The sequence below is a fragment of the Pelmatolapia mariae genome, linkage group LG6, assembly GCF_036321145.2.
Source record: "Pelmatolapia mariae isolate MD_Pm_ZW linkage group LG6, Pm_UMD_F_2, whole genome shotgun sequence".
Lineage (NCBI taxonomy): Eukaryota > Metazoa > Chordata > Actinopteri > Cichliformes > Cichlidae > Pelmatolapia > Pelmatolapia mariae.
Window position 1 is genome coordinate 36,073,636 of NC_086232.1, and position 72,089 is coordinate 36,145,724.

At 39.8% G+C, this 72,089-nt stretch overlaps 2 protein-coding genes and 2 pseudogenes across 2 annotated transcripts; all 4 read right to left on the bottom strand.

The window, feature by feature from the left end:
• Positions 1-414: 414 nt before the first annotated feature.
• LOC134629802 (kelch-like protein 10) lies at positions 415-8,574 on the bottom strand (annotated as a pseudogene).
• Positions 8,575-11,754: 3,180 nt separating this feature from the next.
• On the bottom strand, positions 11,755-17,537 carry LOC134629803 (kelch-like protein 10; annotated as a pseudogene).
• Positions 17,538-20,781: 3,244 nt separating this feature from the next.
• On the bottom strand, positions 20,782-28,071 carry LOC134629804 (kelch-like protein 10). The gene is made up of 4 exons (XM_063477318.1): positions 27,923-28,071; positions 24,606-25,089; positions 23,426-24,040; positions 20,782-21,093 (listed from the first exon to the last, which is right to left on the bottom strand). The coding sequence occupies exons 1-4, from the start codon at positions 28,069-28,071 to the stop codon at positions 20,782-20,784; spliced, it is 1,560 nt and encodes a 519-aa protein (XP_063333388.1).
• An 8,556-nt stretch (positions 28,072-36,627) lies between these two features.
• LOC134629805 (kelch-like protein 10) lies at positions 36,628-41,894 on the bottom strand. Its single transcript, XM_063477319.1, has 5 exons — positions 41,779-41,894; positions 40,127-40,610; positions 38,958-39,566; positions 37,780-37,929; positions 36,628-36,981 (listed from the first exon to the last, which is right to left on the bottom strand). Exons 2-5 carry the CDS (start codon positions 40,541-40,543, stop codon positions 36,628-36,630), a joined length of 1,530 nt encoding a protein of 509 aa, XP_063333389.1. The 5' UTR covers positions 40,544-40,610; positions 41,779-41,894.
• Positions 41,895-72,089: the final 30,195 nt, after the last annotated feature.

Consider the following 72,089-nt stretch of genomic DNA (forward strand, 5'->3'; position numbering starts at 1 on the left):
TACATCCCTACTCAAACCTAAAGTCTGTTACTAGACAGAACCGCAGCTGAAATAATAAGGCAGAGGTTACTTCCCTTTATTCTTGTTGTGTTTACCTAGGAAGAGTTGGAAAAGTCCCACATGCGACTTATCGTGATCTGGTCACCCTTTGTGCATGTCTGTTATGGCTACTCAGCAGCCATACCTTACAGGGAATTAAAAAATCTTTTAAATTTGTTATTGTTGCATTGGCGTTCTCTTGATGAAACCCAGTATCTGCAGTGCACGGCCTCCTCACACACACACTTAAAGTTTTTGAAATATCTACAAAAAAATCTCCAGTTCATCAGCGGTTTGATGTTCTAAAGATTTATTTCAGTCCTTCATGTTGGAGTCCCAGATCTTAATACACGGCAGTACTGCATTTTAAAGGTGTTACGTGGACTCCGCTGAATCCGCTGCTTCTTCTGACACATTTAAAAGTGTCAGGATGTCACGTGGAATGTGTAATCAGACAGGTTGGGATGTCCGGACACCACACAGCAGCTCAGGGCACTGCGAAAAATCCCCATGTGACGCGCTTTAAACCACCGGTTGGTTAAAGCGTCGTAGTACTCAACGTTGAAAGTGGTGGTGAAGCCATTGAAGCCCCCGACAGCAAAGAGGCGATCATTGATTACCGCAATGCCAAAGTTGCTGCGGCGGTTCAACATAGAGGACACGAGGTTCCACGTATTGGTTTGCGGGTTGTAAGCCTCAGCGGTGCGCAGACGGTTGTTTCCATTGAAGCCACCAACCTAAAAGTAAATGCATGGGTGAAATGATTGTGAAGTATTTATGTTTTCAGTTGTCTTCACAGCTCTTTTGCCTTTAGTTTACAAAGGAGCATTGCGTTTCAGTCCTTTCTTCCTATAATAGATTAAAGTATCCCTGACAGGTGCTGGGGGCCTAAAAGCCTGTTCAAAGACCCCGAGGTCAGCACCAGGATAAGGTCACTGCATTCTGCTGATAATAATTTTTTCTGTTTTTGAATAAAGACTTAGTGTGAATAGAAAATAAATCTTCAAGAGTAGCTAGCTAAATAAAGAAGTGTGTCACCGAAGGTGAGACTACACAATCTTTGCTTTTTACCAAAGAGTGTAGCTGCAAATCAAATATATCAGTGGTTTTAAGGCAAATAGCAGGACAAATTTACAGCTAAAATACCTACTGTCCACAGAGCATGAGTGCTAATCACTTTGCTTATTTTTCTAAAGGTGTTGGAGGATAAGTTTAAAATTGTCTCTAAAATATTTCCCCTAGTGGAACGATGAGGAAATGTGAAATCATCAACATTTTGGGAATGGGGCACATTTACATCATGAAATGAAAAAATACATGGAGCAGAAATATCACTAATCAGTTAAATTAATGAGTGAGAATGCTTTCTCTGAACCTGTGGTCAGGATATGAATCTGATTATTGATAAATACAAAACAAAGTTAGCAAAATTCTTTGTCAGCCAAATCTGTCAGCCTTCATGATGAAGACACATTACAGATGTGGTTTGTGTGTTACGTGACTATCAGCACTACTTTGTGGTCTTACTGCAAAGACATGATCCGCATATGCAATGACGCCTATCCCACTGCGGCGGCTGTTCATGGGACTGATCATCGTCCACTGGTCGGTCTCTGGGTTGTAACATTCAGCTGTCTGCAGACTCTCGTTCCCATTGAATCCACCACAAATGTAAATCTGAAGACAAAAAAAGGGACATTAAGTATTTTTACTTTTCTTAGTAAATATATATATATATTAGTATATTTTTCAACTTTTTAAACTATACCAGGGGTCGGCAACCTGCGGCTCCGGAGTCGCATGCGGCTCTTTAGTCCTTATGGTGCGGCTCCGCGTGGTTTGGGAAAATAAATTAGAAGTATTTAGCTGAAGTGTATTTTGTTTATGTTAGTTATTTTTTTAACTTGTAGTTCTAAATTGGAAGATTATTGTGACATTGAAATATAAAAATAAAATTATATTTTATTATTTTTTCATCGCTCAAAATAAGAGTCACACTCGCGGAAGCCGGTATGCCCGCCGAAACGCCGTGCATTTATCGAGACTTTCAACCTTAGGTAGGCCAGTTATGGATCTTCGGATCCACATTATGTCGGCAGCTATTCTCCACCGTGAACTATGTTAAAAACAAACACCGCTCACACCTCACAGATGACAGCTTACAGTCCTGCGTAAAGATGAAAGCCCCGATTTGCAGACGCTGTGCGCAGAGGTTCGGGACCAGAAGTCCAATTGTAAACATGTCACGGCAGACCCGACGATGTTTCCATGAACACGCTTTTCAGCATCTCTTTATTGACCACTTTTCACACACGGTTGCTGTACGCATACAGCCGGCTGTAGCTTTGCAGCTCACAGCCCGACACATACCAACAACAGCATAGATACCACAGACTTTTTTTTTTTTTTTTTTTTTTTTTTTTTTAAACCTGTCCCGTTTGGTTCTTTTGCCATCATAATTTTTGTATAAAGGCGAAGAAAGATGCCCAACGGATTTACTTTACCAAATGGACCATCCCAGCCTTGCCGTAATGGTCCATTTGATTTACCTTTTATTGTTTATTTTATTTTATTTTTTTTTTTTACTTGCTAGATACGGGACAGGGGAAAAGAAAAGGGAGAAAGAAAGAGGGGGGAAAAAACAAAACAAACAAAAAAAAAACAGCGGAGAAGAGGGACGGGGATAAAGGGCAAAAAACAAAAACCAACAAAATAAGCAGACAAAAAATACATATATCGATCACCTGGATCACCTGTTGAGAAAGAAAAAAGAAAACAAGCAGAAGAAAACGAGAGTAATAGAATAAACAACATCACAATGATATATGGGAATATAACACTAAATACTTAATATTAAACATTATTGTGCAGCACGTAAGATCGACAGCGCACAGTGTGCTTTGAGGTAGGAGCCAAAAAGGGTGTAGTTTGTGTGTGTGATCACCCGTGTGTACACCTGTGAGCATGAGCGCGCTTGTATTTAAAAGGTTCCTTCATGTAATGATCTGCTAGAGGGTGTGGGGGGCCACAGTCCCATCCTCCAGGGCATGAAGCAGGTATGGAGGAGATCAAAACTCCAGACATCCAGAGGCCCCCAGAACACAAGAGACCAAGGAAGACCAACAGAGGGGCAGCCGCGCCACTGTCCCAGAAAGAGCTGAGGAGAGTCCCAGATGAGGGATCACTCAGCAGCCGCGGAGCAGAAGCCAGGGGGGGTTGCAGTGACGTGCCCGTGAGCTCCGCCGGCAGCCAGCTGTGCCTGAGTGACCGAGCCCCAGGCTGAGAGGCCGAGGGCACCCCACCCCCGAAGTGGCCCGAGCGAGCCCCAGGTTCCAGGCCCCGATAAGCAGCCACCAAGGAGTGAGCCGGTGTGTACCCGGACGCCCACCCCCGGACACAAAGAACCACCAACGCATCGATGTCTGAGGGCGTCTGCCACCGGCAGGGGAAGTGGTGGGGGGAGATAGGCCTCCAAACCTTGGAGGGCCTGAGATGTCCCCAGAGAGGTGGCGTCTGATACCCAACCTGACATATAGACACAGACATACAGGCACACTCAAATACAAACATCCATTCCCACCCTCATGCTCTCATAGGCAATTACTCCACACTCAACCAACGTGGAGACAGACATAAAGAGACGCTGTACACACAATCACACTCCCCAAGCGTACTCTAAGAACCGGGTCTAGGTACCCTTGCCCCTGGAGGGGGAAACTGCACCCAGACCCAGGTGGTGTTACCCTTTTCCCTGCAGTGGGGAGAAGCAGACTGCCCCGACTCCGCAGCAGCAGGGAGGCCCCACACCCCAGACCCCAGTCGGACGGCCAACTCCTCCTCCTAGCCCCCCCGCTCCAGCAGGCCGCAGAGACCGGGGGTGTGAGAAGACTCCAAACCTCCCTCTACCCGCTCATATGTAGTGTTGATGTATATGTGTTCTAAGGTGCAATTAAAACCCAGGAGGGCATGGAGCTACCTGCCAGAGAGCAGCAGGTAAGCGCATAGTCCCTCCTGATAGCCCTCAATGTCTACGTGTATTTAAAATTGAGAGGTGGGCAACGACGCCAGGGGTGAGGTGTACACCCTGATGGTAATTTGGAGTCCGTGTTGTGAGCCCACCCCCAAGATCCTATATGTATGTGTTATGAGAGTGTGAGTAATGTGAATGTCTAAGTTGTGAGATAAAATTGAGGCAGAGGCAGCCAGAAGGGGACAGAGGGGGGGGATGCCTCCTCTGCACCCTGGTGACACACCCCTACCCCAAGGCCCTGCATGTGTGGGTGATTGTGGTGGAGCGGGAAGAGGGAGGGATACCACAGACTTTAAGGCGGCGAGGCGTGATTGCGGATGCCACTCAGGTGCGTCCGCCTCCCCTGCAGCGGTGCTGCAGACCACGCTCCACCACACACATTAACCTGGTAAAATACATATTTAGGCAGAATTTTGCAAATATCTATTTTTCATTTTTTTAGCAGCATAGTGCTTTTTTCCAATTATTTTTTAAAAGTCAGGTCAAGGCTCCAAAAGCCCAAAGGCGATATAAGGGTAGCAGCTCACAACAGTTTTTGTTTGCTACATGGATCATTTTAGTTCAGCTGGGTGTCTTTCCTTTTGTTATATTTCTTTAAAAGTTCAAAATGTGTTCATTACATAAATAAAATGTAATTTTCTCTGTAGCACTTCATGGATTTCATAAGCAACACACCTTAGTTGTTCACACAAAGCATAAAGGTAGAAAACAATGTATACAGTGTTATCTTCATTTTAGATGTCAAAAAATATTTGCGGCTCCCAGTGTTTTCTTTTGCGTGGAAACCGGGTCCAAATGGCTCTTTGGGTCTTAAAGGATGCTGACCCCTGAACTATACTTTTCTGAGTTCATGTTTTTCACTAGTTGCATGCTATTATATTCTGTGAACTTAAAAGCTTTTTCAAAAGCCTTTTCTTTTACATGATCAACATAACATGAACACTATAAATTCTTCTGATACAGACTGACATTTAGACATTTAGTCCCTGCCTTTCACAATAAAAAGAGCTAATTCTTTTAATTAGTTTTGTTTTCCTTATCATCACTATTAAAGGCTTATAGGTAGTTTTACAGGTGTAGTTTGGGTGTGTATTCCCTGACTGGTTGGCAAGTGGTAGCTGGAGGTTGATGGGTGCCACTAGTGTGAAATTGAAACAAAGAAGGTGTTGCACCACAAACCTCCTGCTTTGCTTTGGTCATTAGCAGACTGTTGAGCACACCAGAGGTTTGCATGGAATACTCTGACTTGTCTGCAAACACTCACAAACTATTTGTAGAAATCAGTGTCTTTCATACAACCACTCCCTAACCAGCCGAGGAATACATATTTTTCACTAGCAACTGGTTGTAACCAAAAGGTTGCTGACAGGTCTCTAGGCCTGTGTGCCTGAGACCCTACTCTATTTCTCTCCTACTCGTTTACTTTACCCACCCGGCTGTGCAGTGTTGTGCAGCTGGCATCGCTCCTCTGTTCATGCATGGATGCAATAAGACTCCACTGGTTGATTTCAGGTTGATAGCGCTCTGCACTGCTGAGTTGTACATGCCCGTCGTAGCCTCCCATGGCATAGATGAACCCATTCAACACAGTCACGCTCACATAGCAGCGGCGGCAGTACATGGGTGCCACCTCATTCCAGGTGTGAGTGGTGAGGTCAAACCTACGGACGGTGTTGCAATGCTCCACCCTGTCGAAGCCACCAATGGAGTAGACGTACCCGTTGAGGAAGGCGGCTCCATGATAGGCAGGAGAACGCTCGAGGTTGTTTGTTACGTTGACCCAGCATTCAGCCCGGTAATCGTAGGCCTCGATGGCGTTAGTTGGACCACGGCCACTCCATCCCCCAATGGCCAGCAGGACGGAATGAGGCAGGCGGGGACGAGCAAAACGGGGACAGAGGCGAAACACATAGGGTCTGTTGGTCATATTTTGTACGAATAAGATGGCATCATTTATCATGGACAGACGCTCAGAATTGGTCCACACCAGCTCAGTGCACGGCACATTGTCCCTTAGGTAGTCTAAAGTCATCAGTCCCAGTCGGACCTACAGAGAGATGACAGAAGAGAATAGGACTTAGAAAACGGAAACATTAAATTTGAACTATATCAGTTTTAGTAAACTCAAGCTTCTTTAGGATAATGCTTGTAATGTTGTTTAATTTTCTTATTGCTAGCAAGAGGAGACCAACGTGAGACACCATTAGCCTTTTTTCGACATAGACAAAGGTCCTTTACACAGTTCTAATGAAGATAAATTTTAAATCTAATGTGTCAAGATTAACTTTATATAAAAAATAAATAACATACAATAAAATAAAGCTGCGGAACACAAACGGGGAGAATGGTTATACTTGTTACGGGCAGTTTTTAGTCATAGGCCTAGCAGCTAAACTAAATAAATGTAATTTATTCCATAATATTTGTGAAGCTTTCTGATACGGTTTTAATGATCCTGAAGAGAATTTCTTAATTGTGGTTTGGCTACAGCTGAAAAGAGCAACATCTCAAGATATTAAAGCATCCTTATACCCAGATGGATTGACGTAATCTATGACATAAATGCTGAAGATTTAAGTCCAAACTAAATGTAGTAATAGAAGTTTATACACCTTAGACAACAGAGCGGTGAGGTGTTGTTCCCGTTCTGCCGGTACATGGCTAATCCACTTTATAAGTGCTCCATACGCAGTGTTCTCACACTGTACATTGAGGTCATCTCTTTCAAGAATATCACCAAGTTCCTCCACAGTTAGCTGCAGGAACTCCTCCTGAAGAACCACCTGCTCAAAGTTACTGATGATGTAGTGGTAGGCCTTGGCACGTAGTTCGGGTGATAAGTGTACTTTTGTGAACTGCCAAATGCCAACACAGTTCTCTGCGCAGAGTTGTTCCCCGAGGAAGTCACTGCAGATTTTTACAATGTCCATTACATTGAGCTGATCAGCTGCCATGAGAAGTTCCACTGCATTTTCCTCCGTTACGGAAACACTGCCAGTGTATGCAAAGTCAATGATGAGTGCCATCATCTCAGGAGACAAGCCAGGTATGTTGAAGACCTGTTTGTCTGGGTCGCTCGAGGTGGTGAAGAGAGCTCTGAGGGTAGAGATGGAGACAGAGCAGAGAATTTTAAAAGGCGTGGAAGCAACAAGATAATAAACCATGTCATGCACAAGTAGGATAAATATATAAAATCAATTGACTGGAATGGAAATGATCACCTAATAGCATGTGTTACTATGTGATTATTGTGATAGTCTTTTCATGTCTAGTCCATATTGCCGTAGAGGATATAACTCCAAAACAGAGTTTGTACATGTTTAGTGAGCTTGAGTGTTGGATTTATTACATTGGCAGTATGTATATGAAGCTATTGTCGAACAAAATGCAGTGACAGAGCCTCCACCATGTTTTACAGCTGATTCTAGGCACTCATGTTGTACCTCTGTGACAAATATTTAAATGAACTCCATAAGGCCTGTTTCCACTGATCTTCAGTCTAGTTATTGTGTAATTTGGCATACCTCAGCCGGTTTCCTTTTTCATAGATCAGCATTGAATGGTTTAACAAACAAATAAACAAACAAACAAAAACAAAGCAAAACAAAAGCATTCCTCTGAAAACGGTCAGGTACAAGGACTGGACCGAAAAGGGTGAAAAATGTCCAAAGAAAACCTTTGAAAGTCTTCAATAAAGCCACCGAGAACTATTGTTCAAGTGTACCTTTAAAAAATCGTCTAGTTCAAAGCAAAACATAAAGACATGAGAGGCAACTCAAAACTTTTGCACAGCATATAACTGCATAACAGAGTTCAACCTTTTTAGTATTAGTAACTCTGGTGTATTTTACTGTGTGGAAAACAGTGGATAAGATATTAATGTAACTTAATAAAACACATAAATTAAACTTAAGCTTAAACTGTCTGAATTTAGTTCATGCAATCACCAAGTGCTTCACAGTGTCTTTTAAATGGCACATTTACTGAACTAGAATCTGGAGCTGTGTGAAGGTAAAAATGAAATCTGCACTGCTGGCAAATGTTTGCGTTATGTTTTGGGTATATCTGTCAGTTGACTGTGACCGTCTTTTTATCACAAAAGCTCCATGATTCCTTTTTGTTGGCACTGTTTCACAAACTAAGACCATGAATTACATTTTTCTGGGGTATAAATCGTCATCATTCCTCCCCATTATCAGGTAAGCAACTCACCTGAACGACGGGGTGCAGTTACACAGGATTATCTTGTGGACCGGAAATTCGACATCCTCCACTTTGATGATTGCATCACAAAATTTCCCCTCAAAACGGAGTTCATTATACACCGAGCTCGACTTGTATGGAGGCTGTTCTTCCCTCATCTTGAGTTTTGTGACTGCTTTTCTTAGTTTTTTTTTGTCTGAAGTTTGTCTTACAATCCAATACAGTTTGTCTTAAAGTGTTCTGAGCACCACATCAAACCTAACTGTGAGATTATGGAATGGCATCAAAATGACTTGGCAACAGTTGCCCCATAGAATTGTTTTGAAATGTAAATCTACATTTTTAAATAAAATGAACCTTTCATTGCTCAAAAGCTTTGTTTTGATTTGGTTTTAATGTATTGCAAATGAGCATCACAGATAGCACACAGCATGTTTGCTTCACAGAGGTCAACTTATGGACTACAATATCATATTTAGCTCATATTTAGCTTTTATGCATGCAAGCTCATTGCCACACTTTTTCGTGTACATTTCATTATTTTACCGGTACTTTCCCTACTACACAAGCCAAAATATTTGTTATTAAAATTATGAGTCTAAAAATACATGGCAGTGCCAAACACAGATATTACATAGCATGATTCATGGCTAAGCTGTTTTCTTGGATTGTATTAGACTTTTATCCAGGTGGAAAAATGGGCTCCTGAACTTTACCAATGTACTAGAGTAGTAAAAAACAAACAAATAAACAAACAAAACACAGGTTTGTGTTCTAAATACATTTTATAGACCAACACTATAATATATGTACTGTATATATAGTACAAGACTGCTATAATGATGGTGCTTGACAGTGTTACCTCAGACAGATGCAAGCAGTCACCTGTCTGAGCACAGACTGCACACGCGTATCAGATCTGTTGTTGACCAATTGCTCAAAGATATAATATATAAGACTAAAAGCAGGTTTTATGTGACAAGCCTGGTTTGATGTAGATGTATAGGTGTGTATGAAAACATCATCCTAAAATTTAAAAATTATAATGGAAAGAGTTTGATTTAGAGTCTTTATAAAATGAAGTGGGGCAGCAGGAACAATCCCAGGACAGCCTTCTGCTTGCAATAAGAAAAATGTAAGAAATGTTTACAGTAAATTCATAAATCAGTCAATTCAGCATCAGAATAAAGATTAGATTTTGAAATGTATATTTTTTAAAAAATGAACCTTTCTTTGCTCAAAAGCTTTGTTTTGATTTGGTTTTAATGTATTGCAAACGAGCCTCACAGATAGCACACAGCATTTTGTATGTTTGCTTCACAGAGGTCAATGGGTACAATAAGCACTTCTGAACCCACTTAGAAGTTGATCAATTTACTTATGGACTACAATATCATATTTAGCTCATATTTAGCTTTTATGCATGCGAGCTCATTGCCACACCTTTTCGTGTACATTTCATTATTTCCCCGGTACTCTTCCTACTACACAAGCCAAAATAGTTGTTATTAAAAATATGAGTCTAAAAATACGTGGTAGTGCCTAACACAGATATTACATAGCATGATTCATGGTTAAGCTGTTTTCTTGGATTGTATTAGACTTTTATCCAGGTGGGAAAATGGACTCCTGAACTTTACCGATGTACTAGAGTAGTAAAAAACAAACAAATAAACAAACAAAACACAGGTTTGTGTTCTAAATACATTTTATAGACCAACACTATAATATATGTACTGTATATATAGTACAAGACTGCTATAATGATGGTGCTTACCTTAGACAGTTGCAAGCAGTCATTACTCATTTACCTGGCAGGAAACATGGCGGCTCAAACGCTAAAAAGTTTGGTCATACTTTACGAGAACGGATGACAACAGGGCAACTTGCAATACTTGCAAAGTAGATAGGAGGAGGAAACACTACGAATATGCAAAAGCATTTGCTCACAAAACAGGCGATAACCTTAAATGAATGTCGTCTTTTTAATTCCGCTCCGGACTCGTGAATCTCAACCCAGCAGCAGCGGTAACGTTTGCACGTCCTCTCCCGTTAATGCGGCAGGTAAATAATCAACTAACAGTGCATATTATGTTAGCGCGATCTGCTTTATTACAAAACCTGCCATTACTGTGCATTTAGGTGACCATGATGAGAGACAGACAGAGTCTGGATGGCTCAGATGCTGGCAGTTCTGGCTGCAGTCTACCGGTAGCGTCTCCTTTCAGGCCAGAATGTCACCGAGCAGTGACTAAGTTTGTGGTAAAAGGTATTTGCCAGACCAGATGCCCCCGATTTTCGGTAAGTGAATGTGTTTAATTGTAGGCAGGGAGATTACTGGATATTCTTGTGTAATTGCTACAGAATAATTTATGTTATACTTTGTTATTGCTACGGAAGAATATTTATTTTATTTTACATTTACAATTTTTTCCCCGGGGACCCTGTGACACCCCATTGAAGAGCCATAGGCTGGATCTCTTAAGATCTCACTGTTGGGTTTGTAAGGCCATGCTACTCCTAAATTTCTATGTTGTTCAAAGAGAAGATATAAAACAAAGTTCTAAGCTAATCGACCTTAGTGTTCTCCTTTTTAAAAAAAAAGGAATCGATAAAGAATCGAATCGTTATACAGAATCGAAAATGGAATCGGAATCGTGAAAATCTTATCAATACCCATCCCTAGTGGCAGGGGAACAATATGAGAACAGCACCACCAAGGATGGAGAAGGAGCAATACTGGAAGAGCATGTGGGAGAAGGACACAACTCATAACAGCAATGCTCAGTGGATAGTGGATCTGAGAGCAGACCACAGCAACCTCCCTGAACACATAAAGACCAGATTTTCCTTAGTAAATAAAAAGGTCATGCTTTTTATCATAAACAAATATTTAATTCTATGCAATATAGTGAAAAATACCACAAAGCAGATGAAGTACACACTGAGAAATAGAGTTATTTTTCTGTTTCACACAAGAGAAAAGATTGTGTGAAGCAACACAGTATATGTGTGAAATATTTGTTAAAGATTCATAAATTGTCAGAAATTGCTCAAAAAAGACCTATGGATACATCCCTACTCAAACCTAAAGTCTGTTACTAGACAGAACCGCAGCTGAAATAATAAGGCAGAGGTTACTTCCCTTTATTCTTGTTGTGTTTACCTAGGAAGAGTTGGAAAAGTCCCACACGCGACTTATCGTGATCTGGTCACCCTTTGTGCGTGTCTGTTATGGCTACTCAGCAGCCATACCTTACAGGGAATTAAAAAATCTTTTAAATTTGTTATTGTTGCAATTCATCTCTTGATGAAACCCAGTATCTGCAGTGCACGGCCTCCTCACACACACACTTAAAGTTTTTGAAGAAACTACAAAAAAAGTCCAGTTCATCAGCGGTTTGATGTTCTAAAGATTTATTTCAGTCCTTCATGTTGCAGTCCCAGATGTTGATACACGGCAGTACTGCATTTTAAAGGTGTTACGTGGACTCCGCTGAATCCGCTGCTTCTTCTGACACATTTAAAAGTGTCAGGATGTCACGTGGAATGTGTAATCAGACAGGTTGGGATGTCCGGACACCACACAGCAGCTCAGGGCACTGCGTAAAATCCCCATGTGACGCGCTTTAAACCACCGGTTGGTTAAAGTGTCGTAGTACTCAACTTTGAAAATGGTGGTGACGCCGTTGAAGCCCCCGACAACAAAGAGGCGATCATTGATTACTGCAATGCCAAAGTTGCTGCGGCGGGTCAACATAGAGGACACGAGGTTCCACGTATTGGTTTGCGGGTTGTAAGCCTCAGCGGTGCGCAGACGGTTGTTTCCATCGAAGCCACCAACCTAAAAGTAAATGCATGGGTGAAATGATTGTGAAGTATTTATGTTTTCAGTTGTCTTCACAGCTCTTTTGCCTTTAGTTTAAAAAGGAGCATTGCGTTTCAGTCCTTTCTTCCTATAATAGATTAAAGTATCCCTGACAGGCGTTGGGGCCTAAAAGCCTGATCAAAGACCCCGAGGTCAGCACCAGGATAAGGTCACTGCATTCTGCTGATAATAATTTTTTCTGTTTTTGAATAAAGACTTAGTGTGAATAGAAAATAAATCTTCAAGAGTAGCTAGCTAAACAAAGAAGTGTGTCACCGAAGGTGAGACTACACAATCTTTGCTTTTTACCAAAGGGTGTAGCTGCAAAACAACTATATCAGTGGTTTTAAGGCAAATAGCAGGACAAATTTACAGCTAAAATACCTACTGTCCCCAGAGAATCAATGCTAATCACTTTGCTTATTTTTCTAAAGGTGTTGGAGTTTGAAATTGTCTCTAAAATATTTCCCCTAGTGCAGGGGTGTCAAACTCAAATACACAGTGGGCCAAAATTCAAAACTGGATCAAAGTCGCGGGCTAACATTAATATTCATTAAAAAAAGTCTTTCTCCAAATATTACAAGGAATCTTTTTTTATGGACTCAAACAAGTTTTGCTGAAAAACTGAATATGGAACAAGCAAAGCTTAATACTAAACAATATATATAACTTATATAAACGTATATATAACTTAATATTGCACACACGCAAAATCAAAATTCCAATTAAATAACACATCAGTGGAATTCATTTCTTAAATAAAAATTGTATTTGCAGCCTTCTGAATTAAATTTTATCATTTTATCATTCATCAAATTTTCATCATATTCTCCCACCTGTCCAGAAAGCTCCTGTTTTCTGCCTTTCTTTTTGCCATTTTGGTATAGGTAGCATGGCAGTATTTGCATGGTTGCTATGACTATGGTCAACAGAGGAGAGGGTGCTAATGGGTCCTGTCGTGACTGATGCGCCAAAACACCAACAGAGCATTCTGGGAATTGTAGTATTAGCAGTACGTGCACCGTGTAATACCGGCAGGCCAGCTCTAATAGTAATTTTGTATGGCTTCGCGGGCCAAATGTAATTGGGCTGCGGGCCAAATTTGGCCCGCGGGCCAGAGTTTGACACCTATGCCCTAGTGGAACGATGAGGAAATGTGAAATCATCAACATTTTGGGAATGGGGCAGATTTACAAAAAATACATGCGGGAGAAATATCACTAATCAGTTAAATTAATGAGTGAGAATGCTTTCTCTGAACCTGTGGTCAGGATATGAATCTGATTATTGATAAATACAAAACAAAGTTAGCAAAATTCTTTGTCAGCCAAGTCTGTCAGCCTTCATGATGAAGACACATTACAGATGTGATTTGTATGATACGTGAGTGTCAGCACTACTTTGTGGTCTTACTGCAAAGACATGATCCGCATATGCAATGACACCTATCCCCTTGCGGCGGCTGTTCATGGGACTGATCATCGTCCACTGGTCGGTCTCTGGGTTGTAATATTCAGCTGTCTGCAGACACTCATTCCCATTGAATCCACCACAAATGTAAATCTGAAGACAAAAAAAGGGACATTAAGTATTTTTACTTTTCTTAGTAAATATATATATATATATATAAGGATGCTGACCCCTGAACTATACTTTTCTGAGTTCATGTTTTTCACTAGTTGCGTGCTATTATATTCTGTGAACTTAAAAGCTTTTTCAAAAGCCTTTTCTTTTACATGATCAACATAACATGAACACTATAAATTCTTCTGATACAGACTGACATTTAGACATTTAGTCCCTGCCTTTCACAATAAAAAGAGCTAATTCTTTTAATTACTTTTGTTTTCCTTATCATCACTATTACAGGCTTACAGGTAGTTTTACAGGTGTAGTTTGGTTCAATTTAGGCCTTCATCACTCTAGCTTAGAAACCAGTTTGTGACCTATCTTGCACCTCGCTTCACTGTAAAAATTGTGTATTCCCTGACTGGTTGGCAAGTGGTAGCTGGAGGTTGATGGGTGCCACTAGTGTGAAATTGTAACATAGAAGGTGTTGCACCACAAACCTCCTTGTGTTTGCTTTGGTCATTAGCAGACTGTTGAGCACACCAGAGGTTTGCATGGAATACTCTGACTTGTCTGCAAACACTCACAAACTATTTGTAGAAATCAGTGTCTTTCATACAACCACTCCCTAACCAGCCGAGGAATACATATTTTTCACTAGCAACTGGTTGTAACCAAAAGGTTGCTGACAGGTCTCTAGGCCTGTGTGCCTGAGACCCTACTCTATTTCTCTCCTGCTCTTTTACTTTACCCACCCGGCTGTGCAGTGTTGTGCAGCTGGCATCGCTCCTCTGTTCATGCATGGATGCAATAAGACTCCACTGGTTGATTTCAGGTTGATAGCGCTCTGCACTGCTGAGTCGTACATGCCCGTCGTAGCCTCCCATGGCATAGATGAACCCATTCAACACAGTCACGCTCACATAGCAGCGGCGGCAGTACATGGGTGCCACCTCATTCCAGGTGCGAGTGGTCAGGTCAAACCTACGGACGCTGTTGCAATGCTCCACCCTGTTGAAGCCACCAATGGAGTAGACGTACCCGTTGAGGAAGGCGGCTCCATGATAGGCACGAGGGCGCTCGAGGTTGTTTGTTACTTTGACGCAGCATTCAGCCTGGTAATCGTAGGCCTCGATGGCGTTAGTTGGACCACGGCCACTCCATCCCCCAATGGCCAGCAGGACGGAATGAGGCTAGCGGGGACGAGCAAAACGGGGACAGAGGCGAAACACATAGGGTCTGTTGGTCATATTTTGTACGAATAAGATGGCATCATTTATCATGGACAGACGCTCAGAATTGGTCCACACCAGCTCACTGCGCCGCACATTGTTCCTTAGGTAGTCTAAAGTCATCAGTCCCAGTCGGACCTACAGAGAGATGACAGAAGAGAATAGGACTTAGACAATGGAAACATTAAATTTGAACTATATCAGTTTTAGTAAACTCAAGCTTCTTTAGGATAATGCTTGTAATGTTGTTTAATTTTCTTATTGCTAGCAAGAGGAGACCAACGTGAGACACCATTAGCCTTTTTTCGACATAGACAAAGGTCCTTTACACAGTTCTAATGAAGATAAATTTTAAATCTAATGTGTCAAGTTTAACTTTATATAAAAAATAAATAACATACAATAAAATAAAGCTGCGGAACACAAACGGGGAGAATGGTTGTACTTGTTACGGACAGTGTTTAGTCATAGGCCTAGCAGCTAAACTAAATAAATGTAATTTATTCCATAATATGTGTGAAGCTTTCTGATACAGTTGTAATGATCTTGAAGAGGATTGCTTAAATGTGGTTTGGCTACAGCTGAAAAGAGCAACATCTCGAGATATTAAAGCATCCTTATACCCAGATCGATTTACTCAATCTATGACATAAATGCTGAAGATTTAAGTCCAAACTAAATGTAGTAATAGAAGTTTATACACCTTAGACAACAGAGCGGTGAGGTGTTGTTCCCGTTCTGCAGGTTCATGGCTAATCCACTTTATAAGTGCTTCATACGCAGTGTTCTCACACTGTACATTGAGGTCATCTCTTTCAAGAATATCACCAAGTTCCTCCACAGTTAGCTGCAGGAACTCCTCCTGAAGAACCACCTGCTCAAAGTTACTGATGATGTAGTGGTAGGCCTTGGCACGTAGTTCGGGTGATAAGTGTACTTTTGTGAACTGCCAAATGCCAACACAGTTCTCTGCGCAGAGTTGTTCCCCGAGGAAGTCACTGCAGATTTTTACAATGTCCATTACATTGAGCTGATCAGCTGCCATGAGAAGTTCCACTGCGTTTTCCTCCGTTACGGAAACACTGCCAGTGTATGCAAAGTCAATGATGAGTGCCATCATCTCAGGAGACAAGCCAGGTATGTTGAAGACCTGTTTGTCTGGGTCGCTCGAGGTGGTGAAGAGAGCTCTGAGGGTAGAGATGGAGACAGAGCAGAGAATTTTAAAAGGCGTGGAAGCAACAAGATAATAAACCATGTCATGCACAAGTAGGATAAATATATAAAATCAATTGACTGGAATGGAAATGATCACCTAATAGCATGTGTTACTATGTGATTATTGTGATAGTCTTTTCATGTCTAGTCCATATTGCCGTAGAGGATATAACTCCAAAACAGAGTTTGTACATGTTTAGTGAGCTTGAGTGTTGGATTTATTACATTGGCAGTATGTATATGAAGCTATTGTCGAACAAAATGCAGTGACAGAGCCTCCACCATGTTTTACAGCTGATTCTAGGCACTCATGTTGTACCTCTGTGACAAATATTTAAATGAACTCCATAAGGCCTGTTTCCACTGATCTTCAGTCTAGTTATTGTGTAATTTGGCATACCTCAGCCGGTTTCCTTTTTCATAGATCAGCATTGAATGGTTTAACAAACAAATAAACAAACAAACAAAAACAAAGCAAAACAAAAGCATTCCTCTGAAAACGGTCAGGTACAAGGACTGGACCGAAAAGGGTGAAAAATGTCCAAAGAAAACCTTTGAAAGTCTTCAATAAAGCCACCGAGAACTATTGTTCAAGTGTACCTTTAAAAAATCGTCTAGTTCAAAGCAAAACATAAAGACATGAGAGGCAACTCAAAACTTTTGCACAGCATATAACTGCATAACAGAGTTCAACCTTTTTAGTATTAGTAACTCTGGTGTATTTTACTGTGTGGAAAACAGTGGATAAGATATTAATGTAACTTAATAAAACACATAAATTAAACTTAAGCTCAAACTGTCTGAATTTAGTTCATGCAATCACCAAGTGCTTCACAGTGTCTTTTAAATGGCACATTTACTGAACTAGAATCTGGAGCTGTGTGAAGGTAAAAATGAAATCTGCACTGCTGGCAAATGTTTGCGTTATGTTTTGGGTATATCTGTCAGTTGACTGTGACCGTCTTTTTATCACAAAAGCTCCATGATTCCTTTTTGTTGGCACTGTTTCACAGACTAAGACCATGAATTACATTTTTCTGGGGTATAAATCGTCATCATTCCTCCCCATTATCAGGTAAGCAACTCACCTGAACGACGGGGTGCAGTTACACAGGATTATCTTGTGGACCGGAAATTCGACATCCTCCACTTTGATGATTGCATCACAAAATTTCCCCTCAAAACGGAGTTCATTATACACCGAGCTCGACTTGTATGGAGGCTGTTCTTCCCTCATCTTGAGTTTTGTGACTGCTTTTCTTAGTTTTTTTTTGTCTGAAGTTTGTCTTACAATCCAATACAGTTTGTCTTAAAGTGTTCTGAGCACCACATCAAACCTAACTGTGAGATTATGGAATGGCATCAAAATGACTTGGCAACAGTTGCCCCATAGAATTGTTTTGAAATGTAAATCTACATTTTTAAATAAAATGAACCTTTCATTGCTCAAAAGCTTTGTTTTGATTTGGTTTTAATGTATTGCAAATGAGCATCACAGATAGCACACAGCATGTTTGCTTCACAGAGGTCAACTTATGGACTACAATATCATATTTAGCTCATATTTAGCTTTTATGCATGCAAGCTCATTGCCACACTTTTTCGTGTACATTTCATTATTTTACCGGTACTTTCCCTACTACACAAGCCAAAATATTTGTTATTAAAATTATGAGTCTAAAAATACATGGCAGTGCCAAACACAGATATTACATAGCATGATTCATGGCTAAGCTGTTTTCTTGGATTGTATTAGACTTTTATCCAGGTGGAAAAATGGACTCCTGAACTTTACCAATGTACTAGAGTAGTAAAAAACAAACAAATAAACAAACAAAACACAGGTTTGTGTTCTAAATACATTTTATAGACCAACACTATAATATATGTACTGTATATATAGTACAAGACTGCTATAATGATGGTGCTTGACAGTGTTACCTCAGACAGATGCAAGCAGTCACCTGTCTGAGCACAGACTGCACACGCGTATCAGATCTGTTGTTGACCAATTGCTCAAAGATATAATATATAAGACTAAAAGCAGGTTTTATGTGACAAGCCTGGTTTGATGTAGATGTATAGGTGTGTATGAAAACATCATCCCAAAATTTAAAAATTATAATGGAAAGAGTTTGATTTAGAGTCTTTATAAAATGAAGTGGGGCAGCAGGAACAATCCCAGGACAGCCTTCTGCTTGCAATAAGAAAAATGTAAGAAATGTTTACAGTAAATTCATAAATCAGTCAATTCAGCATCAGAATAAAGATTAGATTTTGAAATGTATATTTTTTAAAAAATGAACCTTTCTTTGCTCAAAAGCTTTGTTTTGATTTGGTTTTAATGTATTGCAAACGAGCCTCACAGATAGCACACAGCATTTTGTATGTTTGCTTCACAGAGGTCAATGGGTACAATAAGCACTTCTGAACCCACTTAGAAGTTGATCAATTTACTTATGGACTACAATATCATATTTAGCTCATATTTAGCTTTTATGCATGCGAGCTCATTGCCACACCTTTTCGTGTACATTTCATTATTTCCCCGGTACTCTTCCTACTACACAAGCCAAAATAGTTGTTATTAAAAATATGAGTCTAAAAATACGTGGTAGTGCCTAACACAGATATTACATAGCATGATTCATGGTTAAGCTGTTTTCTTGGATTGTATTAGACTTTTATCCAGGTGGGAAAATGGACTCCTGAACTTTACCGATGTACTAGAGTAGTAAAAAACAAACAAATAAACAAACAAAACACAGGTTTGTGTTCTAAATACATTTTATAGACCAACACTATAATATATGTACTGTATATATAGTACAAGACTGCTATAATGATGGTGCTTACCTTAGACAGTTGCAAGCAGTCATTACTCATTTACCTGGCAGGAAACATGGCGGCTCAAACGCTAAAAAGTTTGGTCATACTTTACGAGAACGGATGACAACAGGGCAACTTGCAATACTTGCAAAGTAGATAGGAGGAGGAAACACTACGAATATGCAAAAGCATTTGCTCACAAAACAGGCGATAACCTTAAATGAATGTCGTCTTTTTAATTCCGCTCCGGACTCGTGAATCTCAACCCAGCAGCAGCGGTAACGTTTGCACGTCCTCTCCCGTTAATGCGGCAGGTAAATAATCAACTAACAGTGCATATTATGTTAGCGCGATCTGCTTTATTACAAAACCTGCCATTACTGTGCATTTAGGTGACCATGATGAGAGAGACAGACAGAGTCTGGATGGCTCAGATGCTGGCAGTTCTGGCTGCAGTCTACCGGTAGCGTCTCCTTTCAGGCCAGAATGTCACCGAGCAGAGACTAAGTTTGTGGTAAAAGGTATTTGCCACACCAGATGCCCCCGATTTTCGGTAAGTGAATGTGTTTAATTGTAGGCAGGGAGATTACTGGATATTCTTGTGTAATTGCTACAGAATAATTTATGTTATACTTTGTTATTGCTACGGAAGAATATTTATTTTATTTTACATTTACAATTTTTTCCCCGGGGACCCTGTGACACCCCATTGAAGAGCCATAGGCTGGATCTCTTAAGATCTCACTGTTGGGTTTGTAAGGCCATGCTACTCCTAAATTTCTATGTTGTTCAAAGAGAAGATATAAAACAAAGTTCTAAGCTAATCGACCTTAGTGTTCTCCTTTTTTAAAAAAAAGGAATCGATAAGAGAATCGATAAAGAATCGAATCGTTATACAGAATCGAAAATGGAATCGGAATCGTGAAAATCTTATCAATACCCATCCCTAGTGGCAGGGGAACAATATGAGAACAGCACCACCAAGGATGGAGAAGGAGCAATACTGGAAGAGCATGTGGGAGAAGGACACAACTCATAACAGCAATGCTCAGTGGATAGTGGATCTGAGAGCAGACCACAGCAACCTCCCTGAACACATAAAGACCAGATTTTCCTTAGTAAATAAAAAGGTCATGCTTTTTATCATAAACAAATATTTAATTCTATGCAATATAGTGAAAAATACCACAAAGCAGATGAAGTACACACTGAGAAATAGAGTTATTTTTCTGTTTCACACAAGAGAAAAGATTGTGTGAAGCAACACAGTATATGTGTGTCATATTTGTTAAAGATTCATAAATTGTCAGAAATTGCTCAAAAAAGACCTATGGATACATCCCTACTCAAACCTAAAGTCTGTTACTAGACAGAACCGCAGCTGAAATAATAAGGCAGAGGTTACTTCCCTTTATTCTTGTTGTGTTTACCTAGGAAGAGTTGGAAAAGTCCCACACGCGACTTATCGTGATCTGGTCACCCTTTGTGCGTGTCTGTTATGGCTACTCAGCAGCCATACCTTACAGGGAATTAAAAAATCTTTTAAATTTGTTATTGTTGCAATTCATCTCTTGATGAAACCCAGTATCTGCAGTGCACGGCCTCCTCACACACACACTTAAAGTTTTTGAAGAAACTACAAAAAAAGTCCAGTTCATCAGCGGTTTGATGTTCTAAAGATTTATTTCAGTCCTTCATGTTGCAGTCCCAGATGTTGATACACGGCAGTACTGCATTTTAAAGGTGTTACGTGGACTCCGCTGAATCCGCTGCTTCTTCTGACACATTTAAAAGTGTCAGGATGTCACGTGGAATGTGTAATCAGACAGGTTGGGATGTCCGGACACCACACAGCAGCTCAGGGCACTGCGGAAAATCCCCATGTGACGCGCTTTAAACCACCGGTTGGTTAAAGTGTCGTAGTACTCAACTTTGAAAATGGTGGTGACGCCGTTGAAGCCCCCGACAGCAAAGAGGCGATCATTGATTACCGCAATGCCAAAGTTGCTGCGGCGGGTCAACATAGAGGACACGAGGTTCCACGTATTGGTTTGCGGGTTGTAAGCCTCAGCGGTGCGCAGACGGTTGTTTCCATCGAAGCCACCAACCTAAAAGTAAATGCATGGGTGAAATGATTGTGAAGTATTTATGTTTTCAGTTGTCTTCACAGCTCTTTTGCCTTTAGTTTAAAAAGGAGCATTGCGTTTCAGTCCTTTCTTCCTATAATAGATTAAAGTATCCCTGACAGGCGTTGGGGTCAGCACCAGGATAAGGTCACTGCATTCTGCTGATAATAATTTTTTCTGTTTTTGAATAAAGACTTAGTGTGAATAGAAAATAAATCTTCAAGAGTAGCTAGCTAAACAAAGAAGTGTGTCACCGAAGGTGAGACTACACAATCTTTGCTTTTTACCAAAGGGTGTAGCTGCAAAACAACTATATCAGTGGTTTTAAGGCAAATAGCAGGACAAATTTACAGCTAAAATACCTACTGTCCCCAGAGAATCAATGCTAATCACTTTGCTTATTTTTCTAAAGGTGTTGGAGTTTGAAATTGTCTCTAAAATATTTCCCCTAGTGCAGGGGTGTCAAACTCAAATACACAGTGGGCCAAAATTCAAAACTGGATCAAAGTCGCGGGCTAACATTAATATTCATTAAAAAAAGTCTTTCTCCAAATATTACAAGGAATCTTTTTTTATGGACTCAAACAAGTTTTGCTGAAAAACTGAATATGGAACAAGCAAAGCTTAATACTAAACAATATATATAACTTATATAAACGTATATATAACTTAATATTGCACACACGCAAAATCAAAATTCCAATTAAATAACACATCAGTGGAATTCATTTCTTAAATAAAAATTGTATTTGCAGCCTTCTGAATTAAATTTTATCATTTTATCATTCATCAAATTTTCATCATATTCTCCCACCTGTCCAGAAAGCTCCTGTTTTCTGCCTTTCTTTTTGCCATTTTGGTATAGGTAGCATGGCAGTATTTGCATGGTTGCTATGACTATGGTCAACAGAGGAGAGGGTGCTAATGGGTCCTGTCGTGACTGGTGCGCCAAAACACCAACAGAGCATTCTGGGAATTGTAGTATTAGCAGTACGTGCACCGTGTAATACCGGCAGGCCAGCTCTAATAGTAATTTTGTATGGCTTCGCGATCCAAATGTAATTGGGCTGCGGGCCAAATTTGGCCCGCGGGCCAGAGTTTGACACCTATGCCCTAGTGGAACGATGAGGAAATGTGAAATCATCAACATTTTGGGAATGGGGCAGATTTACAAAAAGTACATGCGGGAGAAATATCACTAATCAGTTAAATTAATGAGTGAGAATGCTTTCTCTGAACCTGTGGTCAGGATATGAATCTGATTATTGATAAATACAAAACAAAGTTAGCAAAATTCTTTGTCAGCCAAGTCTGTCAGCCTTCATGATGAAGACACATTACAGATGTGATTTGTATGATACGTGAGTGTCAGCACTACTTTGTGGTCTTACTGCAAAGACATGATCCGCATATGCAATGACACCTATCCCCTTGCGGCGGCTGTTCATGGGACTGATCATCGTCCACTGGTCGGTCTCTGGGTTGTAATATTCAGCTGTCTGCAGACACTCGTTCCCATTGAATCCACCACAAATGTAAATCTGAAGACAAAAAAAGGGACATTAAGTATTTTTACTTTTCTTAGTAAATATATATATATATATATATATATATATATAAGGATGCTGACCCCTGAACTATACTTTTCTGAGTTCATGTTTTTCACTAGTTGCGTGCTATTATATTCTGTGAACTTAAAAGCTTTTTCAAAAGCCTTTTCTTTTACATGATCAACATAACATGAACACTATAAATTCTTCTGATACAGACTGACATTTAGACATTTAGTCCCTGCCTTTCACAATAAAAAAAGCTAATTCTTTTAATTACTTTTGTTTTCCTTATCATCACTATTACAGGCTTACAGGTAGTTTTACAGGTGTAGTTTGGTTCAATTTAGGCCTTCATCACTCTAGCTTAGAAACCAGTTTGTGACCTATCTTGCACCTCGCTTCACTGTAAAAATTGTGTATTCCCTGACTGGTTGGCAAGTGGTAGCTGGAGGTTGATGGGTGCCACTAGTGTGAAATTGTAACATAGAAGGTGTTGCACCACAAACCTCCTTGTGTTTGCTTTGGTCATTAGCAGACTGTTGAGCACACCAGAGGTTTGCATGGAATACTCTGACTTGTCTGCAAACACTCACAAACTATTTGTAGAAGTCAGTGTCTTTCATACAACCACTCCCTAACCAGCCGAGGAATACATATTTTTCACTAGCAACTGGTTGTAACCAAAAGGTTGCTGACAGGTCTCTAGGCCTGTGTGCCTGAGATCCTACTCTATTTCTCTCCTGCTCTTTTACTTTACCCACCCGGCTGTGCAGTGTTGTGCAGCTGGCATCGCTCCTCTGTTCATGCATGGATGCAATAAGACTCCACTGGTTGATTTCAGGTTGATAGCGCTCTGCACTGCTGAGTCGTACATGCCCGTCGTAGCCTCCCATGGCATAGATGAACCCATTCAACACAGTCACGCTCACATAGCAGCGGCGGCAGTACATGGGTGCCACCTCATTCCAGGTGCGAGTGGTCAGGTCAAACCTACGGACGCTGTTGCAATGCTCCACCCTGTTGAAGCCACCAATGGAGTAGACGTACCCGTTGAGGAAGGCGGCTCCATGATAGGCATGAGGGCGCTCGAGGTTGTTTGTTACTTTGACCCAGCATTCAGCCTGGTAATCGTAGGCCTCGATGGCGTTAGTTGGACCACGGCCACTCCATCCCCCAATGGCCAGCAGGACGGAATGAGGCAGGCGGGGACGAGCAAAACGGGGACAGAGGCGAAACACATAGGGTCTGTTGGTCATATTTTGTACGAATAAGATGGCATCATTTATCATGGACAGACGCTCAGAATTGGTCCGCACCAGCTCACTGCGCTGCACATTGTTCCTTAGGTAGTCTAAAGTCATCAGTCCCAGTCGGACCTACAGAGAGATGACAGAAGAGAATAGGACTTAGAAAACGGAAACATTAAATTTGAACTATATCAGTTTTAGTAAACTCAAGCTTCTTTAGGATAATGCTTGTAATGTTGTTTAATTTTCTTATTGCTAGCAAGAGGAGACCAACGTGAGACACCATTAGCCTTTTTTCGACATAGACAAAGGTCCTTTACACAGTTCTAATGAAGATAAATTTTAAATCTAATGTGTCAAGTTTAACTTTATATAAAAAATAAATAACATACAATAAAATAAAGCTGCGGAACACAAACGGGGAGAATGGTTGTACTTGTTACGGGCAGTTTTTAGTCATAGGCCTAGCAGCTAAACTAAATAAATGTAATTTATTCCATAATATGTGTGAAGCTTTCTGATACAGTTTTAATGATCTTGAAGAGGATTGCTTAAATGTGGTTTGGCTACAGCTGAAAAGAGCAACATCTCGAGATATTAAAGCATCCTTATACCCAGATCGATTTACTCAATCTATGACATAAATACTGAAGATTTAAGTCCAAACTAAATGTAGTAATAGAAGTTTATACACCTTAGACAACAGAGCGGTGAGGTGTTGTTCCCGTTCTGCCGGTACATGGCTAATCCACTTTATAAGTGATTCATACGCAGTGTTCTCACACTGTACATTGAGGTCATCTCTTTCAAGAATATCACCAAGTTCCTCCACAGTTAGCTGCAGGAACTCCTCCTGAAGAACCACCTGCTCAAAGTTACTGATGATGTAGTGGTAGGCCTTGGCACGTAGTTCGGGTGATAAGTGTACTTTTGTGAACTGCCAAATGCCAACACAGTTCTCTGCGCAGAGTTGTTCCCCGAGGAAGTCACTGCAGATTTTTACAATGTCCATTACATTGAGCTGATCAGCTGCCATGAGAAGTTCCACTGCGTTTTCCTCCGTTACGGAAACACTGCCAGTGTATGCAAAGTCAATGATGAGTGCCATCATCTCAGGAGACAAGCCAGGTATGTTGAAGACCTGTTTGTCTGTGTCGCTCCAGGAGGTGAAGAGAGCTCTGAGGGTAGAGATGGAGACAGAGCAGAGAATTTTAAAAGGCGTGGAAGCAACAAGATAATAAACTATATCATGCACAGTAGGATAAATATATTAAATCAAGTGACTGGAATGGAAATGATCACCTAATTGCATTGTGCATTGTGCTACTATGTGATTATTGTGATAGTCTTGTGATGTCTAGTCCATACCCATATGGAAAAGATATATATAAATCTTATAAAGTTTGTATCTGTCTTGTGTGAAACTTGTATGAAAAGCATACAAGAGTGAAAAGTAAATCATATAAGCCTTATATGATTCACTATATGAAATAGGCCGCATCTTATGCAAGTCTTTTATATGTTTTTACTATTTCTTTTCCATATGGGTATTGCCGTAGAGGATATAACTCCAAAACAGAGTTTGTACATGTTTAGTGAGCTTGAGTGTTGGATCTATTACATTGGCAGTATGTACAGTGGCTTGCAAAAGTATTCGGCCCCCTTGAACTTTTCCACATTTTGTCACATTACAGCCACAAGCATGAATCAATTTTATTGGAATTCCACATGAAAGACCAATACAAAGTGGTGTACACGTGAGAAGTGGAACAAAAATCATGCATGATTCCAAACATTTTTTACAAATAAATAACTGCAAAGTGGGGTGTGTGTAATTATTCAGCCCCCTTTGGTCTGAGTGCAGTCAATTGCCCATAGACATGATGAGTGCTAATGACTAAATAGAGTGCACCTGTGTGTAATCTAATGTCAGTACAAATACAGCTGCTCTGTGACGGCCTCAGAAGTTGTCTAAGAGAATATTGGGAGCAACAACACCATGAAGTCCAAAGAACACACCAGACAGGTCAGGGATAAAGTTATTGAGAAATTTAAAGCAGGCTTAGGCTACAAAAAGATTTCCCAAGCCTTGAACATCCCACGGAGCACTGTTCAAGCGATCATTCAGAAATGGAAGGAGTATGGCACAACTGTAAACCTACCAAGACAAGGCCGTCCACCTAAACTCACAGGCCAAACAAGGAGAGCACTGATCAGAAATGCAGCCAAGAGGCCCATGGTGACTCTGGACGAGCTGCAGAGATCTACAGCTCAGGTGGGGGAATCTGTCCATAGGACAACTATTAGTCGTGCACTGCACAAAGTTGGCCTTTATGGAAGAGTGGCAAGAAGAAAGCCATTGTTAACAAAAAAACATAAGAAGTCCTGTTTACAGTTTGCCGCAAGCCATGTGGGGGACACAGCAAACATGTGGAAGAAGGTGCTCTGGTCAGATGAGACCAAAATGTAACGTTTGGCCAAAATGCAAAAAACGCTATGTGTGGCAGAAAACTAACACTGCACATCACTCTGAACACACCATCCCCACTGTCAAATATGGTGGTGGCAGCATCATGCTCTAGGGGTGCTTCTCTTCAGCAGGGACAGGGAAGCTGGTCAGAGTTGATGGGAAGATGGATGGAGCCAAATACAGGGCAGTCTTGGAAGAAAACCTGTTGGAGTCTGCAAAAGACTTGAGACTGGGGCGGAGGCTCACCTTCCACCAGGACAGCAACCTTAAACATAAAGCCAGGGCAACAATGGAATGGTTTAAAACAAAACATATCCATGTGTTAGAATGGCCCAGTCAAAGTCCAGATCTAAATCCAATCGAGAATCTGTGGCAAGATCTGAAAACTGCTGTTCACAAACGCTGTCCATCTAATCTGACTGAGCTGGAGCTGTTTTGCAAAGAAGAATGGGCAAGGATTTCAGTCTCTAGATGTGCAAAGCTGGTAGAGACATACCCTAAAAGACTGGCAGCTGTAATTGCAGGAAAGGTGTTTCTACAAAGTATTGACTCAGGGGGCTGAATAATTACGCACACCCCACTTTTCAGTTATTTATTTGTTCCAAAATGTTTGGAATCATGTATGATTTTCGTTCCACTTCTCATGTATACACCACTTTGTATTGGTCTTTCACGTGGAATTCCAATAAAATTAATTGATGTTTGTGTCTGTAATATGACAAAATGTGGAAAAGTTCAATACTTGTGCAAGTCACTGTATATGAAGCTATTGCCAAACAAAATGCAGTGACAGAGCCTCCACCATGTTTTACAGCTGATTCTTGGCACTCAATGTTGTACCTCTATGACAAGTATTAAATTCAACTCCATAAGACCTGTTTCCACTGATCTTCAGTCTATTTATTTTGTAATTTGGCATACCTCAGCTTGTTTCCTTTCCTTATGGAAGTTCCAGTGCATTTTGCTCAATTACAGTCCCTGTTTCCCTTCCATAACCATTTCTGACTTAAATGGCTTAACAAACAAATAAACAAATGAACAAAAACAAAACAAAAGCATTCCTCTGAAAATGGTCAGGTACAAGGACTGGACCGAAAAGGGTGAAAAATGTCCAAACACGACATGAGAAGCAACTCAAAACTTTTGCACAGCATATAACTGCATACGAGAGTTCAACATTTTTAGTATTAGTAACTCTGGTGTATTTTACTGCGTGGATAACAGTGGATAGGATATTAATGTAACTTAATAAAACACATAAATTAAACTTAAGCTCAAACTGTCTGAATTTAGTTCATGCAATCTCCAAGGGCTTCACAGTGTTTTTTAAAGGTAAAAATGAAATCTGCACTGCTGGCAAATGTTTGCATTATGTTTTGGGTGTATCTGTCAGTCGACTGTGACAAAGTCTTTTTTTTTTAATCACAAAAGCTCCATGATTCCTTTTTGTTGGCACTGTTTCACAGACTAAGACCATGAATTACATTTTTCTGGGGTATAAATCGTCATCATTCCTCTCCATTATCAATTAAGCAACTCACCTGAAGTACGGGGTGCAGTTACACAGGATTATCTTGTGGACCGGAAATTCGACATCCTCCACTTTGATGATTGCATCACAAAATTTCCCCTCAAAACGGAGTTCATTATACACCGAGCTCGACTTGTATGGAGGCTGTTCTTCCCTCATCTTGAGTTTTGTGACTGCTTTTCTTAGTTTTTTTTGTCTGAAGTTTATCTTAAAATCCAATACAGTTTGTCTTAAAGTGTTCTGAGCACCACATCAAACCTAACTGTGAGATTATGGAATGGAAGCTTATGACATCAAAATGACTTGGCAACAGTTGCCCCATAGAATTGTTTTGAAATGTAAATCTACATTTTTTTAAAAAATGAACCTTTCATTGCTTAAAAGCTTTGTTTTGATTTGGTTTTAATGTATTGCAAACGAGCCTCCTGAACTTTACCGATGTACTAGAGTAGTAAAAAACAAACAAATAAACAAACAAAACACAGGTTTGTGTTCTAAATACATTTTATAGACCAACATTATAATATATGTACTGTATATATAGTACAAGACTGCTATAATGATGGATTTGACAGTGTTACCTCAGACAGATGCAAGCAGTCACCTGTCTGAGCACAGACTGCACACGCGTAGCAGATCTGCTGTTGACCAATTGCTCAAAGATATAATATATAAGACTAAAAGCAGGTTTGATGTGACAAGCCTGGCTTGATGTAGATGTAGAGGTGTGTATGAAAACATCATCCCAAAATTAGAAAATTATAAATGGAAAGAGTTTGATTTAGAGTTTTTGTAAAATGAAGTGGGGCAGCCGGAACAATCCCAGGACAGCCTTCTGCTTGCAATAAGAAAAATGTAAGAAATGTTTACAGTAAATTCATAAATCAGTCAATTCAGCATCAGAATAAAGATTAGACCACCATGGAGGGAGGTTGTTCCTATGAACAGCTTTGCAAATCACTGTCTACACGTTGGTTTACTGCAATAAGGTGCTGTGTTATTGGTCTTGCTTCAACCATCATGTTGTGCAGGTAGGGGGACTGCACAGCATTTTATGCTTTTCCCCCCTGTCCCACATTTGGGTACCACTTTACAATAAGACTCCCCTTATAGATTGCTAATAATTAGTTTATAGCTATGTTATTAATTAAGCTTCAAACACTTTATAAACCATTAATAAATGTTACGCATTAAAGAAAGAGAGAAGAAAGAGAAGAACCTGACCAGTTTATTGCCAAATAGAGATCTATTCACTTATATATTTCATCTAGAGTTGCTATATTAAACATTTCAGACTAAGTTACTACCTTGTAAGCACAATAGGCATTTGTAAAGATATTTTTTAAACATATAATATTGTATTTTATCAGTGCATTATAAATATCTGCAACTATCAATGGGAGCCTTATTGTAAAGTGTAAAACGTGTCACTATTTATTAACGACTAATGAACATGTACGTGAAGTAGAAAAAGGGTTTTCTTTATTTTGACCCTCAAAAAGTTCAAAAATGACAAAATTCAAAAACATAATTAGCAGGCCCATAAAAGAGGTCAACTAAATATAACTCTACGAAAAGTAATTTCCAGAAACTTAAACAAACAAAGTGAGACACAACTTAACTCACAAACTGACACACAAACCACTTGATAGCAAGGGCCTCCTTTTCCACTGTTGAATACCGAACCTCTCTTGGGAACAGCTTTCGGCTGATGTAAGCAACAGGATGACGTTCTCCTTCCAAACCTTGAAGTAGCACTGCTCCCAGACCCCTATGAGATGCATCAGTTTGAAGGAAAAAGGGCTCATTAAAGTCTGGACTGTACAAAACTGGTTCACTACTCAGTGATTGACTGATGTCCTTGAAAGCTGCTACAGCCTCCTCTGTCCAGTTAATCTGATTAGGACACTTGATGCCTGTCAAGTCCGTTAGTGGAGCTGCCCTGGTGGAGAATCATGGTATGAACCGACGTAAAAAGCCTGCCATGCCCAAAAAGGATCTTAGTTGCTTCCTTGTCTGTGGGAGAGGACAAGACTCAATGGCTTGGATCTTACTGACCTGAGGCTTGATCACCCTATTCCCGATCGCATGACCCAGGTACTCAGTCTCAGCAGAGGCAAAAACACACTTTGAGGAGTTCACCGTCAACCCAGCAGCGCCAAGACGGTACTTGGTCCATTAATCTCTGAAAGGTTGCTGGAGCCCCATGCAGCCTGAATGGCATCACTGTAAATTGGAAGAGACCCCAAGGTGTTCGAAAGGCAGTCCACTTCTTTGATCGCTCCGTGAGTGGCACCTGCCAATATCTCTTGCACAGGTCAAGTGTGGTAAAGTACTTTGCCTTCCCCAGCCGTTCCAGAAAATCATCAATGCGTGGCGTGGGGTATGAATCAAACAATGATATTGAGTTTAAGTACCTGATGTCTATACAGAACCTCATGCTTTCATCCTTCTTTGGCACCAGGACCACTGGATTACACCACTCACTCTTTGATGGCCCAATGATCCCTAAGGACAACATGAGGTCAATTTCCTTCTTCAGGGATGTCAGCAGACGTTCAGGGATCCTGTAGCTCAAACGCTTTACTGAGACGCCCTCTTTAATGACAATGTCATGCTCAACAATATATGTTCGGCCAGGATTCACTTGAAACACCTCAGAGTCGCATGCAGCTCTCACCTGAAGCTGTTTATCATCTGGCAGATGACTAAGGTCAAAGTCTGCCACATCAGCAGAAGGTAAGTATTGCTCACCAACCTCTTCTTCCTCTGGCACACCCCTTATGAGCATCACTTCTGCTGTCTTTTCAGGGCGCTGCACCCAATCCTTCAAAAGATTTATGTGCAGAACCCTGCTAGAGCGTGGCTTTCCAGGGATGAACACTTGTTAAGTAGTGGACCCCAATTTCTTCTGAACCTCAAAGGGCCCTTGCCACTTAGCCAATAGCTTGTTGGTGTCAGTGGGGAGGAGCACCACCACCTTTTGTCCGGGACTAAAAGACCTCTGACGAGCTGCTCTGTCATACCAAAACTTTTACTTCTGCTGGATTTTGGTCATATTTGACTGAGCAAGCTTACTCATTTTCTACAGTCGCTCCCTCATCTGCACAACATAGGAAACAATGTTAACAGAGTCTCTTTTCCTTGCCTCCCTCCCAGATGTTTCTTAACAGGGCTAGAGGTCCTTGTACCGCATACCCATACAAAAGTTCGAACGGAGAGAAACCGGTGGAGGCTTGTGGTACTTCCCTGTAGGCAAAGAGAAGATAAGGAAGCCATTGATCCCAATCAGCACTATTCTCATCTACCACCTTCCGGAGAATCTGCTTCAGAGTCTGATTGAACCGTTCTGTTAGCCCATCAGTCTGAGGATGGTATGGGGTGGTGCTCAGGCTTCTAATGCCTACCAGCTTGTACACCTGTCTTAGTGAGTTGGACATAAAGTTACTCCCCTGATCAGTCAGTATTTCCTGTGAGAACCCTACTCTTGAGAAGAGCTGTACAAGGCAGAAAGCAACTGATTTTGCCTTGATGGATTTCAGTGGGAAGACTTCTGGATATTTAGTTGCATAATCAGTGATTACAAGCATATAGCGATTCCCTGACTTACTCCTTTCAACGGGTCCAACAATATCCATTCCGAGGCGCTCAAATGGGGTACCAATAATAGGCAGTGGTTGGAGTGGTTTGGAAGGGACTTTGGAGGATGTCATTTGGCACTGAGGACAGCTCTTACAGAAGTAGGCTACATCTCTATGAAGGCCAGGCCAGAAAAAATGTTGTGTAATGCGAGCTGTGGTTTTATGCTTACCAAGGTGGCCAGCCCAGGGAATAGAGTGTCCCAAATTAATCACCGTTTCTCTAACTTCTTGGGGGACCACTAGCTTTAGAAGTGAGCCCACCTGATGGTAAAGTATGCCATTTTGCAAGACATAGTCACTTTTGTTAATGCCTGCCTCCTCTACTTGGTCCTTGTCTATCGCTCGCTGAAAACAGGAAGCTAAACTAGGATCAGTTTTTTGCAACTCTATTATATTGCCAGGAATTTGAACTCCCAAAGGCAAGTCTGGATCAGTATGCATTTCTGGGTGCACTATAGGGTGCTGGAACTTCTCCTGTCTCCTCTGTCTGCGACTTTTCCGAGGCTTCCCATTCCTCATTAAAAAATGGCAAGGCACTGAAAACTTCTGAGGTTTCACTAGATTTTTGAGCTTGGGCTCTAGTAACAGTCACATTGCATTGATGATTCTGGTCTGACTCCAACAAATCAAAAAGCACTGGAAAATCTCGTCCCAGAATAGCTGAGTACGGCAAGTTATCAACCACCCCAACGTTTAAAAGGTAAGTCTGTCCATTCACCTTAATGTACATGTCAGCTGTTGAGTACATCTTCTCATCTCCATGCACACAACAAATGGGGATGGTATCACTAACACGGACAATATTGGAGGGCACAAGATCTCTGTGTATCAGTGTACGAGAACTGCCAGAATCAAGTAAAGCTCTTAAAGTTGTTCCATTAGCTTCAATTTGTATCATTTTAAAAGTCTGGTCACACTGGAGCCCATGTACAGCATGTGGACGTGGCATGAAACACATTTGAACCATCTTAGCTGAAGTTTTTGGGCACATTGGCTTTGTGTGGCCCTCTAACCCACTAACAAAAGATCTCATCAAGCCTGACTTCCAGTGAACGGAATCGCTGCCTGTAGGTCTCAGGGTTAACATCATACTTGGACAAAATTGCAGCTTTAACTTTGTCATAGCTGAGAGAGTCATCAATATCCATATGAACGTATGCCCCTCTTGCCTTGCCCGTTAGCAGTGGTATTAATCAAAAAACCCAGTCTGTTTTTTCCCAACGATATGCTAAGGCAATGCATTCAAATGTAGTCAAAAATGCTCAGTATCATCACTATCAGTCAACTTTTCCAGTCTGGGTTCATGCAATGAAAACTGACCTGATAATGACTGACTGGATTCAGCTTGAGCTTGAGGAGAACTAGAAATGTGAGGTAGCTCCCTTGACTCTGGTGACTCTGTGGTAGGTAATGGTAGCTCTGGTACTGGTGATGTCCGGGACTGCACCTCTAACTGTAAAAGCTGAAACTGATGTTGCAATGCTTTGAATGTTTGTTCTTGTCGTGCAGTTACCTCTTCTTGCCTTGCTTCCCGAGCCTCCTGTTGACCCATATGAGCTTGCAATATTGACATCAGATCCGACAGAGATGGCTCCCTTTCTTCAACCTCAGTGCTCTCCACCATTTCAGAGACTCCAATTTCCTCCTCAGCATCAGCTTCCTTCTGAACAGTTCAGTTTTCTTCTTTTCCACCTTTCCTTCCTGATACATTTTCCTTTTTTCTGGGGGTGAAAAAACCTCAAAGAAATAAAAAAAAACTGTGTCCTCAACTGGCAGATCCCACTGCTGCCACCAGTTGTGAGGGACCAAGCAGCCAAAGCATAGAGGACACAGGCAAAAAATATCTTCAAAAAGGGTTTTCTTTATTTTAACCCTCAAAAAGTTCAAAAATGACAAAATTCAAAAACATAATTAGCAGGCCCATAAAAGAGGTCAACTAAATATACAGTCAGGTCCATAAATATTGGGACATCGACACAATTCTAACATTTTTGGCTCTATACACAACCACAATGGATTCCAAATGAAACGAACAAGATGTGCTTTAACTGCAGACTGCCAGCTTTTATTTGAGGGTATTTACATCCAAATCAGGTGAACAGTATAGGAATTATGACAGTTTGTATATGTGCCTCCCACTTCTTAAGGGACCAAAAGTAATGGGACAATTGGCTTCTCAGCTGTTCCATGGCCAGGTGTGTGTTATTCCCTCATTACCCCAATTACAATGAACAAATAAAAGGTCCAGAGTTCATTTCAAGTGTGCTGTTTGCTTTTTGAACCTGTTGCTGTCAACTGCCAGGATGAGATCCAAAGAGCTGTCACTACCAGTGAAGCAAGCCATCATTAGGCTGAAAAAACAAAACAAACCCATCAGAGAGATTGCAAAAACATCAGGTGTGGCCAAAACAACTGTTTAGAACATTCCCAAAAAGAAGGAACGCACTGGTGAGCTCAGCAACACCAAAAAACTAGGAAGACCACGGGACACAACTGTGGTGGATGACCAAAGAATCCTTTCCCTGGTGAAGAAAACACCCTTCACAACAGTTGGCCAGATCAAGAACACTCTCTAGGAGGTAGGTGTATGTGCGTCAGAGTCAACAATCAAGAGAAGACTCCACCAGTGTGAATACAGAGGGTTCACCACAAGATGTAAACCTTTGGTGAGCCCCAAAAACAGGCAGGCCAGATTAGAGTTTGCCAAACGACATCTGAAAAAGCCGTCGCAGTTCTGGAACAACATCCTATGGACAGATGAGACCAACATCAACTTGTACCAGAGTGATGGGAAGAGAAGAGTATGGAGAAGGAAAGGAACTGCTCATGATCCTAAGCATACCACCTCATTAGTGAAGCACTGGGGTGGAAGTGTCATGGCGTGGGCATGTATGGCTGCCAGTGGAACTGGTTCTCTTGTATTTATTGATGATGTGACTGCTGACAAAAGCAGCACAATGAATTCTGAAGTGTTTCGGGCAATATTATCTGCTCATATTCAGACAAATGCTTCAAAACTCATTGGACGGCGCTTCACAGTGCAGGTGGACAACAACCCAAAGCATACTGCAAAAGCAACCAAAGAGTTTTTGAAGGGAAAGAAGTGGACTGTTTTGCAATGGCCAAGTCAATCACCTGACCTGAATCCGATTGAGCATGTATTTCACTTGCTGAAGACAAAACTGAAGGGAAAATGCCCCAAGAACAAGCAGGAACTGAAGACTGTTGCAGTAGAGGCCTGGCAGAGCATCACCAGGGATGAAACCCGGCGTCTGGTGATGTCTATGTGTTCCAGACTTCAGGCTGTGATTGACTGTAAAGGATTTGCAACCAAGTATTAAAAAATGAATGTTTGATTTATGGTTCTTATTCTGTCCCATTACTTTTGGTCCCTCAAGAAGTGGGAGGCACATTTGCAAACTGTTGTAATTCCTACACCGTTCACCTGATTTGGATGTAAATACCCTCAAATAAAAGCTGACACTCTGCAGTTAAAGCATGTCTTGTTCGTTTCATTTGGAATCCATTGTGGTGGTGTATGGAGCCAAAAATGTTAGAATTGTGTCGATGTCCCAATATTTATGGACCTGACTGTAACTCTACAAAAAGTAATTTCCAGAAACTTAAACAAAGTGAGACACAACTTAACTCACAAACTGACAAAGACACATGAGGGTAGCTTTTATAATGATTTGGCCAAACCATTTACACACAATAGGGGGAAAACAAAAACACACACTAATATTAACTAAGCACAGAATAACCTAACTAAACCTAAAACACCCCTGCTCCTGGTAAGCCCATGGTTGGTCCTGCTGAGCAGGCATTTTGTTCCCAGAGTCCTCAGCCACACCTTTTACCCAGACAGGAAACAGCCACCGCCCAAACCCAGGTAACTCAAAAAAAGAGAAACATAATTAATATAACAAAACATTTTAGAAAAACCACACAATGTTACTATGTGCGCGCCTCATAATACCAGTGTTAGGTTTAACCAAATGATTACTGAATTATATTAATGAAGACAACTGCAAAACAAACTAATGAAGTGAAAAAATGGACTGATTTACCCATGTGTGGCTGATGCCATCACAGTGACAAAGAAGGTGCCTAAGAGGTACAGCAAGCTGTCCATACCTGAGGTCTTGGAAACTGCCAAGCAACGACTCACAGCCTTGGCCAGCCGCTTAAAGAGGTACACCAGAGAGATCGAAGGCAGGAGAATAAACCAGCTGTTCTCCACAGAACAATCCAAGGTGTACTCTCAGTGTCAGGGGATATGTCAGGGACAATATGAGAACAGCACCACCAACGCTGGAGACGGAGCAATACTGGAAGAACATGTGGGAGAAGGACGCAACCCATAACAGCAATGCTCAGTGGATAGCAGATCTGAGAGCAGATCACAGCAACCTCCCTGAACACATAAAGACCAGATTTTCCTAAATAAAAAGGTCATGCTTTTTATCATAAACAAATATATAATTCTATGCAATACAGTTGAAAATACCACAAAGGAGATGAAGTACACACTGAGAAATAGAGTTATTTTTCTGTTTCACACAAGAGAAAAGATTGTGTGAAGCAACACAGTATATGTGTGAAATATTTGTTAAAGATTCATAAATTGTCAGAAATTGCTCAAAAAAGACCTATGGATACATCCCTACTCAAACCTAAAGTCTGTTACTAGACAGAACCGCAGCTGAATTAACAAGAGAGAGTAAAAGCTTCCCTTTATTCTTGTTGTGTTTACCTAGGAAGAGTTGGAAAAGTCCCACATGTGACTTATTGTGATCTGGTCACCCTTTGTGCATGTCTGTTATGGCTACTCAGCAGCCATACCTTACAGGGAATTAAAAAATCTTTTAAATTTGTTATTGTTGCAATTCATCTCTTGATGAAACCCAGTATCTGTAGTGCACGGCCTCCTCACACACACACTTAAAGTTTTTGAAGAAACTACAAAAAAAAGTCCAGTTCATCAGCGGTTTGATACTCTAAAGATTTATTTCAGTCCTTCATGTTGGAGTCCCAGATGTTGACACATGGCAGTATTGCATTTTTAAAAGTGTTATGTGGACTCCGCTGCTTCTTCTGACACATTTAAACGTGTCAGGCTGTCACGAGGAATGGTGTAATCAGACAGGTTGGGATGTCCGGACACCACACAGCAGCTCAGGGCACTGCGGAAAATCCCCATGTGACGCGCTTTAAACCACCGGTTGGTTAAAGTGTCGTAGTACTCAACGTTGAAAGTGGTGGCGAAGCCATTGAAGCCCCCGACAGCAAAGAGGCGATCATTGATTACCGCAATGCCAAAGTTGCTGCGGCGGGTCAACATAGAGGACACGAGGTTCCACGTATTGGTTTGCGGGTTGTAAGCCTCAGCGGTGCGCAGACGGTTGTTTCCATCGAAGCCACCAACCTAAAAGTAAATGCATGGGTGAAATGATTGTGAAGTATTTATGTTTTCAGTTGTCTTCACAGCTCTTTTGCCTTTAGTTTAAAAAGGAGCATTGCGTTTCAGTCCTTTCTTCCTATAATAGATTAAAGTATCCCTGACAGGCGTTGGGGCCTAAAAGCCTGTTCAAAGACCCCGAGGTCAGCACCAGGATAAGGTCACTGCATTCTGCTGATAATAATTTTTTCATTTTTGAATAGAGACAGTGTGAATAGAAAATAAATCTTCAAGAGTAGCTAGCTAAATAAAGAAGTATGTCTCCGAAGGTGAGACTACACAATCTTTGCTTTTTACCAAAGGGTGTAGCTGCAAATCAAATATATCAGTGGGTTTAAGGCAACTAGCAAGACAAATTTACAGCTAAAATACCTACTGTCCACAGAGAATGAGTGCTAATCACTTTGCTTATTTTTCAAAAGGTGTTGGAGGATAATTTTGAAATCGTCTCTAACATATTTCCCCTAGTGGAATGATGAGGAAATGTGAAATCATCAGTGAAATCATCAACATTTTGGGAATGGGGCACATTCACATCATGAAATGAAAAAATACATGGAGCAGAAACATCACTAATCAGTTAAATTAATGAGTGAGAATGCGTTCTCTGAACCTGTGGTCAGGATATGAATCTGATTATTGATAAATACAAAACAAAGTTAGCAAAATTCTTTGTCAGCCAAATCTGTCAGCCTTCATGATGAAGACACATTACAGATGTGATTTGTATGATACGTGAGTGTCAGCACTACTTTGTGGTCTTACTGCAAAGACATGATCCGCATATGCAATGACACCTATCCCACTGCGGCGGCTGTTCATGGGACTGATCATCGTCCACTGGTCGGTCTCTGGGTTGTAACATTCAGCTGTCTGCAGACACTCGTTCCCATTGAATCCACCACAAATGTAAATCTGAAGACAAAATAAAACTGACATTAAGTATTTTTACATTTCTTAGATTTCGTTTGGAAACAATGTTGCCTGTAAGTGAAATGTTTCCACATCATTTGTGAAGTAAAACTAATATTCAGTACTTTAGTGTCCAACTAAAAAATACAGCAATTGTTTCAAGGAGAAAGAATTATAATACTTTGTTAACACCAACCCATATGAAGGACATTCATTAAAATATTTCACTTAAAAAATAAATAAATAAATATGTATATATATATATATATATATATATATATATATATATATATATATATATATATATATATATATATATATATATATATTAGTATATTTTTCAACTTTTTAAACTATACTTTTCTGAGTTCATGTTTTTCACTAGTTGCATGCTATTATATTCTGTGAACTTCAAAGCTTTTTCAAAAGCCTTTTCTTTTACATGATCAACATAACAATGAACACTATTAATTCTTCTGATACAGACTGACATTTAGACATTTAGTCCCTGCCTTTCACAATAAAAAAAGCTAATTCTTTTAATTACTTTTGTTTTCCTTATCATCACTATTACAGGCTTACAGGTAGTTTTACAGGTGTAGTTTGGTTCAATTTAGGCCTTCATCACTCTAGCTTAGAAACCAGTTTGTGACCTATCTTGCACCTCGCTTCACTGTGAAAAATGTGTATTCCCTGACTGGTTGGCAAGTGGTAGCTGGAGGTTGATGGGTGCCACTAGTGTGAAATTGTAACATAGAAGGTGTTGCACCACAAACCTCCTTGTGTTTGCTTTGGTCATTAGCAGACTGTTGAGCACACCAGAGGTTTGCATGGAATACTCTGACTTGTCTGCAAACACTCACAAACTATTTGTAGAAGTCAGTGTCTTTCATACAACCACTCCCTAACCAGCCGAGGAATACATATTTTTCACTAGCAACTGGTTGTAACCAAAAGGTTGCTGACAGGTCTCTAGGCCTGTGTGCCTGAGACCCTACTCTATTTCTCTCCTGCTCTTTTACTTTACCCACCTGGCTGTGAAGTGTTGTGCAGCTGGCATCGCTCCTCTCTTCATGCATGGATGCAATAAGACTCCACTGGTTGATTTCAGGTTGATAGCGCTCTGCACTGCTGAGTCGTACATGCCCGTCGTAGCCTCCCATGGCATAGATGAACCCATTCAACACAGTCACGCTCACATAGCAGCGGCGGCAGTACATGGGTGCCACCTCATTCCAGGTGTGAGTGGTGAGGTCAAACCTACGGACGCTGTTGAAATGCTCCACCCCATCGAAGCCACCAATGGAGTAGACGTACCCGTTGAGGAAGGCGGCTCCATGATAGGCACGAGGGCGCTCCAGGTTGTTTGTTACGTTGACCCAGCATTCAGCCCGGTAATTGTAGGCCTCGATGGCGTTAGTTGGACCACGGCCACTCCATCCCCCAATGGCCAGCAGGACGGAATGAGGCAGGCGGGGACGAGCAAAACGGGGACAGAGGCGAAACACATAGGGTCTGTTGGTCATATTTTGTGTCAACATAATGGCACCTTTTATCCTGGACAGACGGTCAGAATTGGTCCGCACCAACTCATTGATTCGTACCTTTAGGTAGTCTAAAGTCATCAGTCCCAGTCGGACCTACAGAGAGATGACAGAAGAGAATAGGACTTAGACAATGGAAACATTAAATTTGAACTATATCAGTTTTAGTAAACTCAAGCTTCTTTAGGATAATGCTTGTAATGTTGTTTAATTTTCTTATTGCTAGCAAGAGGAGACCAACGTGAGACACCATTAGCCTTTTTTCGACATAGACAAAAGTTCTTTGTACACTTCTAATGAAGATAAATTTTAAATCTAATGTGTTAAGTTTAACTTTAAATAAAAAACAAATGACATAAACTAAAATAAAGGAACACAAACGGGGAGAATGGTTGTACTTGTTACGGACAGTTTTTAGTCATAGGCCTAGCAGCTAAACTAAATAAATGTAATTTATTCTATAATATGTGTGTAGCTATCTCATACGGTTTTAATGATCTTGAAGAGGATTGCTTAAATGTGGTTTGGCTACAGCTGAAAAGAGCAACATCTCAAGATATTAAAGCATCCTTATACCCAGATCGATTGACTCAATCTATGACATAAATGCTGAAGATTTAAGTCCAAACTAAATGTAGTAATGGAAGTTTATACACCTTAGACAACAGAGCGATGAGGTGTTGTTCCCGTTCTGCAGGTTCATGCCTAATCCACTTTATAAGTGCTCCATACGCAGTGTTCTCACACTGTACATTGAGGTCATCTCTTTCAAGAATATCACCAAGTTCCTCCACAGTTAGCTGCAGGAACTCCTCCTGAAGAACCACCTGCTCAAAGTTACTGATGATGTAGTGGTAGGCCTTGGCACGTAGTTCGGGTGATAAGTGTACTTTTGTGAACTGCCAAATGCCAACACAGTTCTCTGCGCAGAGTTGTTCCCCGAGGAAGTCACTGCAGATTTTTACAATGTCCATTACATTGATTTGTTCTGCTGCCATGAGAAGTTCCACTGCGTTTTCCTCCGTTACGGAAACACTGCCAGTGTATGCAAAGTCAATGATGAGTGCCATCATCTCAGGAGACAAGCCAGGTATGTTGAAGACCTGTTTGTCTGGGTCGCTCGAGGTGGTGAAGAGAGCTCTGAGGGTAGAGATGGAGACAGAGCAGAGAATTTTAAAAGGCGTGGAAGCAACAAGATAATAAACCATGTCATGCACAAGTAGGATAAATATATAAAATCAATTGACTGGAATGGAAATGATCACCTAATAGCATGTGTTACTATGTGATTATTGTGATAGTCTTGTGATGTCTAGTCCATATTGCCGTAGAGGATATACTCCAAATTCGAGTTTGTGCATGTTTAATGAGCTTGAGTGTTGGATTGATTACACTGGCAGTATGTATATGAAGCTATTGTCGAACAAAATGCAGTGACAGAGCCTCCACCATGTTTTACAGCTGATTCTAGGCACTCATGTTGTACCTCTATGACAAATATTAAATTCAACTCCATAAGACCTGTTTCCACTGATCTTCAGTCTAGTTATTGTGTATTTTGGCATATCTCAGCTTGTTTCCTTTCCTTATGGAAGTTCTAGTGCATTTTGCTCAATTACAGTCCCTGTTTCCCTTCCATAACCATTCCTGGCTTAAATGACTTAACAAACAAATAAACAAATGAACAAAAACAAAACAAAACAAAAGTATTGCTCTGAAAAGGGTCAGGTACAAGGACTGGACCAAAAAAGGGTGAAAAATGTCCAAACAAAACCTTAAAAGTCTTATCCTTCGAGAACTATTCCTCAAGTGTACTTTTAAAAAAAAACATCTAATTTGAAGCAAAACATAAAGACATGAGGGGCAACTCTAAACGTTTGCACAGCATATAACTGCATAATAGCGTTCAACCTTTTTAGTATTAGTAACTCTGGTGTATTTTACTGTGTGGATAACACTGGATACGATATTGGTGTAATTTAATAAAACACATAAATTAAACTTCAGCTCAACACAGTCTGAGTTTAATTCATGCAATCACCAAGTGCTTCACAGTGTCTTTTAAATGGCACATTTACTGAACTGGAATCTGGAGCTGTGTGAAGGTAAAAATGAAATCTGCACTGCTGGCAAATGTTTGCGTTATGTTTTGGGTATATCTGTCAGTTGACTGTGACAAAGTCTTTTTATCACAAAAGCTCCATGATTCCTTTTTGTTGGCACTTTTTCACAAACTAAGACCATAAATTACATTTTTCTGGGGTATAAATCGTCATCATTCCTCCCCATTATCAGGTAAGCAACTCACCTGAAGTACGGGGTGCAGTTACACAGGATTATCTTGTGGACCGGAAATTCAACATCCTCCACTTTGATGATTGCATCACAAAATTTCCCCTCAAAACGGAGTTCATTATACACCAAGCTCGACTTGTATGGAGGCTGTTCTTCCCTCATCTTGAGTTTTGTGACTGCTTTTCTTAGTTTTTTTTGTCTGAAGTTTGTCTTACAATCCAATACAGTTTGTCTTAAAGTGTTCTGAGCACCACATCAAACCTAACTGTGAGATTATGGAATGGCATCAAAATGACTTGGCAACAGTTGCCCCATAGAATTGTTTTGAAATGTAAATCTACATTTTTTTTTAAATGAACCTTTCATTGCTTAAAAGCTTTGTTTTGATTTGGTTTTAATGTATTGCAAACGAGCCTCACAGATAGCACACAGCATTTTGTATGTTTGCTTCACAGAGGTCAACTTATGGACTACAATATCATATTTAGCTCATATTTAGCTTTTATGCATGCAAGCTCATTGCCACACTTTTTCGTGTACATTTCATTATTGCCCCTGTACTTTCCCTACTACACAAGCCAAAATATTTGTTATTGAAAAAAAAAGGCTAAAAATACATGGCAGTGCCAAACACAGATATTACATAGCATGATTCATGGCTAAACTGTTTTCTTGGATTGTATTAGACTTTTATCCAGGTGGAAAAATGGGCCCCTTCACTCTAGTAGCAAAACACAAACAAATAAACAAACAAAACACAGGTTTGTGTTCTAAATAAATTTTATAGACCAACACTATAATATATGTACTGTATATATAGAACAAGACTGTTATAATGATGGATTTGACAGTGTTACCTTAGACAGATGCAACCAGTCACCTGTCTGAGCACAGACTGCACACGCGTGCCAGATCTGTTGTCGAACAATCACTCAAAGATATAATATATAAGACTAAAAGCAGGTTGGATGTGACAAGCCTGGTTTGATGTAGATGTAGCAGTGTGTATGAAAACATCATCCTAAAATTAGAAAATTATAATGGGAAGCGTTTGATTTAGAGTTTTTAAAAATGAAGTGGAGCAGCAGGAACAATCCCAGGACAGCCTTCTGCTTGCAATAAGAAAAATGTAAGAAATGTTTACAGTAAATTCATAAATCAGTCAATTCAGCATCAGAATAAAGATTAGACCACCATGGAGGGAAGTTGTTCCTATTTACATCTTTGCAGATATATGATATATACTGTATATATGACGGTATTTTTTGAACACATAAAGTAAGTACAAAAGGAGAGATATTGGTCAAAGAGCTAATGTAGTCACTTTCATTTTTAACTGTTGACACTGTTGGCTTAGTGTAATCTAGATCATCCAGTCTCTGTTTTTCTCTTTGAATGTGTGCTAACCGTGTATGTTGCAGAGGTACGCAAATCTATCTTCTGCTCCATCCATGGCCCAGCCACTTGATTAGCGCCTTCAGTATGGTCGTGCCCCTTTGGCTTGACCTTCCTGAGCGCTCCACTGGTGGTCGCGCCCTGACAGGAGCGACTTTGCTTAATAAGATTAACTGCGATTGGATGTTTGTGTAAGCTCCCCTGCCTATGAAATATCTTTTCCTTCCCTTTGGTGCAAGGACAGTTTTTTCCTATATTACAATGAATCCAGCAGGTAGATCTTCATAACTGAGTACATTTTTAATAAACCCATCCTTCTATGGTGTTAATTTGTAAAGTGTGATTTTAATTAGACATGCGCCCTTCTGATATTTGGATTGGAAATCGCTCAGGTCAATCCACTGTATGACTCAGTCAACGGTTAAGTCCATTCAGATTGGTCTTCAATGTTTATTGTAGGATGGGACAATAGTAGGTAGTAGCAGAGCTAATGTAGAAGAAGCTAACAGTTTGAATGTATTTCATGCTGTTATTTCAACAGCTTCTATTTGAATGTTCGCAAACATTTTTTCATTAACTGCAAACAATGGTCAAAGTGATCTGATTTGAGTGCAAAGATCAGACAAGTTATTAAACTTTATGTAACCCATTGTCAGCTGCACACAGGTTTGTGTGAGGAAAAAAAGAGCACAGTCACAAGACTATTGTGCAAACTGCAAACTTACGCCAGTTACAATAATTGGCGTAAGTTTGCAGAATAATGACTCTCACAAATAAATTGGATAAGTAGCACTACCAGTAAATTACTTATTTTTTCAATGCATTTACCCTGAGGCTTTTTTCTTTAATTATTTCACTGAAAAATCCACAAAAAATTGAGTTACTTTATATTCTTGGATGTATTTATTTGTTACATTTAAATTTTACAATATTGGGAACACTGTTTAAGTGGTGTCTGATGCTTCCTTACACTTAAAAGAATAATTCCCAGTTCCTTCCTCACAGGGAGAAATGCTGATTATAAAGTTGCATTGGTATTCGATCAGTATTCAGGATCAGTCAAGGTGTTCGAGTTCGATTGCTGGATCTGTTATTGTTTGTTTCATTCATTTTTTAAGGTGTCTTGTTTGTGATTTAGTGTTACAGATTTTGATTGTGTATTCGAAGGATAGCTGCTTCAGGTATATTCATTTTTTAATACTCTAAAATTATACAACCAAACAGTCTGTGATATGTTAACACACAATATGATGCAAAGGTCAGAGTCTTTGTCAGCAGCTAAGGTCACATCTCTGGAGAGATGTTTTCCAACTAGACAGAGTGAACAATACCTCTTCAGGGGCATGTAATCGTGACTCACTGCTGTGTGTGGATGCTGGCCTCACTTGCATGTAAATGTGAACGCCTCTGTCACCCTCGCTGACAATCTGATTCAGCAAGATATCTAGACTGAGTGTGGGATGATGCAGTCAAATCTGCATGTAAGAATCATAGCTAGGTTTTCCATTTGTTTTATTTGAGTGAATATACAGTATAAGTAAAACTTTACACACATTTTTCATAAATGAACACGCAAGGTTGCACAAACTGCAAATGGCTGGCCTGGATTTTAAAGACTCTACAGAAAGTAAAACTCTTAAACAGAGCTGTTTCTATTTTTTTTTTAAATCAAGCTGTTTAAACTAAAGTAATATAACAGACAAAAAGTGGCAGCAGGATTTGATTTTTCCCTGCTATAGCTGCAAGTTCACTAATTAATGTACATAAATTCATCTAAATAAAGGGATGCCACTTCTCTTTTCCCACTAACTTCCCTTGGACATGAATAAGCTATATATAGAGTGAAGCTGAAACATGCTGTCTGTCTGTCTGAATGGATGTGCAGAGAAACTCACAGAGGGTTAACCACTGTGACTGTTAGACTATGATTCACACTCTGATGGGTTAAGGACCTACATGCAACAGAGCAGAATTCTCCTCAGGGCTAGAGACACCCACAGTGCACAAATTGCTAATGTATTTGTATGCATTTGTTCATTGTTGTACATGTTTATTTCATTGAACATTTGCATGTGTCACATTGGTTAAAATCCAGTTTGATGAGATTCTTTCCACTGGTCTTTCTGGTAAATCCTCATTCAGTCATATGTATAACATGCACAAACACACACACACACACACACACACACACACACACACACACACACACACACACACACACACACACACACACACACACACACACACACACACACACACACACACAGAGAGAGAGAGAGAGAGATTCCCACAGTGAATCAGAAAGCAAGGTTATAATGTTATATTGTAGCTTCATTCTTTTCTGGTGATCACACAGTATGGTTCTCCCTGTAGTGATGAGCTCATGTGATTTACCTGTACATTAGACCAGCTTTCAGCAGTAGCCTTTAAAATCGCTGCAGCCTTAAAGGGCAGTTATAACATATCGACTGCCTGGTAAAATCTCCTGGGACACTCACAGAGACAATGTCTTTCCATCTGATTGCATTGATTTCCTCTTTTTTTTCCCTTTGTGATCTAGGAATCCTTTGTTGTTCCGCACTATCAGAGAAGAGCTTCACAGATAGTTACGTACAAGAGGGAGACCTAATGATGGACAATAGATCTAATAATATATGCTGTGCTCTCCCTGCCAAGGCCAACTAGGGTGTTTGGTCATTTTAAAGAAAGATATTCAGACCTGCATACGTTGTTCCTTTGCTCACCTCACCTTGATAAATAAATAAAAGGAAAAAACAATAAAAGTCGAATCTGTGAAGAAGAGAAATAAATGGTAAAAATAATGTTAGAGAATATATAAAAAGAAAGGAAGCGAAAGAAAAGAGGAGAGCAAAAAAAAAGATGGTGAATGAGCTGAGAGAGCCAGGAGGAGTAATTGTTATTTATGGTCGCCATGCAGCCCACATATCCATTAGGAGTACCATAACAAATGGATGGTCCCTGGCAGTGACACTCAGCTTGAGCTTGGGCTGATTGAGCTGTGATCACTCCACCCCGCCGCTGCCAACTTTGAAACACTAACCTTTGCAGATGACATCTAAATGCACCCGTAAATTCAGACCCACGGTGAGAGCTTCCCTGTCACACCTTTCTTTCTTTCCTTTCTTTTCATCTTCCTTAGTGATTGTCTGTTTCTGTCTGTTTCTGTGTCTTTTTTGTCAACACTTGGTGCACTTTTAAAGTTTTGGACATGGTCTGTAAGGATTAGTGTCTGTCTCCACTTAAGTGTGCACTGTCAAAATATAAGGTGTGGCTCTCCACTAACTATATTCTTTTTCTTCCTGTCAAGGTGCTGAAACTGTGGATTACCATTTTTCTCTTTACTTTAATGACTCTACATAATACTCAAGGTCAAGCATCATCCACTCCATGTACATCACTTAGACAAGATGACTATAATTATCAGCTTGCATGGCAACTGGTAACCTATATTTACACTCATTACCTGTCTGGCAAAAGTTAGATAAGCCCATAAACAGTGTAATATGCTACATGTGAGCATTTTGGAGTGCACTTGTTTCATAATTTCTCTATGTGTTATAAAGTCACAGCGAAAGTTATTTATCTTATAGAGATTAACATCAATGAAATTATTGTACCAGTGTATACGTACGATACATGCAGTATATTTATTGTAGATAATTCTGCATCTGATGGCACCATCGACTGATGGTTGAATAATAGTTACTCAAAACTAAGTAATTGCTTTTGAGTAATGTAATCTTTAACCTATTACAGATTACTTTTACTTAAGAAACAGAAGCCAAGAGAAGAAAGTAATTTGTTACACTATTCATTACCTCAGTGGCATCCGGTGACTTTTGCAGAAAGACGAGCAAAGATGATTACCAGCCCTCCACCCGCTCACTCCATCCCCTACCACCAACAAAAATATCTTCCTCCTCCATTATTTACCTATTAAACAACATAAACATATTATATGCAGATGTTCTCATAGAAGAAAGTGCTGGTTTTATCTGTTTTATTTGTGCAGACATGGTCAGAGCTGCTGTCACATTATCATAGTTTTTCTTACTAATATACACAGATTTTGGCAAAGGTGATTCGCAAACCTAAGCTCATCTGTTACGATGCTAAATACTGAAGCTTATTTTGTTGCTAATTCTAGCCATGTTTCCATATGAAGTGCAGGTTGTAAATGATCTCAGAGCAGTGATGGCTGAGCCAGCAGCAGCTTGCCCCAAACGCTGCTCTCACATCATTTCATGTCAAAGACTAGCGGTTTATCCACAGTGCAAACCACCAAAAAAGGCTGCTGGCCTCTCAGCTTGCCCAGATCTGCCCAAGAACAGTGAGAGCTGAAGATTGTTTTGTGTTCTGTAGCATGACCTCTCGCCTGATTAGTAACAATTAGCAATATAAATCTTATATGTAAACAAATCCCCATCCTAATGAAGACTTATAGACAGTGTTTACATACCTCCAGTCTTTCTTTTAGTGTTTAAGTATGAACATAAAACTGACAGCACAAAGCAAAATTGAAAACCATCCCTGATAGATTTCAGATTCATTGCCACTGAGGTTCTGTCATAGAAGCAGCTGCAGATAGAAATGGAGGCTGCAATGGTGCAAGCCTGACTGATCATCGCTACTTTTGTTATCTGTTGAAGATCAATCCCTGGCTGCTTGGCTGGGGTTGGCAGGCATTCAGCTTAAACCTCCCCGTTTGTTAGCTTTGTGTGAGCATGCTGTACGTGCAGATGCTTGCAAAGAGCTGCAGTTTGGCTAGTAGGATAATGTTGTTTCTGTCTTCTCTGTCTGTCTGCTTCTGCATGGAGTTTGCACTTTACCATCACACTGTTTGTCTTTTGTACAATAAAAATAAGCATGATTCATATCCCCACTTCTCAAATGTTGTAGACCATCATTTTTCTTCTACCTGCACAGGAACTGAAGTCATCTGATTGTAGCAGCACGTGTGCAGGAAGTAAAAACATGTTTGAATTTCTTTGTCTTTTTATATAATATTAAATATTATATGAAATTTGTAATATGTATAATGCAAGTAACAACATGATTACAAGTGATATTTAATATAGCAACGTGTTAGCAAACAATGTAAAATGATTACAGTAATGATGCGATTACTGTAACTTTCTGTCTGATTGAAGGTAATTAGTTATCAAAAAAAAGTACCCACAGAAAAATGCACAGAAGCATAGTTAAGTCTTAGTTGCTCTACAAGTTTTCAACATACCATGAAAATGTTGTTATGTATCTTTTGCCAGCAACTACAACCAGCTTCACTGTTAAATTAAAAGGACACTGGCAGGATTGGATACATCAAATTTGCTGTTCAATCAGTGCAAATGTTGCAAGAGGATATTGTATTTACACTTAAAACTTTATGTCCTGTGCAGCTGAGAAATTCAAGCATGTCAAATATTTTGAGCACACGACGTTCTCCTGGCTCCCTCTAGATTTGGACATAAATGTCAAGGACTGTCTTTCATTCTGTTCAGTGGCATTCGGTGACAGAGGTGTGTGAGAGGAGAGAGCTGCCACCTGCTCTGGTCTGTATGCCTCTTGTTTTATTTGTGTAATATGTGTTTTGGCCTTGGTCCAGACCAGGAAAGAGCAGCAATAATAAGATTATGAATGAGGCCAAACTTCATCACCTGTCTGCTGCAGTGGCAAGGCAGATAAATTGATGAAGTGATATATGGTTTGACATGACTTTGGGGGCATGGTTGTATTAAAATTATATTATTCCAGTTTGTTAGTGAGATGAAAGCAAATTGTGAATAGCGATGCTATTTTGTTTCAGCTACAAGAAGTGTGTGTGTGTGTGTGTGTGTGCTAGTTGGTGTGTACACGCACTTGTGAAAGACATAAGTAGAGAGTGGAAATCTGTGTATTGTGTAAATTATTTTGTCTTGAAAACAACATCATTTTTTGTCAGAGGAACAGTAGATGACACATGTACAGTGATATGTTCTAGAGAACAGAACTTTTTTATCTGTTCCATGGAAGGTCTTATTTGCTCTTTGAGCAAGAACCAAAATCATTTACTCTAGTAAACACATTGCTAACTTCCAAGAGTTAAAAACCCTCTTTTTAAGTAATACTGTTTTATAAGTTTTTCAGGTGGAAAAGTTGCAGCAATTATCACTTTAGCTGCATGGCCAGAAAATTTGCCAGTATTTGTCTTTTTTTAGTCTTGTAGTCTACAGGACCTTTTTCTCTCAGGTCTGAAAACAAAATCAAATAATCTGCTAATAAGAAAATATGCACTTACAAAACCAAGGCACAGTGTGATATATCTTATTTTATAAAAGCTCTTTTGTTAGGGGAATTGGGGAGTACCCTGCCAGACTGTGTAGTCAGTGAAGTAACTATGTGACTGATTTATATATTTTTAATAGTTTCACAAATATCACGTAAAATCTTCAAGTTAGAGCTTTAAAATAGCTTTTTTTCATTAAATCTCTGTTGCATGTGTCTGGATGTATCTCTTCCCTGTCGGTGTGCACCTTCCAGTGGCTTAGCTTGACTCAATACTGTAAGTAAATACAATGACCTGCCAAAAACAATTACCTGATTTTAAGATCCCACTCATTCGCAGAGCTGACTTTGCCTTTGAGGAGAAAAGAAGCTGACATTTGAATTTGCATCTGAGCAGGGTTCCTTACTGGTTGAGTGGAGGATACAGCAATTTCTATCCGCTGTCAGAGTGAGGTTGTGTTTATGTGTGTGTCAGGACCGATTGGGGCATTGTGGCTCTGAAGAATGCACAATGTTTCCTCTATTTAAGAGTTGGACTGGATGGCTTAGCCGGAAGAAGAGAGTGAATAGATATAATAGGAGTGGAAAGGTGGGAAAGAGAAAAACTACTGAAAAAACCAGGACAAATGTTAGCATTTAGAGAGTTAGAGACACAAACACAAAACGGGGAGATTAGCTAATTAGAAGAATGTTTTTCACCAACAAAAGTTCTCATTTCTGAATGTCATGTCCTCTCTTTTCATCCACAAAAATTAAATCAGATATTAAATCAGGTCTTTTCTATTCTATTCGGTTCTTTTCTATGGAGTTTTACTTATGTAGTGCCAAAGAAAGAAAGAAAGCACCTCAAGGCGCTTTAAACTGTACAATAATTCAAAAAACTGTAACAACCAGGGATCATTTCTATTTTCACTTGGCAACAAGAGAAGTTTCACTTGAGTCCATCTTCTTCTGTTGTGTTAAGATGAGATTCCCTGAATTGCCTCAATACTATACTTTATATTAATAAGTGTCACATAATTATATAGTGTAGTATTGAATGGACGCGGCCCTGATAATAAAGGCATTAGAATACGTGTCCTTTACTGGTAGAATGTTGGAGACTCTCACCCACGTGAGAAGAGAAGTGTTGATATTTAACAGTTGTGATGAAAAATTTACATGACGTAAAAGACTCGAGCACAATACTGTTGAAAACTGACAAAGCAGTTTCTGTGTAACAGGGCGGGAATGTATAATTTCTTTCCTTTCCTTTCTCTCTCTTTTTTTTGAAAGTGTTGTTGATTAATTGCTAATTCAGCAAGACAGTATGTTTTGACCCTCACCATCACCTCAGTGGCCAGACTAATCTTGCTTGCCCTTAATCACATTTCTACCTCGAAACACCATATTCTTTTCTTTTGGTCATTCATTTTGTAAGAGTTCACTCTCGCCCACCGGAGCAAAAATCAATACAGTCCAAGCTGAGCTCAGTGGGTGGACAGAAAATGGCTGTTTCTGGCTCTTTTTTTGCTGATGATGTTATAAAAAAGAATCAGTTCTGTAGTCAAACTGAATGGAAAATTCAACTTTTTATTCATCTTTTCAAAAAGTTTTACTGGCTTGGAGTAAAAATCCATCTAATCTGCACCACAGACAAAATCAGAAATATAACAAGAAAAGAAGAAATCTAGTTAGTGAAATGAAATGCACAGTTCTCACATTGTGTACCTGTCAAGTCATGCTCTGTCTAGCAGTATTAACTGCAGAAACGTACAGAACACATTCAGAACGTTCTGAAAACAGGAGGCATGCTGCTGCAGATGAAAAATGACTCTTTAAAGTACTAAGGTATCTATAATTTTCATCAAACTACCAATTGCGTGTTGAAATTTAGCTATACAATGTTCACTGAAACATGTTCACATTACTAAAATCTGACTGAAGTTTATTAGTGATTGTGTTGTGTTGTAATGAGAACTGACTGTGGGCTGGAGATAACAAGAAGGAAGATCAGGACACCACGTCTTAGAAACAAAGGAACAAAGCACACAAAGTGTGTGTGTGTGTGTGTGTGTGTGCGTGCGTGCGTGCGTGCGTGCGTGCGTGCGTGCGTGCGTGCGTGTGTGTGTGTGTTTGTTAGCAGACCACAAATAAAATTAAATGTCCAACTAATTATTCTAACAGAGAAAATAATTTGGCATTTGGCAGTTTGGTTTTGGCATTTTATGATGAGGTTACATGATTTATAATTTATTTAAATACATATTTAAAAAATATACAGTAAAGTATGTCTGTTTGCATAGACTGCAAAAATCCAGTCCAGCTAATCGGTCAGGCTAAGCAATAAGAACAGTAGGTTCAAAAACAAACATCTAAACAAATGCATTTTAAACACACACTGCTATAGATAGACAACAAAACAAATCACATTGAATTCTTAAAATTTTATTGGTATCACTTTAATTATTGTCAAATGTTTTTAGATTTCACATTTTCTAATTGATCTGGTTTCAACAAAAACCTAAATATACAATTTCTTCTATCTTTCTCTTACATACTCAAACTGTGTTTATTGAGCCTTCACTTTGCATTGGTGGATTATGAGTTTTCAGTGGCCAGTGCAGCAGTTAGCACAGTTGCCTCACAGCAAGAAGGGCCTGGGTTCAAATCCAGTCTAATTTGCGTGTTATCCCTATGTCTGCGTGGGTTCTCTTCGGGTACTGCCGCTTCCTCCCACACTCCAATGACATGCAAGTCTTACCTGATTGCTCTTTAGTAGGCTATAGCAAGTTATAGGTTGTGACAGAACTGGCTTGAGCTGGTGGTGGAGGATGGGGAAATCAAGGTTAACTCACTGTAGTGTCAGAGTCTTGACTGCAACAGACAAGCTATCAAGATGTTCCCCCTCATTCCAGCTTGTTCTGTGATTGGCTAAGATGGCTGGGTCGCCATTGTAGATGGGGTTGTCCTCTTCTAGTTGTCACCAAGAGGACAGCAACCTCCTCAGAGACTATAAACACCCCAAGTGAGGGAAGCAGAGAGTAATAATCAGGTACATGGAAAACTGGGAGGACAGATTAGAATAAGAGTCTAATTAAAAAAAACTGGGGAACTATTGTTAAAAGTAATACTACTGTGAAAATCAATCTGTATTTAAAGTATTAAATTGTATCGATTTATTACATACCACATATCACAAGAATGTGCGAATCAAGAAAGGCAGTTAAAGCACATGGAAATGATTTTTTTTTTTATTTTAATCAATCAAAATGTTGTTAACAAAACAGATATAAAAGAAACTTTATATTTTGGAAACTGTATACAGATATAGCATGTGCACTGATAATAAAAAAGACAATGAATGATCTTTGGCGAACACCTTGGTGGTTAAATCTGACTCATACAAACAAAAGTTTGAGTTTGATTCCATTTAACAGAAAGAATAACACGACCATAACAATCTGTTATTGTAGGTCTACATTAAAAAAATGACAGTCAAATGATAAAAGGTCTTCATGGGACAGAAAGGAAGGGTCGCTGAATGTTATGTCTATGGTATTAAAGGTACAAGAAGAATGGAGAGAGGCAGCAAGAAATGTCTCTGCTGATTGTTATTAATAGTCCTTTGTCATAATAGCAATTAAGGTTTTGCTTGTAGGCTATTCATCTTCTTCAATACCTTTTGGTCTTATCACAAGGTACAGGGGATTTTTCATTTATACTAATGCATTTTGGCCTGTTACCTCCAGGCACTGTTTAAATAATGACCTCATACTGTAATACAATTAATTCTTTCTTCCTCTTAGCAGCCGTAATTATTGTCTTCTAAACTAGAGATAGATTTCTTTCTGTAAAATATTTTGCCTTTTCTCATCGACCTAAAAAACTTTTTGTGATTTGCAACTTAATGACTGCAGAATTCTTTGCTGTTTAAGATGTGTTATTATATAAAGCATAAATAAATATCACCTTACTTCTACTTAGAATCTTCCAAAACTGTTCTCCTACTACCAGAGTAGCCCTAGTTGGTGTAGAGGTCTCATCACTCAGTCATCCTACAAGCCACCATGATAACAGTGCAGCAAAAGCTTAAGGTTATATGTAAATGACATAATTATAAGGTCAAACATCAGTCACGAGATAGAAGTGAGTCTCATGTCTTTTTAATGAGGAGGCGAAACCCTTAAAATTCCATCTAACTAATTTAATAGGAGTGTAATCATCGAGCTCTGCAATAATTTTCTGAAGACAGTATTATCTGCCTGTCACCCACTGTATATTGTGCAGTGTTTAAACTCCTCATGCAACATTTCTCCAATCATTTCTCTGCAGCTCTCAGGCAGCAAAGAGCTCTTATTTTAAAATGCAGTCTGAAATTTGTGCCAAGAGCAGACAGTTAGTGTATATCATTTCAGTAAATCTAAGTAAAGGAGACAAATTCACAACCCTCTATCACAACTCTGATGGATACAGTGGTGGAGGCAGAGAGCACTCAGAGGTCTGTCTGCACGAACTGTAACTCACTGTCTCTATTGTAGGTGTGGTGACACACACACACACACACACACACACACACATGCACACACACACACACACACACACACACACACACACACACACACAGCCTTCAGTGCGTAAGTGTGTGAATGGCAAGGAATGCATTTTATACCTAAATGCTGTTCAACAAATAACCAACGCATAACTAACATACACGCACCCCAGATAGTTTTGGAGAATTCCTTCAACTAATTGGATCCCTCTGGAAGATAGGAAGAGATGGTCTATTGGCTATTACTCACACTCACCACACCCACAGTCAGGACATGAGTGTGGGTGTGGGGAGGCCAGTAGTATATTAAGTACAAACTAAGCTGGACAAAAATCTTGAAAATGTAATCACGTACTCATTACACAGTCTATATTAAAAGGTTTTCACATTGCTTTAATAATTAATGGTATTCTACCATAACATTATTTAAAACGTAATTGCCAAACTATCTATATTAATCAGTTCTCTGAATTCAAAAAGGGAAGAAATAATAATGTAGCATCTATATTTTGTGTGTGCATATACTACAATGCAACAGTGCTTGATTTGTTTTGTATTTAATTGGACTTTCATAGTCTGCACCAGAAATAGACTGATTAACTGCTGAATAAGTTTTGAAACAACCGTTGGTGGTAAAAAGTCTTTCTTGACTGTGTGTAGCATTTGACTACACAATCTGTGAAAAACACAGTGTCTAGGAAAGATATTAAAACTCATGTGCACACACCTGGCAACTGAACACAAAAAATGTCAGTTTTTTTTTAAATGATGATGATAATAAATGTTATTATTGTTATTATTATTATTATTATTAAATATTTGTAAAATTCAGGAATTGTATTGTCATTTAGACTATAGGTAATTATAATTATTATATTATATATTATATATTATAATTTTATATATTATTTTGAACACTGTATAATAGAAAGGTGGAAAAACCTTTTTGCTTACTGGGCTGTTTAGTTAACACAGAGACTTTGGTTAGGCAGGTTATCCTTGTAGGTTGTATATGTTGTTTTCTCTGCAGTTAGGCAAGTTCCTTTTATTTTCTATCAGGGATGTTTTGTTTGTTATGTTGGCCTTAGTGTTTCCTGAAGGTAAATGTCAGTTTGAACCAGAGCTTCAAACTAGCAGAAAATAAAAATTTCCATCGTCACTCATCTTTCACTATTTTAACTTTACGTTAGTCCCTCCTATCCTCTAGGCTAGCCAGGGGATGTAACACTTTGTAAGGTTTGGGAAAAAAACTGTTGTTAGGGTTAAAATATAACCAATTAGATGCAAGTATAGTGAAGTCTCACTTTTCCAGTGTGTAGTGTGTCACAGGGCTAAAGGATGTTTCTTAAATGCCTGCAACTAACAGGTTAACAGTGGGTTCACTGAGTAATAATGACACCTTTACTGAAATACATAATAAAATATAAAAATACTTCTTTTGCAGATACATTTGTTATTGTCTATTATTACAATACATACTTAATGATAATACATAAAATAGAGTCAGGTAAATAAACACACTATAACATAACTAATGATTGTTAATGATTTTTTAATGTCGCTGTTTGTTAAATACATTTTGTCCCTGATTGTGACAAAATGTATAGTTTCTTATGGACAGAATTTCTATGTGTAGCCAAGTAGGGAAAGGCTTTCACCTTGGTGGGCTCAGAATCGTATCTGTTTTTTACAGATGATGTGGTTCTGTTGGCTTGCACTGGAATAGTTTCCAGCTGAGTGGGAAGTGGCAGGTATGAGAATTAGCTATTCCAAGTCTGAGGCCATTGTCCTCAGCAGGAAAAGGATGGAGCGGCAACTTTGGGACAGGGCTTTGAATAACTGACACAAAATGGATGGATGGATGGATAACATTTATAAATTATTCATGATGACGTTGGCTTCTTGTATTTGAGTAAATATTTGATTTTTCACAGTGTATCTTAAGTTTTCCTGTTTCTGTGTCTCTTTCTTTTATCTCTATGATAATGATCCTATGCTGTGTATTGCGTCATGATATATTAGAACTTTCCCACACAAATATCCACCAGAGATAATCATGTCACCAGTAAATGGAATGCTATGACCCAGTTTTAGGGGCAAATAAATACCAAAAAAATTAAACCAGCCCCTGGGTCTGGGTATCAAGGCCCGTGATACTTGATGAGAGAATGAAAATCAATCAGGGCTTTCTCATTAAAGCGATAATCAAGTATGTCTGCTGAAGTATCATTGATTGGAAAACCATTTGAGTGACAGCCATGCTGGCCTCAGGGGCAGTAAGTGATGAGTCATGGTGAGTGGGACCTCTGTGTCACTTGTCATAGTGTGCTTCCTCACTTTGATACATAGGGACACTGCAGGTCACGTGTCATGACACATGATCCATGAGGTGATGACTGGATCCACACAATTAGTTTCTTTGCTTTGAACAGCGGGAAGGAAACATGTTCTGTACAAATTGTTGGAAGCTTATTTTAAAAAGATAATTTTATGATGATGGGTGCTTCTTCCACTCATGCTCTCATTTCTCTGTATCTGTTGTACTGGCTTTCAGTCCTTCTAACTTTCTGATTCCTTCAGTGCTGAACCATTAGGCCACTGATCTTTCCACCCACAGTTTACTGAGAAAGTTGCTTCCACCCACCTACGGAAACACTTTCTCTCAGTGAGTTATTAAACACAGCTCCCCCCAGTCATGACAATATTGGCTCATCACCTGTGTGTGTGGTTTCATTTCACTTTCATAAAACTAAATATGTTTTCCCCGTGGTGAGAAAAATATTTGTTCACCTTTTGAGTGTTTGGAAAATGGTGTGTGTGTTTGTGCTTTTGTGCATGTGGGTGTTTGCTGAGTATCACTGCCTGCTGGTCATCTATATTGTCCAATGGGTGTGAATAATCGGTACTGAGTAAAGAGAAAAAAGTTATATGAAGGCACAGTGGTGACTCAAGTCAGACGGAGGAGTCACCGTGACATAAAGGAAAGAAATTAAGAAATGCTAAACAACATGAACAAAAAACATTTTTTCTGTAATTCCAAGCGTCCATGTAATACGGTGCTTTAAAGTGCAGCAGGCATAAGTCCAAAAGTTTAGACAAACAACCTTCTATTTTAAGCAGAAACACATTAACAAGCTGTGAGCTGTGTCAGTGTCTCAGCGGTAAACAATAGCATTTGTCGAAGCAAACCTAAATGTTCTCCTGCCCACCTCAGCCAAGTGAACCCAGACTGCAGCTTGCCATTGATTTCTCATCCTGGATAGTGACTGAGATAGTGACTAACTACCTGAGAGCTGATGTTATTGCTGAGTGAAGGTGTAAAGTTTGCACTAAACTGTGGCTGTTTGAATTGAGCAGCTTACAATTTATAGACTTGGCAGGATGTTGGTTTCCTGTGTTCAGTTTAAACAACCTAGAAAATATGACGTTACAAAAAGGAAATAAAGTCCTGAGTCATAACTGTAAAGAAATCGCACCTGTTTGTGAGATAGTATGTTGTAAACTTGTGTGTCTGCTGTGTGTTATTTATTCAATAGTCTTATTGCTCACAGGGAAAAATGAAAAAACAAAAAACCTGTTCCTCAATCTGCTCGTGCATGTTTTCTTAATCCTATATCTCCTACCAGAGGGCATCAGCACCCAAGGGTGGGCACTGTAACCTCAAAATTATATCTGAGATAATGATATTTCTGACAATATATTAAAAAAAGACTGAACACCGTTTTGAATGCAGCCCATAGGCAGCATTCATTTGTACAAACAAAATGAAGGGCATTTTCCATCCTTCTTTTCCAACGAGCTGCTGTCATTGATGACAGACTAACTAATTCAAAGTGTGAATCCATTGCCATAAGGTGCCAGCAGCAGCAGCAGCATTATAGTGCGATAGTATTGACGCAGCAGAAGTCAGATTTTACCATGAAAGTAGCATTGGCAGTTTTTTCACTGGAAATTTAACCTCCTAGGACCTGGCGTCCACATATGTGGACATCACATTTTGGGTTATTTAGACCAAAATACTCAATGTTGCTCTACAAGGGCCTGATATCCACTTACGAGGACATTATACTGCCACTGTTCTATCGAAATTTTAAACGAATATCCTCATATGTGGCTCTCATTTTTCTTAGAAACAAAAATCAGGTAAAAAAAAAATAAAAATCTGGTAATTCTTTGTTTTTACATTCATCGGGTCCCAATATGCCCAAATATCAAAGAGAAATTAAAAATGCATTCTGTGGAAGAGTTCGGGTCTTAGGAGGTTAAGTAAACAAATAACTGATTAACAGATTAGTTTAACAATAACAATACCTAAATTAACCTTTTACCACTTCAGTTACTCTTCTACAATACTGAGACAAAATAAAATTGGGATTGAAAAATATTTTCCACCTGGGATGTTGAATTCAACAACCTGCTTAAAGCAGGTGAACGCAAGTAGCAATTGTTCCAGAGATGCTGGGTGGAATTGTTTGATTACCCACTTACCTTCTTCTTCTCATGTGCCTTCTTAGTCTAAATGCACCCATTGGTGTGCTTTTGTATCAAGTGGTGACACAAGTTTGTTGCATCCACTTTTAGCAGGAACAGTTTTCTTGCATATTTTACAAAGCTTGTTGCTTTGTTGAAAGTTGATGAATTGTTACTAAATCGACGTTGGAGGCTGTCACGTAGCTCTCGCTGTCAGACATGTCTTGACCTATGTCTTTGTTCTGTGCACTCGAGAACAAAAATGCATGGTGTTGCTAGGTCATTGATATCATGATATGACACTTTTATATCAGGTAAAAATTTATACTGTCATTATCATGGACCATATGATATGGCACAGCCCTACTTGCACTCACGATGTTCTACATCCACCACCCTTTCTGGGTTTTATAGGTGCTGCCAGTGCAGTTAATGTGAAGTAGTCAACCATAAGGCTCTATATGGTGCCCCAGTAGGTGTCCCTAAGAAGACATGTGGATATGTACTTACAGATATATAAAACGGTCAGTCCTCCTCACAAATGTGCTGTTACAGGATACAGGGAAGTGGGGGAAAGCTCAGTGTCGGATGGTAGTAAACCATTGAATGGCAAGTTATGTAGGGCATAAATAAATATAATAAAATACACATAGAGAGCAAGAATATATAGTGAACAGGAGAAATATATAAAATCAAGAGAGAGATATACAAAAATGAGAGAAAGGCATGCATTAGAGAACAAGTTGCAGTGTGAAGTGCTTGCAAGTAGTGCAAAGAAAAGACTTATTCTGAATAGAGTCCATGTGTGAGTGGCCTCAGTGATGGGGGTTACTCAGACCATGGCTCAGATTAGTGAGGTGGGTGGGCAAGGGTGTGTGGGGATAATGTTTATTGACAGTCCAAATGGCCCAGAGGAAGAAGCTGTTTGTGAGTCTGGAGGTGTGGGACCTGATTGACCTGAGGCGCTGACCAGAGGCCCTGGTTTTCCTGAGACAGGAGGATCTGGCGATGGCCTCCAGGGGTGGCAGAGGGCAGGACGGGGTTAAACCCTCTGTTCAGCCTACTCAGTTGTAGCCCATGCGTACCAAACACCCAGGCAGGAGGCGAGCACGTTCTCCAGCTTCTAGTACAGGTTATTCATCCTCCGGACACAGAGGAACTTCGGCCTGTGGGTCCAGGGAAGATGTCGGTGCCCAGAAACCTGAAGGTGAAGACAGATTCCACCCACGTTTCAGTTATAATGAGAGGGAAGTGAACCTGTCTGTGCCACCTGAAGTCCATTAGGAGTTCCTTTGTTTTAAGGATGTTCAGTTTCAGTTTATTTTCTGAGCACCAGCAGGATAAGTTCTCTACCTCCAAACTGTATTCTGTCTCATCTCCATCAGAAATGAGCCCAATCACGGTGGTGTCATCGACATACTTGACGATGATGTGGGTTGAGTGGGTTGGTTGGTTTGCAGTCGTACAGGGCTTGTTTCTTGAGAGGGTGTAGGCAGGGATGAGGAGCAGAGAGAGGTGGACAGATTGTCCTAGGTGGGGCAGGTGTTTTACTCTGTAGGCCTGCTTGATGTTACTGTACAAATAGTCCAGTGTCCTGTCCCCACTGGTAGGACACTTAACATGTTGATGGAATTTGGGGAATGCAGATTTAAAACATAATTTATTAAAGTCCCCAGCAACAATATGGACACCCTCTGGGTGCTCTCTGCAGGTGGGGGAGTGCTCATATGTGCGGAGTGCATGTTCTTGTGCTGGAACAAATAAGAGTAAAATAAGTAATATGTATGTAAAGTAGTTTAGTTTAAAAATACCCTTTAAGTGCTTTTTTAATTTATGCACAATTTCATTTAGGGGCACATAAATGAAAAAGAAATTCATTCAATAGCTTTTTGTTTTTTCACTTTGTTAGCTATATACTATTTGGCATGAATTTGCTGTCAGTGATCAGTTCTCAGGCATTTTGTTATTGTAAAATGTGCTGGAATATCGAGTACTGAGAGTGCGTTTTCAGGCAAGTGCAACATTTAATGATACATAAAAGAGGGGGGGGGGGGGGGGGGGGGGTGTTGCATACGCCATAGCATATTAATGTCATTTGCTAATTAGCAGTAAACACACTACAGTTGTGCTTCTGTAGCCAAAGTGTAATTAGTGCTACGTGAGAGGTGAGGAAGTTTCATCCTCTGGGAACCAAGAATATCTCTTATAATAGTTCATAAATTTAGATCCAGCCAATCTTATCCTAAAAGTATTTGGATATTTCAGTCTGGACCAAAGTGGTGATCTCGTAACCAAAAAAAACAATGTTTCTGATGCATTTTGGTGTAATTACTTATTTGAATTTAAAAACTCTTGACAATCTTATAGGAAAAATAAAATCTCCTGTTTTTAATTTACCTACAGATGATGTTCGTCTGAAAAAAATGTGTGGTTATGAGAGAGAGAATCTCTATGTCAGTAGCCATGTGTCTTTCATCGCTGCTAGTGATCTCTTGATCCCAAAGGCACGGTGGTGATTCGCAGTAGCTGTCCCTGCAGGTGCCTGTCTGAATATTCGTATTAAAAGGCTCTCTGTTGTGCATTCCCCAGGTCCCTCTGCAGGGAGAAGGCTTAGCAGGTGCACAGCCAGACTCTTATTCTTAGAGCTGGGTATGGAGTTCCAGGCAGGTAGGGGTTAGAAAGTCAGGAACTAATAGTTGTTTCCTGCTAAAGTTTAGTGAACAGATTGTTCAGTTCTCTGAGCAAATCTGGGGAGATAAACCAGCCTGCCAGACAATTAGGGTTTGAATAGTAAGCAAGCCATCTATTTAAACATGCAAAGCCAAATAGAAGGGAAGGGATAGGAACTCCAGAGAGGCATGTGTGCAAGGAGACTGAGCTCTGTCTGTGTGCCAGTGACCTGTCAAGCAGTCTGTCCACTGTTTTGTATGAGCTGAGGAGGGCGGGGGAACACTGAGGTGACAGCTGCATTACAGCACACAAGGGAAATCACTGTCAGAATGCTGGAGATGTGTGTCATCCTTGACCCCAGAGATGACCAGTCAGATTAGGAAGGCAGCATCATGTTTCACTCTGTGGGTGTAGACATGTGGGTGGTAGCACTCTTTATGTGTTGTGTACGTTTGGTGCAGGGAATCTGATCATCAATATGCCATCATGTATTTACAGACTGAAGCTTTGGTTCTAAGTTATCTTTTAGTCTAATGGTGATCACTTGACTTAATTAATTATTGCTAGCATATGCAACAGCTTTTTCCCACATACAAGCAGGCAGTAGGCTCAGCAGTGTCTTCACTTTCACCTTTCACCTTGCTTTTACAATTATGTTTTGTGTTAAGACAGCACAGCAGCTCAGTATGAGAGGTCACTGCAGTATGTAAACAAAATTTTTCACCTTGTCTGTTGCCCTTCCTGCTAAGTGTAGAGCAAGAAGCCTATATTTTTTCTATAATAATTAGTATAATTTTATTACATGTCTACATGCCACCTGTGTAAAATAAACATTCACAAATAAGATCATTTTGGATTAAGCATATTATAAGTCATATCATGCAATTTTACTTTTTTTACTATAGACCTTTTAAATAGACTGAAGTTTTATTTAAACAATATTACAGTTACCAAGGACCAGCTTAAGGAATTATATTACTCGGAATTAAACCCTTCTATGGAAAGGACCATAGTACTACTAAAGTATATATACTTTGGCCGTGTAAAGTGATTTAGGTTTTTTATATTCTGACACAACTGACAGATCATTTTTGTTTCATATTTTGTTTTCATACTTTTTGTTCTATGTTACAAGACTGAAAAAGAAAAATAATCTAGGGACTGTAGAGTGGAAAGAAAGCTGGCATACCATCCAGCCTGCCCCTGCTACTTAAGGATAAAGCCACAAGGCTACTGTAGCTGCTACTGGCAAAACCACTAAAACAAACTGTGAGTAGTAGTAGAAAGTTTAATTGTGTGTTTGTGGGTTTTGAGAAGGAGGATGACTATGTGGAGTAAAATATTTTCATAAACTTTTTAAACAGTTTATTGTCCAAAAGAAATAAAGCTAAATTAGTGGACTGTTCCTGCCTTCTGCTTGCATTACAGTTAAATATTTGTAGGTCCAAAAAATATCAGTCTTACAGTCCTCTAGTGACTGCATTGTGCCTTCTTATTGTACTTTCATTCGATGCTTGGTAACTTTCAAAGCAAAAAAAAAAACAAAAAAAAAAAACAGCTGGCCTTTCTGTTTACTTTTCTGACAAAATAACCTGAAGTTTTAATATTTATATTTCTTGTCTGAGGTTCTTGGCAAGGTTCAGTGTGAAAATTTGCACATGAAATAGCCAGTAATTGGAAGATACAGAATGGCATAATAGAGTCTCTGCTCTATAATACCCTAAGCTTGTCTGCTAGTGGACCTAATGCCTTTCCAGATGTCATATGGCAAGCTGTGAATGTTGCAGAAAACACACACACACTTGCACCAGTGCTTTTAGTGAAACGGCACACATAAAGTAAAGAAAAAAAGATGATGACAGGTCAGCCTTTAGAGCAGGGCATTCAGAACAAATGGTATAATGTAAAGTATGGAACTCAGGGAGCCTGAGTTAGTGTCTCACCGTGCTGTCAGAGCATCGCATCTGAATCTCCAAAGGGGAGGTTTCAAATGGCCTTTGCAGTAATTACTATGCAGCCGTACAGTGTTATTGGATACCCACTGCTGTCACGAGCCTCTCTGAATGTTTATGCATGTGCCCATGCAGATAGAGGTGTGTTATGTTTGTATTGATGTATGCAGCATTTTATGTACACAAATATACATCTGTCTTTGGAATGCTCTTCTGCAGTGTGTGGCTACTGTGTGTCTTTTGTGAGCCCGTCTCTGTAAGAAACTTGAGGGCAACAAACATTGTCAGCTTTTTTCATGTGCTTAGTGGAAAATATGTTTGACTTTATGGACTTCATTTTCCCCTCCAACTGAAAGGGGCAATACGTCACAGAAGTATGTCAACTCTGGCAAACAGCGTTGGCCCTGATGGTGAAACAGACAATAGCCAAGCCTCTTATGGATCCTCTAGAGGGAAATACCCATAAAAGGTTAACGAAAGTCACCTCTTAGACGGCTCTCACAGTCTATTAATCATGTTAAGATGGTTACATAAAGGGAATTATCTATCGAAGTGGGCTCAGTTAGGTCACAAGAGTAATTTGGGGTTCTTTTAGTGCAGGATCTCAGTTGGAAATGCTTTTCATGGACACAGCAGAGACCAGCTTATCCCTTCAAACAAAAGCTGACTGAACTTCACAGAAACCTAAAGTTTAAAGATGGTAAGCCCACAAGATCTCTCAGATCAATATCTATAATTACTTTACAGATTAAATCCATCCTAATCAATAGTTTTATAAAAAGAAAAAAGTATTTATGGCTACAAAGTAACAAATCTGCAGTTTGGGAATTTGTTGCTTTCTAACCATGCAATGTGCCACACAGAAAGCAGAAATGCCTTTTTTGCCCAGCGGATATGCAGTTTTATCAGAAAACTTTCATGGTCTTCCAGAATGTTTCTTACCATTCACAGTTCCCCTTAACTGCCATTTGTTAATGACATTTCACGCATTAAATTATGGCATAGACATGTTTTAATATCTTTTTATAGCCCCCAACTGCTTTAATAGGCATCAATTACATCAAATTACAGAGCCTCACTCAGTTGCTTAGGATAAGTGAAGGTTTGAAAAGTCAAAAAATTTACAGTGCTCTTCAGCCATCATCCGCATGCCATTTACTGATATGCCAACAAGTCCTAACAAGTCAGTGAAGGGAAAACGAGTTGGTGTGAAGCTTTAGTAATGGTTGCACAGCCATCATTTCTGTTTGGTTATTTTTCATTAACATTATCAATGTTTTTGAGAGACTAAAAGAACTTGTCATTTGCCCACGCACTCCTAAATGTTTTGTGTATGTGTATTGGTGTGTTAGGGAACCATGCTCTGCCCTCATCAGTAGGTGAAAATACCTTGTCTCTGCATGGTGAGACTCAGCAGGCTTTTCCTGCTGTTTCTCTGAAGTCATCACCACTCTCCCACAGAGTGATTGCTGTCGCATCCTCCTTTTCTCATCTTGCTCCTTCTCTTTGTCCTCCTCTTCTGCCTTCCCCTGTGCCTCCTCCGCACCATCCCGCATCTATATGGTTTCTTATAGTGACAGTTTGGCTTGGCATTCCCAGGTTGCTTGAAGGCTGCAAGCAGGATATTGTGTTTCTTTTTCAAACAGGTGGGCTAATAAAGAGGGACACTACCTGTATGTGCAGACATTGTTCAGTTCGGTCAACAAGAACCATAAGTGCAAGTTTTATGATGGTTTTACTTCAACTTTCACATTAGATATCATTTTCATATCACAAAAATTATATAACTTAGCTTTTTATTTTTTTTGCATTATACTGAAGTACAGACTATATGAAAAAAACTTCACTAAAAAAATCCATTACTACTGTTTTCAAAAGAAACAAAATGAATCACAACATAGCAATACAATTTGATAATGCATTGAAGAAACATTAAAAAACAAATTACATTGAGTATGTTAAAAAAAATATACATGCAATAATTATCCACTGTGACTAATCTTGTTTTCATTCTTCACTGCTAATTTCAGGCACATAACTGCCCCCTCTCTGCTGTTCTCCTCCCTTGGGTTGTTTGCCTGATTGATATAAAATGCATTGCTTTTGAATCTTTAATTCTCATTAAACCAAAGTGTTCAAGGCCCGTATAATGGCCAGCAAATTCAAAATTGCCATCAATTATCTTTCTAGACCTCTCATTAGAGATTCTGCCCACACTTTTAGGTTGCAGTTGTTACTGCTGCTGCTGTCCCCAACAGGACACTGGCAAGTCTGCCTTTCCTTCCCTCCCTAATAAGGAGAAAACTGCAAAGTCACAGAGAAGAGGAGAGGGAGCACAACACAGATCCTTGCTGTTTCTGTCATCTATCTATCTATCTATCTATCTATCTATCTATCTATCTATCTATCTATCTATCTATCTATCTATCTAAAAACGACACACTCTTTAAAAACTGTAAAATAATAAACACATAAATAGAAATGTATTTAGTTAATCAATCACACTTTTAAAATAACAATATTCTGACTGCTCAGTTAGCATCTGCCTACCAAATAATTTAATTGTAAAACTGTGACTCTGAGTGACAGTTCTGCGGAGCATCTGATCGATCTTGCCTGATTCATAACTAAATGATAGTTCTGAATAATTAATGAAGTTTTGCCACTTGCAAATCTCTCACGTGAAGTTATAATTCTAATTATGTTGGCTGACGTTATTAAAAATTAAGTACATGATGAGTAGCTCCGCCTGTGGAAGAGTTATACTCACTTCACATGTTTGCAGATTATCTTCATAGCTGCTTTGCAGTCTTTCAAGAGAAGGACGGAAGTAAAGGCTATTTATCTTCTTTGGATAATAACTTTAAGATAAAACCACAGAAATAATGTTTCTCTATGCTATAGAGCATAATTTATACATAATCGTGTGAAAAAGAAAGTTTCGGTCTTTATCAGCCACACAGAAAAAAAGAAGAAAGAAGAGTTTTGGCTCACTCTTCACTGATGTTTGCTTGCATTTGTTAATGCGCAGCTCTTTTAGGATCCCACCAAAGCATTTCAAGCAAGTTGAGGTCTTGACTTTAACTGGGTCTTTGCAACACCTTGATTGTTTTCTTTCTCAGCCATTTTGCATGATTTGATCTGGTCTGATCTGACTCTAGAATACTTCGGTATATAGAGGAGTTCATGGTTGACTCACTGATTGCAAGCTGCCCAGATCCTGTCCTTGCAAAATAAGCCAAAATCATCATCCTCCACCACTGTGGAGGATGATGTGATATCAGATGTTTGTGCTGACATGCTGTGTTTGATTTTCACCACAAATGGTCTTGTTTTTTGGTCTTGTCTGTCCAAAAGATATTGTTGCAGAAGTGCTGTAAGTTTTACAGATACAATTTTGCTAACCTAAGATGTGCTGCCATGTTCTTTTTAGAGAGAAGACACTTTCTCTTGGTGACACTTCCAAACAAACCATGCTTGTTCTGTCTTTTTCATATTATACTGTCAAGAACTTTAACATTTAACATGCTAACCGGAGCCTGCAGAGTCTGAGATCTAGCTGTTTGCAATTTCTGCTCCAAAGCTGCTTCAACAAGCTAACTGCTGAGAAAATTGGTTAACACAACAAGCTAGCTACTGTTTGTTTAAAAGAAATAACCAAAAATGTAATTGGAAAAGAATAAAATAAAATGATATATTTTAGTTCTATGTTTAAAAGTAGCTGTCACATTATAATAAAGCTACTTTATCAGTTGATTCATTCAGTTCATTACACTTATATGTAGGGATGGGTATCGTTTAGGTTTTATCCGATACCGGTGCCAAACCGGTACTTTTGAAACGGTGCCGGTGCTTAAACGGTGCTCAAACCGGTGCTTAAAGAATGGAGAACACAAAATTGGTCCAAAAACCTCTCATGTTCAGCTGTTTTTTTGTAAAAAAAGATAACAATGTTAGCCTTTTCTGCAGCTATAGGGCATATATGGTATCACTCTTGGCTGGAAGCAGTGCTTAATCAATGAAAAAAAACACAAACTTTGTCCAAAAACCTCTCATGTTTAGCTGTTTTTTTGTAAAAAAAAAAAAAAAAAAAAAGATAACAATGTTAGCCTTTTCTGCAGCTATAGGGCATATTTGGTATCACTCTTGGCTGGAAGCAGTGCTTAATCAATGGAAAAAACACAAACTTTGTCCAAAAACCTCTCATGTTTAACTGTTTTCCACTTTTTCTTTGGTCATTTTAGCCTTTTTGGCCAGGGTGAAGGGAGTATCTGCCATCAAACAAGAAGACAGCCGCATGTAACTATGACGGTGTTTGCTAGTTCACCTTACATGCATTAATGTAATAACGTGGTTAGCCTACTCAACGTAAATTACACACGAACAACATTAAGCTACTCACGCAGAGAAGAACGGCTGCTGCTGCCATCATCATCCTCATCATTTCTGCTACGCTGACAGGGCTAGGGGCCAGGACTCTACTCTTCGGGTTCTTGGGGGATGGTGCTAACTCCGGGTCCGATAACAGGCACCACACCCGCAGTAGATGTGCACAGTGTGAGGTCTCACAGCAAGCTATCAAACACGGCGCATTTCTCGGCTTTAAAAAAAAACGCTATGCGTCGCCAGGTGTTTCATCAGATTTGAGGTGTTACCTCCTTTGACAGTATCACAGTATCACCTTAAAGTACTTGTTGCAGGCTGCTGAGTTTGCATCTTTTGCTGCGAAGTACAGCCAGACTTTTGACCGCTTCGCCTTGGGCATTTTTAATCTGTAGCGCTGCTCTAAAAGAACGTACGTACCTGGCCCCGCCTACTATCCTCGGAAACGTAAAATGATTGGCTAGAATTGGCTCAGGAAAAAAAAAGCACCGAAATAAAGCACCGAAATGTGCGCTGCTTTTCGGTCTGGTTACTACCGTTTATGTCAGAACCGGTGCCATCATGGCACCGGACACCGGTACCCATCCCTACTTATATGACTGATTGGATGCATATCAGCATCAGAAAAGCTGTAGTGGTATTTTAATCTGAATTTCAATCATGGATTGTTTCCAAAAAGGAGAAAAGAATTATAAATGATAGTGAGATTTGATTAAAGAATGTATATATTTCAACCAATTTTTGTTGTAGTCGGTTTTATTTTATCTTTTTTGCTCTTGGCGCTGGATGATGTCAGCTGATGAGAGAGGATATTCTGAATATGATCATCTTAAGCACATGGCTCTGGTTTTGATTACAGCAGTCCAACCCACCTGCTATTAAAAACTAAACAGAAAGTGAAACAGCTTGTTTCAGGCAGAAACTTTACTGGCCTACTGTAAAATAAATAAGGATTATTTGATGCTTTGAATAATGCAAAGCTACTGTAGAGTCCAAGAATGAAAATATGGAGACTTATTTGAAAAGACAGCAAACAACTCAAGTCTAAAACAATTTGGTTCTGTAAAATTTGCCTTTGAATAAAATGATTGTCATTGCACTCATCAAACTAAACCACACATATCATTTCACTTATTTACAGACAATATAACACAAGTCCTGACAAATTAAATAAGCACACTGACCCTATTTCACTTGCTTCAAGAGAATCTTAAAAACACTGTAGCAGAGAATTTCACTCAAAGGCCAGACTTTGGATAGGTCAGTGCACAGCCGACTCACGATCCATTGACTCACAGTCATTTCGAATAGCACTGACTTACCAGATTAATTAGATACATCAGCTGAAGGCGATTTCATCTGCTGACAGTCGTGACTTTCGGACGGGTTTTCGACCTCATGAAAAGCAATCCGTCAAGATGGGTGGAGAGTGTTTGGCTAGATGTTGCTCTAGGGGCTAGACGTCTTCTCGGAATACAGATCAGAGTCACAACTTTGCTGCGTGTACAGTGAAGAAAACAGAAGCTTATATTTGCTGTCTTACACAAACACACACACACACACACACACACACACACACACACACTGCATTTGCCAAGTCCAATCAACAGGACCCCTGGGGAGCAAGAAGGGGAGAACCAGATTCAATCAGGCTATTGATTTGAGGGTGTATTTGAAAATGGAAGGGAACTGTGTGTGCATCTTCACACTCCACACCATGTCAAGGCCCACTTTTGTCAAAAACAACCGCAATTTCTATTTAAAGGAGTTTCAGAAGCTCATGAGGCTGCAGCTGGAGAGCTCTCCTGCCTCTTGTGCTGCAGCCGCACAGTGATTGTTGTACCCTTGAGCAAAGTCCTCCAGGTTACTCCATGAGTTAAACTCAGGCTGACATGCTTAAACCCAACCTTTGCTGAACATCAGTATCACTGCAAAACACTGCAGCAAAGGCCTCGTTTACAAAATCCACCCTCATGCCATAAACACTGAGGGGTCCATATGGGCAAATATAAACAGACAGCTGATTTTTCAGGATTGGTATTGTGATATGCTGCGTGTTCTTTTAGGACAGCCTGTCTGTTTCGATTTGCTTTTCTTGCTTGGGATAGCATGAGCCTCCCAAGTAAAGACCGTTTTCTGATTTACCTCACTTCTGTTTTTGCCCACAAGTCAATACAAACCTGACCTGTGCACATTATGCAAATCTGATGATAATTGTAACTGACTTTATACGATTAAACATCATTGTGACTCTTGTCTGACAAGACATCTGTACTGATGCATAAAACTGAGCAATAAATTTCCTTATGACTGCACAACAACACCATGTCAGACTACAGAGGATATGATGAACTGGCAGAAAAGAGTGTCATGATAAATGTTATCCCCCCCCCAGCATGGCATACCAGTTTATGTATGAAGGAAGGGCAGCAAATGATCTCTTTTTACTAGTGTGCAGGTGGTGTGATAAATCTCCACACCCGGTGGCCATTTTAAGAGCAGCTTGGCCTGATTTTACAGACCTTCCAGACTTGGCTCTCTGAGGAGATAAAGATTGGCACAGTCCTGTAGGAGATGTATTCGGTATATTCTTAGGCTTAAACTGCACAGTATATTCAAACGTAATCTTTATATTGGATCTAAAGTCTTTCTTGTTAGCAATCACATGCATTATGTAGTCTTTGCCCTAGATCGTCCATGGATAGATAGCTAGTTAGAGTTCTTAGAGGAATTTTCAGCCATTTATTTCAAGCTGAAGGTATATTATACTTTTCATGAATTCATAGCCTTATAAGCATTACGCTGCACATCTCCTGTTCTCTTGTTTACCTCTGTAAACCTCTCTGCATTACTATGGGAAATCATTGTTGCTCACTGACAGGTTACTGAACAGTCTCTTCCTAGCATTGGTGAGGCTGACATATTCCCCTTCTACTCCTGCTGATAACACCCATTGGGCCGGCAGAGTTTTAATCGATGTGGAGCCAAACGGGTCTTGGAAAAGGCCATTTAGCCTGGGTTCTTGACACTACTGCTGAGACGAAATGATAAAGCTTTTTGTGGGAGATAGAAAGAAGCTGGTGGGCCAGGAGAGAGGACAGTAGAGAAAAGCATAAGAGACCAGATGTAATGGATGATCTAGGGCAAGGACTACATAGTGCACGTATGCTGTAAAGTGTGTGCTTGTCTGCCACCTGTGTCCCATTAAAGCCTGCCTGGTTTTTCAACTTTTCAAAGGCACAGATGAGTCTCCTTCGGATGAGGATGAGTCATTCTTCCAGAAAAAAATAATAATATGCAGTTAAAAAATCAAAATCCTCCTTGCTGAAAATTATTTTCTCATGATAAGGCTGATATTCAAGGTTGTTGTAATCATAAATATCCTTGAACATAAGGACTTGCTTCCTATGTTCAAAAGATACGTTAATAGTTGCTTCACGGTCTTGCCACAACTTTGACAAAGCTTCTTTATTTTTTCATACTGCATACGTGACTGAGTCATTTTTTTTTCTCTGTGGTTGGTGTCAATCAAATGATCCCCACAGGAATTGAAATCTATGCTTCAAAATAAACCCTTAAAATAATCTCCAGCCATTTTTTATTTTCAAGCACATGGCTTGCTTTGGGCATTGTTATTGTCTGAATAGCTCTGTGTTTTGTGGCATCATTTTTACCATGCATCAGTGTGTTAGCATGCTAACATGTGACAAGTGCAATGAGAAGGCCAGTGACAAAGTTAAAAGCAGGTCTGTTGATTTACAGGTTGATCTATGTTTCCACCCTCGCCTATAGTCACGAGCTGTGGGTAGTGACAGATTGACACAGTGAATACAGGCGGTGTGCTTCCTCCAAAGGGTGTCTGGGCTTTCCCTTACGGATAAGCTGAGGAGCTCAGTCATTCTGGAGGGTCTCATCCAGTCGAAGACCCCAGTGCAGACCCAGGACACACTGTGAGAGTGTCTGGTCTGGATTGGGAATGTGGTGGCCTTGGTGACCCAACAGGAGCAGGAGCAGGAGAGGTCTTAGACTGATGCCCCCTAAACTGGGATCTGGGATAGAAGATAGATGGATAGATGGACTGATTTCTAGTTTTTAGTGCAATGCGCTATTATTGGGTCAGCAGCTAAAGTGAAAGCTTTGCACTGTGACGTTTTCAGGTGTACATTTATCACATATCAGAAGCAGAAAGGTCAAGTGAGCGGTGACAGAGCAAGAGACAAAGCACAGAAAAGCCTTACTCAGAGAAAGCTAACACACTCTGTTGGGGGAGTTTTGAGTGTGAGGATGGAGCATCTGCTCCTGCCCACTGGGCCTCCCAGCTAGTGCAAGCAAACACTGACACTCACACACACATACACACACACTCACTCTGAAACCAAACTGCTGCTGAATCTAATGAGGCTGAGGCCTGCTGGGCAGCAGAACGGCTGCTGCAGCTTGTCTCTTGCTCTCTGATTCTCATCCCAAAGCTCCTCACATGTCATCCACTGTTTCACACTATCCACACTGTTTTATTCTTGACAGCTTTCTACCAATGACTCTGCAGAGTATCCTCACATCAAAAGGCTAGAATTACAGAAATACTCAACAAACTGTATAATGTACACATTATACTTTTATTTATTTTCTTCACAGGAG

Bases quoted from the DNA above. Each gene is read 5' to 3' on its own strand.
- LOC134629804 (XM_063477318.1), bottom strand. From the start codon at position 28,071: ATGAGGGAAGAACAGCCTCCATACAAGTCGAGCTCGGTGTATAATGAA. The intron at 24,041-24,605 runs GTGTATAAACTT...ATCTCTCTGTAG, and splicing joins TCACCGCTCTGTTGTCTAAG to GTCCGACTGGGACTGATGAC. The intron at 21,094-23,425 runs GTGGGTAAAGTA...ATTTACTTTTAG, and splicing joins GCACAACACTGCACAGCCGG to GTTGGTGGCTTCGATGGAAA.
- LOC134629805 (XM_063477319.1), bottom strand. From the start codon at position 40,543: ATGATGGCACTCATCATTGACTTTGCATACACTGGCAGTGTTTCCGTA. The intron at 39,567-40,126 runs GTGTATAAACTT...ATCTCTCTGTAG, and splicing joins TCATCGCTCTGTTGTCTAAG to GTCCGACTGGGACTGATGAC. The intron at 36,982-37,779 runs GTAAGACCACAA...ATTTACTTTTAG, and splicing joins ATGCGGATCATGTCTTTGCA to GTTGGTGGCTTCGATGGAAA.